This window comes from Gouania willdenowi, chromosome 15 (assembly GCF_900634775.1).
Source record: "Gouania willdenowi chromosome 15, fGouWil2.1, whole genome shotgun sequence".
Taxonomy (NCBI): Eukaryota; Metazoa; Chordata; class Actinopteri; order Blenniiformes; family Gobiesocidae; genus Gouania; species Gouania willdenowi.
The window spans coordinates 26,392,593-26,464,681 of NC_041058.1; the positions used below are offsets into that span (position 1 = coordinate 26,392,593).

Consider the following 72,089-nt stretch of genomic DNA (forward strand, 5'->3'; position numbering starts at 1 on the left):
CAGGGGTGCTTATCGTGATTGTGTGTGTGTGTCTGTGTGTTTTTGTGTTTGTGTGTGTGCGTGCTTGCGTGTGTATGGTTATTGTTGTTTAATGTAAGTGTTAGTGGCAGGTTTTTAGGGCTTCAGCACAGGGGAAATGACGTCATTGCCTAATTTGATTAATTGTCCATTTTCATGTAATTGTAATGGACACTGTAGGAGAACCTGTTTAGAACTACAAATGAACTTTCTTCTGTTCATTCTTGTTTTTTTATTTTCTTTATTTTGTCATTGAAAGAGGCAATTACTCTCAAAACAATTTCACTAATCAATCGATCTTTATTTGTATAGTGCCAATTCAGAACACGTGTTATCGCAACACACTTCACAGAAAGCAGGTAAAATACCTCACTGTTTGTTAGCTAATTACTTCATGACTTTGATGCTTTAGACCAGAGGAAGGCAACTTTTATCACAGCGGGGTCATAAAAATGTGTTTGTTTGATCAGAGGGCCACATGATAAACATTCATGTCAGCATTTTAAAAAATGACCAATTTGAGCATTAATACAGGAAAGGACAAAACATTTTCATAGCGATTTTGTGTGTTTTTCTGTCATTCTGTGTATGTTTGCTGTTGATTTATCTAACCCATGTGAACTAGAAGTCCACTTCCTGTCATAGTTTTATTGTGATGAGCCTTGCTAACTTTCGGCCCAAATCTAATCTCCCCTTCCTGTCTAAAATTATTATTATTATTATTATTATTATTATTATTATTATTATTATTATTATTATTATTAGCCTTGCAATACCAATAGCCGAGCAAGAGCATTGTCACTTGAGGAGCCAATAACTCATTGTAAAAATTAAATTACCTACGTCTTCATGCTGTCTAGCTGCATTATGTGTTTGTGTGTGTGTTTTTTTTTTTTCATAATACACTAGTAATTGCATTTTTGACAGCCTTTATGCTAGCTGCTCATGATCTCACCTAAATCACTCTGCTCACATAGTATTTTCTTTTTATAGTGGCCTCAACAGTGTAATATTTGGGTTCAGCATTAAGATAATAACAAGTTACTAACAACTTGGCTCCAAAGAGCAACATTTTAGCGTTCAAAAACTGTTCGAATTGTCCTGATAGGATAGAGCAATTATTGGCGGAGTTACAGTAAATTAAAGTAATCACAGTGAGACGTTCAAAGTCCGTAGGAAACCTGCGCATCCTAATTAACTTTACGTGCAAAACCTGACGTGAAAGAAGACATATGGGCATGCTACGTAAATATATTATTTCATCAGTCATATAAAACGTTTAGAGAGCCCATATCAATGCATACACGTAAAAAAATATTCCTGTATCTTGATACATTTTGTACGTGTGTGCATGAACATGACAAGGAGGAGGCGTTATTTAAAATCACCTGCTGACCTTCAGTTACTCTGCGAGCAGCGAGAGACGGAGAGAGACGTGCTGAGAGCTTTGAGCAGAGAAAACGTTTACCAGACCCACAGAAAAGTCTCTTTAGAGACTTCTACAGGACCAGAACCAGACCAGGACTTCAGACCAGTACCAGACAGAGAAAGACTTCAAACCACAGAAGAAGTTAAGACAAGGAGGAGACCATGAGGCCACACATGGCTTCCATAGCTAGTCCTTGCATCTGGCGGGATTAGTTAAGCCTTTGGTTACATTGACACAAACCAAGAGTGTCCATCTGTGCTTGTCCAGTGCGTCTTGTACCTGGGCTCTTTTGTAAATAGTTGTTTCAGGTAAGTTGGCCTTTGCGTCTTGCGGGACGACTGATGTCCCAGACAACGACTGGTACCGGGACTTTTTTAAATGGTAAGGATTTTATTTTTTGTTTCTTTATGACAGGCCACAGTCGGAGTGGTTGTCCTGTCACTGTTATGAAAACATGCATGATACATTAGGTTGAGTTAGGTTAGAGATAACCTTTTTAATCCCAGCAAGTGAGGACAGGAGGAGACTTTATCAACCAAAACAAATACTGAATGCACGTTTACTGTAAAAATAAACTTGACTTTATAATAATGCTTGTAAAATGTTAAACAAGAGCACCAGCATCCACAGCTGCCTGAGGAGGAAGCAAAACAATTAATGTAAGTAAAGCCTCTCATTGGCACAGAAAGACATTGAACTAATGTTTAATGTAAAAATAGAGGTGACTTAATACTAATGCCTCTAAAATGTTGGACTGGAACAACGGCATCCACTGATGGAGGAGGAGGATGAAGATTGATGACAGGAGCACCAGTATCCACAGCATCCTGAGGAGGAAATATCAGCACAGGACAGAAAGGCATCTATCACCAAAACAATGTAAGCAAAAATATTACATGTTTAATAATAAAAAAAAAAAAATATGTAGACGTTAAGCTATACTAATGCCTGTTAAATGTCAGACAGGTGTGCCAGCATCCACTGATGGAGGAGGATGATGAAGATGGAGGACATGAGAACCAGTTTCCACAGCATCCAGAGGAGGAAACATCAGCAGAAGACAGAAAGACTTCTCATTTACACAGAAAGAATCCAAACACATGTTTAATGTAAAAATAAAGATGACTTTTATACTAATGACTGTGAATTGTCTTGTGTTTGATTGCAGAGTTTTGCTTCAGAGGAGAATCAGACAGTTCCAGCTGTTCGTCACCAGCACTGCAGTGTTTACACAGACTGCTTTGGTTTCAACTTTATACAAAAAACAGTTGAACTTTCAACTCACTTTCCATCTGAATCCAAGCTCATCTTCATCACTGGGATGTTTCTTCATCAGTTCTTCGTACAGACTGACACAGCTCACACATGGAGAAGATGATTTTCGGAATATGACATTTAAACTTTTCCTTTTCTCAACAGTATGATGCATACATCCCAAACCAAATTTCATGTATTTTTTAGCTTAACGTGAGCCAATTTCTGTCAATAAATTGCTAATGTCTTATTATTATTATTATTATAACTGTTACTATTATTATTTTACACCAGGTTTTTGTCATGGTTCATGTTGATTTATTGATCATTTACAATCTAATGGTTCCCAGTGCTCTCCCAATAGGTGTGACGTGGACATCTGCACACATGTAATAGTTTATAAATGAATGCACTCGTTCATGTGTGTAGTTATGTGTGTTAAGCATAACTACATACATAAATATTCTACAGTATAATAAAATGTTATTTCTTGTCTATAGAGTGTCTGTGAGTATTTATTAGTGGAGTACCTATACCAGGCTTAACTCTAACTACATTCCATGAACCCTCACCAATTCATTTGATTTAATTTAATTTTGAACATACACACAACAGCAGTGTATTTACTACAATGAAAATGCTAATAGTAATTTAGAAAACAATCAAACAAATCAAAGTGAGAATAAATGATTAAAATCCTGCACATGAAGCTTGTACATGTTCAAAAAGGAGTAGGAGGAAGTAGAAACTTATATGATCCTAACCCCTGTACTAACAAATAACTTTAGGCTTCAAAGAGAGGCAGTAACAAAGCTTTACTTCACTAAATTTGGCCCTCAAAGAATTGTACATTTCAAAATGTTACGCCATGCTCTGAACAATTCCTGTTGAGAATGCTGACTATGTTTTATATATATGTTCATATTCCTTCTACTATAGGATGTTTTTTGTTCTGTCTTATTTATTTGTTGTTTCAAGGGCTCTTACAGAAAAAACTAATAAACAAATGAATACCAAATGCAGAAACAAATCTATTGGGAATAAATATTTTTTTACAGTATTTTTTTAAATATTTCAAATAATCAAGACACTTTAGCCCTTCAGAAGTTTAATTGTTAGTTTTGCTTCTTTTTACTTTAAATCAAAATCAAATCAAAAAGTTATCGATTTATCATGTTTGACTTTGTGTCGGATTTCTTTTATTTCAGGATTTATTTCATACGCAGTAACTCATTTTTTCTCTGCTAAAAAAAGGTAGGTTGGTAGGTTTTTTGTTGTTATACTGTAGTTTCTCATGAAATGCACTAGGTGACAGCAGATCTCATTATATCCTCAAAGATTTGCAGTGATTCTGTAAAAAAAAATAAAAATTGTTTGGGTCTCAATCCACAAACACAGGAACCGAGAGAGGTACTATATATACTTTTCTTAATTGAAAGTGTGCCAACGTGTCAAATAAAAAACATCCACAGTGCTTCTAACACCGACAAGGGCAACTTGTGGCTCAGGGGCCACATGTGGCTTTCAGTCTAATTTTGTACAGACCCAAAGTAACTCTACAAAATAACATAAACCACAGCAACACAAAAAGACAACAAAAATTCCCAAAATGACGACAAACATCAGCCAATCAACCCACTCCAAAGACATTCAAAATCACACAAAAAAAAAAACAGAAATACACAAAATGACTACAAAAATAAGTTGGAATTAAACAAGACCTGTATTTGCAAGCCAAATGCGTATTTGGCAATTAACAATTGGCAAAAATGTATCTGGATTTGTTGACAAGTTATATAATGCAGGAAAAACAAAAGACTGACCTTGGCCTTAAATATGACCTTGAAACAAAGGTCAAAGCACGCAAAACGACTACAAAAATAACAGAAAACTACACAAAATGACAACAACAAAAAACATAAAATGACTCATGACAAACTCAACTAGAATATTTGCATTTCCTGAGGAAAATGCAAGTGAGGATGCTGGTGCTTGCCCGCATCGCACAGCAATTTGAAGAAAAAAAAATGAAATGCATTGAAAAAGTCCAGTTCACACAGTAGCATGTTTAAAAATCCCAGTATGAGCTGAGAGTGAACCAACAGCTGAACATGTCAAAGTTTGAATGGTTGAAATCCATTAAAAAAATGACTGAGCAATTAAAGATCTAAGTTGTTTGTGTAAAATGAGAACCTGCAAACCCCACACCAGAGGAGTATTGGTGATAAAGAGTATATTTTTTGAAACATTTCAAAGTTTGAATGGTGAAAATCCATTGAAAAGGTTAAATAGGTTGAAAGAAGTTATAATGGGTTGGAGGTAGTAGCTGAACATGTGAAAGGTTGAATGGTTTGGATCAGTTACATATGGCCGACGATAAAGTGGTTAAAAGTTCCAGCAAGGGGAAAAAATGTAAGTGGATGGGAGCAAAAAGTTCCACGAGAAAAAACTCAAAAAGTTGAAAAGTTACAAATTATAAAAGCGACAGCATACATGGTGAGAATTTTCTGAACGGTTTGATATCTTGATTGTCAAAATCGGACAACGATGTAGGAGGAGTTAACGCAGGACGGAAGAAGAAAAAAATATAATAATAAAGGACATGGAATACAACCAGTAAATAAAGCCCAGTAAAACTCTGGAAAACAATAACCAGTCATAAATATTTGCTCCCTGGTAAAGATAGTTGATCTAACAACCGTTACAATGATAAACTTGGTGATATTACAGCCTGTGCGGCAGAATGGGGATTAGTTTACTCTGTTTCCGTCTCTTAGTATCACCCGTCCAAGGAAGTCTCTTCCGTTTTCTGATCCAGTTCCATGTGTGTTTAATAAGTCTATGTGTCCGTGTGAATGGCCACGGTTACATGATGTTTTTTTAATTCCGAATTAAATCATTCGGAATTAAAGTGTTCTGCTTTGTGTTTACATGGAAATGGTCATTCCTGAACGAGGTTTACACGGTATATTGTCGGCGATAACACAGAACACCACACATGAGAACTGTTTTCACCTTTATTTTGATTTAGTTTTGAAGCAGCAGCTTGACAATAACACACGGTTTCAGTTTGGACCACGGAGCATAACAGAGATAGAAACTAATCACCGGTAAAAAGCCCAGTAAACCTCTGGAAAACAATCACCAGTAATAAATATTATCTCCCTGGTAAAGATAGTAGCTCTAACAACAGGTAAAATGATAAACTGGTGATATTACAGCCTGTGAATGCAGTACAGGGATGCATTTACTCCACCTCCAGGTCCTAGTGCCAGCCGACCAGTGAAGCCTGTTCTGTTTACCAAGGTCCGTGTGTGTTTAATAAGTCTGTGTGTGTTTGTTTGAAAGTTTGCATGTTAATGCCTCTGTCCATCCACTCTTTTCATTATATCCATGTCTTTAAAGGCTCATTAAATAGTCTAGGCTGGAGTCCGGGCCAACGGATTATGTCGCACATGCGCAAAACATTTCAAATAAACTTAAAGCCGCTTTAACCAAGTGTTTACAATAAAGGAATTATCTAATTCGGAATTAGAAATGGAATAAACCAGCCACCTAATTTGGAATTAACTTTAATTCAGAATTAAATTACATTTAGGAATTATGTGTTTACAAGATCAGGTTAAAGAGGAATTAACTTTTATTCCGCTTTAAAGAGGAATTAAAGCTCCCATGTAAACATGGCCAATGTTAAGCTTATGCAACAGTACTGGCTCAGGCCTTATTCTGCCCTCAGACCTGCCTTATTATAATTATTATTTTTCTATAACACATAATGACTCTCAAGGGGCTTGAAACATTCTACTGAGTGCTGTTGGATGGAGATCAGACGACTGTGGAGGAGTTTGAGATGATTTAAATTCATTGACATCGGGCATCATCCTTGTAGAAGTAGTCAGAAGAGGAATCCACTGAGTTTAACGACACTAATCAGCTGACTGTGGTCATAGCTATTACTCTCAGAATCATTTGGGGCCTAAAGAGAAACATACCTCTACCATTAGCCTGTGGAGCCATTTTTTGTTGTTTAAAACTAATTATGAAATGTTGCAGGAGATGCCCTGACTCATCAGAAAAAAAACAATTGTTTTGCTAATCTTCTGTGGTCCAGTTTTTGGTGATCCAGTGAAAACTCTAGTCACAGGTTTCTGACAGGTCTGTGACCCCCATGTGTCAGGCTTTCACAGTCAGAAATGGCAGAACTTGTTGGATGTACAGTATGTGAATAGCTATTCCAGTCATGGTTCTCTGACCGCTCGATTAATCTTAAAAGGTGATTGCAGGTAAAAAGAAACAATCAAACAGTTTGAGCCTGACTGTCGCCAACCGCCTTTGAAAGACACTTCAATGACCTTTGGCCACCATTATAATTTCAGCTGACCGTTTTCACCTTTACCACATGCCTCGTCACATGATGCATGATTGGCTGATCAGCTATTGCTTTAAGAACCAGCTCATTATACCACAAAAAGCTAAGGGCACATTCATACAGGCCAGTCTTTCTTAGAGTGTTTTACCTGCTCTAGGACACAACTGTAGTCTAGATTGCATCAGGTAAGAAAATTCTACTTTAATAGTTTCGAAGCTGATGGAGAGGCTGCAGCGTAAGTACAGGAAGAATAACACCATAAAACATTAAAAACAGTTCATTGAAGATGTGAAGCAATGAAGAGGGGCAAACGTGTGATTTTTTTGTCAAAACTAAACAGAAAAACACTGTTGTATCATGTTTAGCGAGCAGTAGATGCTGCACAGTTCTCCCCGATCTCTACCAATTGCAGAGAGAACAAATTGCGACAAGACTTTGTCGCAATTTGTGATGCGTGGGATGCCCTGAAAATTTGTTGAAATGACCCTTCAATAAATTATAGACTTTTCACAGAGTTGACATATGCTAATGTTTGGACACAATAAAATACAACACAAAAAAAAAAAACTGTATTTTGTCCTTTTTCTCTGAGCTAAGAGGTGTGACTGAGGGTCTCACTGAACGGTTGCCTTAACCCTCTTCAGCATGTCCTGAATCCTCCGTGTTTGACGTTCGCTGGACTGCTGAAAGCTGGGGTTGTTGTCAGATGATAAACGACGAAGGTCGGACGTTGCGTGTCGGATGATACGGCAGCGAAGGTAGGCCTGCAGTTCCCAGATTGGGCTGTAAGAGTAGGTGACCTCTTGGAAAGCGTGGACCTGACTCACAACCTTGGCTATGCTCCTAGAGATGAGGACAGGGGTCATAATAACAAACAATAACACAGAACAAAGACACAGTGGCTTCAGTGTCATCATATTTTCAGCTTCAGAGTTGTGAAACAATCTAAATCCATGGTCACCAGCTGCTTTACTCAGATCCCTCAGCATCGGATCAAATCCCACCACATCTCAGCATCTGGCCTGAGACCCCTGTTCAAATCCAGCACCATTCCACAGGCGCCATCTGCTGCTACAACGGCACCCCTGCTGACACCTCATATCTAACAGCTGTGCTGTTACCAGCCAATCGTCACTTGTTGTGACCCCAGCATCTGGTCAGCCATATTGGATGAAAGGTAAGGACACAGGAAAATTGCTCCTCTTAGGGAATTGTCCAACTTAGTCACAGGCGAATGCACTGAGTGAAGAGCGTGAGCTCATTTTGAGGTAATTGCTTACATTTTGTGTCATTACAGAGTTTGGCACAGGGATGATTTTACTGGCTCTGCTCATGATTACACAACACAACTCCACAATGGGGACTAAAATGCAGAGATACAATTGTTAAGGAAAAGGATTGAGAACAAACTATTTTTCTTTAGAGCCATGCTCGCTGTTCAACACTTATTTTTATTGTTATAGATGTGTTTTTAAAAGACAGACTACAGAACAAAAAGGCTCATATTTCAACACTATGTCATACTGCCAGCAAATATTTAAATATTTTACAAACCTAGAAGTCGGGGTTTGTATACTAATCCCGGAAACCACCATCGTGATGTATTTTTATTATTTTTATAATATATATGTTCACTACCTCACAGAAACTAAGTAGTTAAAAAGCCTGGACAATGTGTTTAAAGAGGGCTTTTTTTAATGTTTAATGAAATGACTGGACGTCATAAACATCAATGAGAGAATTTACTCAGCTATAACTGAAGATTACCTGAGTTTGGCCCACTTGTACGCCCCGGTCGTGAGTGTAAAAGCTCCGATCTCCAGCTGCTGCACATGCATAGCCAGGATGTGTGCTGCAGGCAAAGTGGGTCTATTCCTAACGTGCTCACCCCTCATCAGACACACGTCATCGTTCTTCAGAAAAACCTGTGGAGGGACTCCGTTATCCAGAAATGCAGAGCGGAACATAAACTTCAGATATTATAATTATCAATGCCACCGTGTTTCATGTAATGCAGGGATTTATCTGATATTTAAAGATGAGTTTCATACTTCAAAGTCTTTAGATTATTATTTTCCTCAGTTATCCCATCTTTCACTGATGTGTCATATAGCTAACTTAGGTTCAGGAGGTTAAGAAGGAGACCCAGGTGTAAGCTCAGAGCATGTGAGCCCAGCGCTTGAAGCTATTTTTGTATTGATTTGTTTGCCCTGCAGCCGAGCCCCACGTGTTCATCCGTGCCTCCAGCCAAATACTGCATTCACACAAACCCACCTGCACAGCTCGAAGCTCCTCCAGGATGTCGCACACCTTAGAAGGCACGTGTTTCCAGGCCTGTCGGCAAAACAAAACTGTTGTTTTGTTATATCAAACAAAAGTAGACAAGTGACACTGAGATGTGTTTTTAGAATCAGTTTAATCTACCGGTAATTCAATTTAAGCAGATTTTTTCACATTGAAATGAAATAAACAACAAACAATCCCTGTTAAACATTTAATGTGAGGGAATCTGACAGAAAGCCTTACCGGTAATTGCCTAACAATCACGTTTTCCAGCCCTCCGAGGACCTGCATGGCTGTAGCAAAGTCCCTCCACTCATAACAGTGCTTTCCTATCCACAGATACTTGGTCAGCAAGGCAACTTGTGACTGCAGGGGAACAACAGGGGAAGAGCATGTATGTTGGAAAGATGCATGAACATTAAAAGGAAAGTTGGACATTTAAAGTGAGAATGGGGTCAAAAACATACGATATATTAAAGTTTTATCAAGAGTTGTAGTATAACATGAGAAATGTGCATCTTTTTCTTGCTACTGTCAACCAAGAGCTTATTTTGTGCCGGATCCTGTCGGAGCAAGATCCGGCACCTCCAAGATTTTGTCCGGCACTTATTTGATTGGATCCAGCACCTCATTTTTTAAAAATTTTTTTTTAGCACCTCATTTGCTTTTAGGTGTTTTGATTAAATTTTGAAGTATTCTTTTTGGACAGCTGTGTCTTTTATTGAGTTAAAATCACTAGAAATGTCATTGTACACACTAAACTGAATGTACAAACTGAGAAAGTCAAGCCACGCCCGCCCAAGCTACGTCTAAAGTGTGATTTTGTTTCTCTGTCACCTTGGAAGACGGTAGAAAATGGCAGGAAAAAAAAGGCAGTTGGATTTAAAGAGCTTTTTTAAGTCAATAAGTGAAGCTGAAGCTGAGCCTGAGGCAAAGAAGGCTACATTTGTTTCTGTGGAAATCGCGAAGCTGCAGCAGCAGTTAGTGTAGCGAGTAGCAGCACCTGTAGCGATGATGCTAATGCTGGAGAACCTACCTCCAACAGAGAGGACACAGGAGGAAAACTATCCAGTGGACATGATGAGGACTCAGAGAGAAGAGAAGGAGACAATGTTGAAAGTTCTGATATGGACATTGAGATGGGAGGTTTGGACAGAGGCTCAGTTCAAAGCTACTCTTGGCTTATGAGAGACAAGGCAGGCGACGGCTGTAAAAAAGTTGAGGATACAAAGTTCTCCATGGCTGTTTTGGACAAATAAAAGGTAAGCACATGTTTTATTTTCATGTTCTGCTGGGCTGCTGATTCATTAGAGTAGTTATGGCCTTATGGGTGTACCTTTGTGATGAGTTGTTGAAACATGGTAGATTTTCACAGCCGTCACTCAGTGTGAGAGAGATGTGCTCAGTAACGGGCGATTGTCTGTGCTTCCTTAACACTGATTCATTATTCTTTTAATAAACATTCAGGGTCATTGGTTGTTTGTGCTCACGTGATATTATTGGCCCATTTAGTTAGTGAAAGGCGCTTTTACAAAATGTATTCCATGACATTTTTGTCTCTCTCTTACTGCCGGAACAACACGCAACCAGTGTTCTGAGACCTGATGATTTCTAAATGAAGCACTGTGTCTACCCACATATCAAAGCCAGGCCTGTTGAATGAACTGGATGTCAACCAGTTGAGCTCTGTCAAAACACTGACAGGTTAATAGAAATATATATATTTTTAAATATTTGTGTCTTTGACAATGTTTTTCTCTTTAGATTCTGATGTGCTGACTCCCTCTACCCTGTAGTTGATTCTGTCTAGTAGATGCAACAGAGGCATGTTGGTGCCCCCACAGGTAAGCAGAGGAAGTTTGTGTGTAGACCATAAATTGTTCATATACTGTGTGCAATTTTTTTTCACAGGATGCCATGATATGTGTGGTTCGAGTTTGGATTGGCATCAAATGTCAGTCTAGCAGTAGCAGTTTCAGTAGCACTTTATATATAATAATAATAATAATAATAATAATAATAATAATAATAATAATAATAATAATAATAATAATAATAATAATAAATTGAATTATTATATTTTTTTTGTCCTTTGTATAAAATGTACCACATTGTCTTGTGAAATCAGTGTATTGTCCCACCACTATAATGTAATTATTTCATTATAAATTTTGCATGTTTTTCTTGGACACACAGAAACATGACCTATTATCATATATTTTCAATAGAAACTGAAATGAGGAATTAAAGAGTTTTCAAACTCTAGGGAGTCTAGTGCCCCCCTTACCCATTCAACCCCTGGTTTTCATCATTGTCACCTATAGGCTCTCACCTTGACAGAGTCACAGATGACAATTTCCTTGGAGATCCAGTTAGAGACTCTGTCAGCGTATGAGAGGAGCTGTTGAAGGCGCCCCTCTTTGCCCTTGTTCACTTGCTCACTGCTCCTATAGTATTGGGACACACTGTGACACTTTCCTTTAAGAGGGAAGGGAGGATAAGATTAAGTATACTAAAAGGTTAAACATATCAGGAAGATGAACCAGAATAATTAAACAATATTACATTTCAATACACGTCACGGGCTGCTTTAAAATAGTTCATCATAACCATTCATTGTGAATTTCTTCATCCTTCTGCCTTTGCATCACTTGAAGGATGATCAAATTGTGCTGACTGGATAGAACAAGAATCTATCAGACAAAATAAGGAATAAAAGAAACTAATAATAAAACCCCAAAAACAGACATATAGGAATAATGTTTCAGTTTTATCAGGTCACAACTAATGTGGGTCAGTTTGTGGACTCTAACCCTATTTTCTAACTGGAGAAGCAGTAACTTAGTTGTGCACCCTTTAGTAATATCTTATGGTAATTCATGGGCCTCAACTTATGGCTCGCAGACCACCAGAGGTTCCAGAAACCCGACTTTTTGAGAAATAATGAATTTCCAATAACCATTCAACAAAAGTTTGCTAATAGAGAGGGGAGATACTGCCGAAGGGGAACGCTTCATCTGAATGTACAGTAGCTCATACTACCCTGAAGAGTCAATGTATCACAGGAGAAGGTGTAAACCTGAAAAGTGCTACTCGTCCGCAGATATTCAAAATACATTATGAGAGAAGTGTTTTGGAGAAATATGCAAACAACATTGGACCATAGCTCTTTTTTAACTAGGTAACCACGTAATATTTGGAATTAATACAAATGCTGTATCAATATGTGTAGTTTGTGATAATTATCTGTGATGTCAAAATGTACCAAAATGCTTTTCTTTTTTCTTCTTTTCTCTTGTTGATGTCTTATGTTTTTAATAATAAATTAATATTGGGGAGGCGCCTATAAGCTTTCTTGCTCAAGTAAACTAAACTAAACTCTAATGTTATATAACCTAATAATAAAGATAATATAAGTCACACAACTTAGCTTGAAAATGGTTGCATTCTATCTGGCACTGCTAACATGCTTTGGAGAATGCATATCATGAAAACCTAATTACTTCTATATAATCAAACAGTTCGATATTCAAAAAGTGTTCTCAATGTGACGGGCAAACCTTGTTTGAACTGCAGCCTTTGTAAATATAACACTTTGCTACACATTTTTTTTTAATTTTGCATCATAAAGAAAAGATTTAAGTTCTATTAGGGGAGCACTATACTCACCTAATGTCAGTCAATAAGGTGTCCTTCCCTCCTTGTGTCCTGGAGTTAAGAAAATGTACGGGATGGCATCCTTGAAACATTTCCTGCGTGACACAAGCAGTGTTGGGTAAGTTACTCTAAGCTTGTAATATATTTATATCACGAGTTACTGGGAAAAAAAACTTAATATATTTGTATTACTATATTCCAGTTTTTTTTAAATGTAACTGAGTTACACTACTTTGAGTTACTTTTGGTCCAGAACACTAATTACATCACAATGATAGCGTTCAAACAATATTGGTCAAAGTTTCAAATACTTCTGCTGTTTCAGGAGCAGAAAGCTCTTTTTCGTTCCCCATAAGTTATATTTAACTATAATGATCTTTTTTTTTTTCTCAAATACTTGAAAACAGTGAGAAAACAAAGCAAATATGCACTTTCATTAAATATGCATGTAACTTGAGTTACTTTAATGGTAACTAGTAATATATTACCACTTTTCACTTTTGTAATGAGTTACACTACTGAGTTACTTCAAAAAGGAATATATTACTTTAATATTTTACAAAAATAAATAGTTTCTCCCAACACTGGACACAAGTGGTAAAAATAAAAAAAATAAAAATAAAAACCCAACTATAAAACAAGTGGTCTCACTCAGAGTATTTGTGGAGTGTTGTCTCCCTCTAGTGGTTTAAAGGTGAACATTACAAACCTGCTGCAGGAGGGTGAGCTGCTGTGCCACCTGCTGTGAGCTGTATTCACTCTGACTGAAGGGGATCTGCTCCTCACTTTGCAGGCAAACATTTGACAGGTCATCTACCAGAGACCCATAGCAAGGCTTAGGCAGGGCTGCAGCAATGGAGTATTCCTTGTCTTTAGGGAGGGAACTAGAGGGCTCCACCACCCCAGAGATTTTCCACTAAACAACAGAGAAAGATGATTGGAGTCTAATAATACTACACTTTTCTCACGCTACTGTTAGTTCTAGTCTAGTTAGAGCACAGAGAAATAAATATTTCATTCAAACTTAATGTAAGTCAAAATGTGAGGACCTTTTTGCCCAGATCTTCAGTAGATGTGCACAAACACAAATTCTCGTCGTCTTCGTCAAAGTCGAGAAGGCTCCCTTTGGCAGGACTCTGAGAGCTGTGGAGCGCAGCCAGAAGGACCTCACCTTGGCTGTGCATGGGTATCACCTAATGATCCAGACATGAATCATCAGAATATAATGTAACAATTGCCTTATGCATAGAAAAATAACATTCAACCATTCTATTTTTAGTTTCAATAAGCCTATAGCCATTTACATAGAGGAACTACCTGCAGCAAGGAGATGATGCTGCTCCCACAGGAAAGAAAGTTTGTGTGGACCATGAACAGTCCATGGTGTAGTAGACTAGGGGTGTGCCAAAATATTGATACGATGATATATTTCAAAGTTTCGTCTTGCGATACATTATCGATTCACTGGCGCCAAATATCTTTTTTTTTCCTCTTTTTTTAATTGCAACATACAATACATGATGAAAACCATATGTATACATTATATACAGTATACATGAAACAGAGATAATTCAGTACATACACAGAACAATGAGACAACAGGTGAGGAATGAATATTTACAAATTTACTGTGTGTGTGTGTGTGTGTGTGTGTGTGTGTGTGTGTGTGTGTGTGTGTGTGTGTGTGTGTGTGTGTGTGTGTGTGTGTGTGTGTGTGTGTGTGTGTGGTGTGTGTGTGCGCATGTGTGTGAAATTGATATATCATATTGCGAGGTACCTGGCGATACCCAGCCCTATAGTAGACTGTGTGGATTTATTTTAATGGATATCATGATGATGAGGACCATATATTAGCTGTGTGCTTATATATTCAGAGTAGCATGAATTGCCAGCCTAACAGTGGCACTTAAAGTTTTTGCACATTAAAAAGAAAACGTCGTATTTCATATGTTTATTTTATCTTTATTAACAGTTTGAAACTTGTAAAACAGCTCATAGAGAGTTCAAAGTCAACTAATCCAAATGAATAATTATAATTTTGTCGTTTTACCTTTCCAAAACCTTTTATCTCATTGAAAACCAATGCTGTGTATCGTATCATGAACTCAGTGTATCCTCCCACGCCTACTGACTACCCGCTCTTGTGTTTGTCTTGCTCTGAGTGTTGGGAAAAGGTCAAACTCGCTGTAACGATAGTAATGATTTGATGAAATGTTTTATAAATCAATTATTACCCACATTATACTGCTTTATGTTGTTACTTTGAGGACATGAACAAACATTTCCTTCAGAAATTCATTAATTAATGGATTACCTCAGTACGAAGGAAAGTTTCCAACAACTCCACCAAGTTGGACTTCGGCGTAAAGTCCACTGATCTGCAGTGTGTTATCCACAAGTGGAGCAGATCCAGACTGCGATGGAAGATCTTTTCACTGTCTGCTGACATGTCAGGACCTTCTCTGTCACCAAAAATCAATGCAATAAAGCCTAAAACTATGTGACACTGTGCTCTGCGTTAAGCAGACTCTTAGTAGTTCTTTCTTCATAATGACAAATCTCGTACCTTGAGGCGTTAATGAATTTCTCCGTAATGAACTGAAGTAACTCTTCAGCAGTGCAGAGGAAACGATAAGTGTACAGAAACTGCTGGATGTAGCCCTCTAAAACAGCTCGTCTGTGTGAGAGAGAAAAGAATCATGCAATCAAGCAACAAATCTAAAGGTGGAAAAACTATTCTAACAAAACACAAAAATGTTTTGTACTTTTTTTAAGAAAATATCCCTAAACGCCCCTCTAAGATCCTTATTGGTTGATACACAGCCATGTGAAGTAGTTTTCCGATACAGAATGTATTTGCTCTTATATAAACTTAACAGAGTCCTTTTCCACAGCCTTTAAAACAAAAACAATTCAGCCTGAGGCTGCAGAAGCAGAACTAGTTATAAATTGTCTTTTTGTGGCATTGTTGTTATTGTTGCCTGCACCAACCATTGCAAACAAGACACAGAAAATAAAACTATGGGGAGTCATAGCTGTAGTGTTGGGTCCTTTTTTAAAGGAGGTCTGCAATCCTGTTCAGAAACACTTAATGTTTAATACAACCCAAGAGACAACAAGTCTCCAACTCATGATCCCAAGCCTGCAAAAATAAACTACATCTTCCATGCCTGTTACTTAAAACTATGAATAAATGAACGCAAAAATATCTAACTCACTCAGACTTTTGGAGAAGACCACATACAGTACATACTTGAACATAAAAATGTTTACTTCCAGTGTGTACTCATATTATAATAATGTCTAATACTTTCCTTTTATTAAAACTCTTAAAGCAGCATAGAGCAGGCTTAAAGAAATATAAAAAACCCCAATAATTTTAAGACTTTTAATGCTAATGGGAGTTCAAAACCAAAAATAATGAGTCCACACACATTTCTCCCTATTGCTTTGAACAGACTTTGTGATGTATTTTTGTTCTGCAATTCTGGGCCCAAATTTCATACAAAGTTCTGCAGACGTGACTTCAAATGACACTGATGCATGTTCTCGATAGCTTAGAGACTTTGCCAGAAATACATAAGTAGAAGAAAAAGAAGGCTTAGAGACTGAAAGAAGACAAGCACGGTGAAACAAACTACTGTTTAGTTTCGCGGAGGCATGCGCAGAGGTCTTGGTATATATATTTTTGTCCCAGTCAAACCCGTACCTGACAGAGCAAACCCAACAGACAATCAGATATTTATATCTGAGCTCGATCTGAAACCAACAGTTACAACCTATTTTTTCCTCATACAAATGACATGATTACTTTTGTTTTCTTGTTAAGCCCGTTTTTATTAAGAAAGTGTCTTTTCGTACAGTTGCCGTACGGACAACCCCCGGTGCTATTGGTATGTTTACCGAAGTACACGTACGTCTTAGGTTATAACCCTATATCGCAACAATTTTTAGGGTTAGGGTTACGGTTAGGGTTAGGTTTTGTCACATGACCTAAACTAGCCAATGACTGACCTATCACGTGACCTAAACTGGCCAATGAGGGGCGCTGCGTACGGATAGAATGTCGGTATATTGATATTCAACAGATCAGGCACGGGGCAAAAAGCGAACGTCCAACGCAAACATCCGAGCAGTGAGTGCAAGAGACTCAGTGGATCTATTTACATAATTCACACATAAAAAAGAAGGATATTCCATGTTCTTGTGCAGAAAAAGGGTTGATTCAATGGTGGATGGCTTCAAAGCAGTCCTCCTCTGCCTGCAGCGCTAAAGCAGAGCTCACTGCTACTGCTGCTACATTTTCTATCCTTTAACATAGACTATCAGCATTAAATAATGTAATGCAAAATTAAAGATAAGGAAAACACAGTACATTGCATTTGCATCAGATGGGGGATTCATTCTGAGAGTATCAATATATTATGTATTTAGAAAAAGGAACAAAAAGAATCAGACCCCTTTACCAGCTGCATTTCTGTAAAAAAAAAATCTGACCAATCCCTGCCATTGGCTCCAAATGGAAAGAACCAATCCGATGCCTTCATATCTTGTTCTGCCACTCTGATAATCCCTATCCCTGCATGCACACTCATGGCGGGAAACTGTTCCCAGGAATATTGAGCACAAATGAGGCATCTGAAGGGCCTTAAAAGTGATGCGGAGGTTACTGTCTTTGTGTTGGACAGCTAAATATTTGTTTTGCTTTGGGGGGATTCGTTGTTTTCATGACAAATGCATCCAAAGACAAGCCTGGAATCCATCCTAATATCATTCTATGTTGAATACAGGCGATTAGTCTGGAAGCACGCAGAATAACCAATCAAATGATGGGCGGACCTGACGACAATAGCACAACAAGCTTAGAAATGTTTCTCTAAATAGAACTGTCAGTGGAAAATGGCGTGCAGTACGGTATAGACTTACGGTTTTAAAGCCTCTTATTGTCATGGTTTCAACAATATATCCAGCGCAGCTCTGAGCATCTTCTCCGTGGCGGGTGCCATGTTTGTTTGGACACAGCTTGGCGCTAGAGATATGACGTTTTTTCTGTATGGCTCTGATTGGCTCAGGCCGAGGAAGTGAGCAGAAACGGCCTCGGTAAGGTAATTACCTACTTTCTTACAAAAAGTAAGGAAGTGGGTGTGGCTTATCACCAAACTATCCAAAGACACACTCCCACAGCAACAAGCATCTAGGGGTGTATCTTTGGACTGAGCCCTGAAGGCAGTATACAGGATGAGGGGGTAGAGCTTAGAGCAGGTCTTGCTAGCTCAAATCATGCCAGCTATCCAACATTGCTGACTGTACATCAAAAGCAGTAGTAAGTAACTGTTAACAAGCATAATTATCTCACCCGAATCTCGTTTCCTCAATTTGTGTGAAACGACTTGCAATAACATTCAGAAATTCAGTGTTTTCAAGACGTCAGAGCTAATAGCTAATGCTGTGAGTCCTTCACAAATAAGGTTTATAGACACATCAAAGCACAAGGCTCAACCTATTATGGCTTCCATATAGTTTTATTTAATAAAAGCACACTCAATTTAACTAAATGATATACTGTTTAAAATATAAACCCTTTAAGTGTCACCTGGCATAGAGGTAGGCCATGAGGTCCAGAGGTGATCCACTCTGTAGGGTGCTTTTCCCTTTGCTAATACTAAAGCTTAAAAGAGTTGTTTCCTCAGAGGGCTGATGATCCAAAGAGCCAAATCTGCAAACAGCCAGCGAGGGCAGCAACGACACCTCAACACCCCACTGGTCCATGCTCAGGATCTAAAAATGAACAGAAAAGGAAGTTGAGCTTGACTGAAAAATGAAACCTTGGTGATGGGAACTTTAAATACCTGCAGATATTTCTTCATGCAGACCAGGAAGAGAACCTTTGATTTGAGCTCTTCAAGTTGCAACTTCAGTTTGGAAAGCATCAGTGTTTTGTCGCTCCCTTTAGGTGACAGTGAAAAGGCGTTTCATTCTGCACAGGGAACCTTGAACACTCTTTTCTGAGTTGCCATAACCTACCATTCTTTATCTTCTCCTGCTGAATCAGCTTTTTGTAGAAGTTTCTTGTTTTCTTTAAATTCCTTGTTTCAATTGTCAGCTGCTGCTGAAGTTCCTGTTCATAAGAAAATACAAAATCAGGCCTGAAAACTGCGGCACATGCTTTTCAGTGAGTAGTTTTTTTTCCTCCTCTTGTTATCAAACCAGCATCACACAAACAAAGTACAAGGAGAGAAAAGTTACAGCTGAACATCAAAGGCCATCAAACAGTCAAAAAACAAAGGAGTCTCTCTAATATTTGTTCACTAAGGATAATAGCTTCCAATGTTGATGGCTAAATGATGTTTTAATATTCGGAGCTAGTTACATCAATCAATCATTCATTCAATCAATCAATCAATCAATCAATCAATGTTTATTTATAAAAATCACTTTTCATACAATTAGATGCAGCTCAAAGTTCTTTTACATCGTTTAAAATACACCCACCCCATACAAACCCCATAAATGCCATCCCCTGCCACTTTTTACGGGAAAAAGCAGGTGTAGAAAACAAGACGATATTCAGAGCTAGTTTGGAGGGAATGACATGGTAATTATTGACCACATTTTCTTGTTCTATACATCCTCAAGCCAAATCACACTTCATTAACTCACTCAGTGCCATTGATGAGATAACTCATCATTTGAAATCCAAATGCTCAGTGCCATTGACGAGATTACTCGTCATTTGCGTTTTTTCACGGGGATTACTAGAAAACACCCTGGCAAAGGTCCCTCATCAATATCTAAGCTGCGGGGTGATGTAGTGACCAACTGTGCCCTGAAGATGGCAGCAGTGCACCTTTAGATGAGAGGGTGTTTTCTAGTAATCCCCGTGAAAAAACGCAAATGATGAGTTATCTCGTCAATGGCAATGAGCGTTTGGATTTGAAATGACGAGTTATCTCGTCAATGGCATGAGTTAATGGACAGCTCTTGCCTGCAAAACAAAATAGGCCTTAAAATGTGTTGGAATGCACAACACACCTAAAATCACAAGATAGAATAATTATACTTATTGTCAGCAATAAAATAAAAAGTGAGCATTGCGTTTGTTCAGGCAGGCACGGAAGTAATGCTCGCCAGCTCGACCAGCTGACAGTAGTAATTCCCTAGTCGGTTAATCATCCAGCTGATCATGTTCCATGCATCCCATTGGTTAAAGTGAGTCACAGCGCTGCATTTAAACCACCGCAAACACTCCTACTTCTGCACGCTTCGTCCGCAAACGCCTTGCAAGCTCAAGCATGACAGCTGTCAAAACATCTAGCTCCCTTCTACTCACCCTGTCGATTGTCATGTCAACTTCAGCCCATGATGTTGATCATGGCAGACCGACTGCATCATTGAGTCAGTGCAATTATCCGAAATGGAGGAAGCTCCGAGGAGAACCTGCCTCCACTCGGCTCCGGATCGATGCCAAAGATGCAACTTGACGTCATTACTCCAGCACCCTATGATGACACCATCCCACAGAGATCTCTGGGAAATGCAGTTCCCGTCTTCCTTGGTATATGTCTTCCCCAGTGGGCGTGCACTGTAGCTGTTCCCACTCAACATTTTTGAAGCCAAAATAAAGTGCTTAGGGGCACTTTCATCTTTCAAATTTGATGTCATTTGAAGCCAGAGTCTGCACAGTAGGGTTCGGCAGGAGGACTTAAGTATCCTTCCCACTGGAAATTCTACCAATGTCTTCTTCAGATGATCAGATCATAGAGGTACTACTACTAGTACTAGTAACTCAAAAAAGACAAAACAAATGAACAAAAAAGTTTGATGGTGTCTCGGCTTTCCTTCAAGACCTAACTGCTATTCACAAAGAGAGCTACGCAAGATTCGAGGCTGTCAATCATGTCACAAGATCTTGCAAGATTAAAGATGACCAGATTTCTCGTCGCTTTAAAAATCTTTTCATTCATTTTCAGACCCACTTGTTCCTATTCAGGGTCGCGGGGGCCAATCTCCGGCTCTCATTGGGCGCTGGGCAGGGGTACAACCACTCACTTGCCTATATAAACCCACGTAGCATAGGGAGAACATGCAAACTCCACACAGAAAGGACCCAGGTGTTCATCCCAGGGCTTGAACCCAGAACCTTCTTGCTGTGAGGCGGACGTGCTAACACTAAGCTACCGTGCCTTGTAGGGGCAGTGAGGCACCTTTGCTACGTCTAGCCTGCCAGAACCTAAAGCAGGAGAAGGAAAAAAAGAGGAGGAGGAGTAAATTTTAGTTCTAGTTTCAATTTGTGGAAGAAGACGTTTATTAACAGTTATAAGAACATGGCTGTGTAGTTGCAGCATGTTGTTAATGACATACTTGGTCAGGTTCCTTTTGCACTATTTGCACCCTGTATTGACAGAGTAGAACTTTGATTTGGTTTTGCACCTAACGTTGTTTGCACTTGAAAAAAAAGAAATATATGATTTTTTTTAATTTGAACTTTTATACATTTTATTTTTAGTTTTAATTTGTGGAAGAAGAAGTATATTAAAAGCTCATGCTTACATCATGCATGTAAAGAGTTCTAATAAAACATTTTAAAATGCATTTATTTAACTCGGTTAAATAAAAGTCTGTTGGTCCAATCATATCATCATCTTAAAATCTCTTCTCATCTCGTTCTCGTGAACCCAATATCGTGTCTCGTCTCATGAGCTGAGAGTATCGTCACACCCCTAATTCTGTCTACAGTCTACAAAACCATTTTGTCTGACATTTTACAGAAAAGTGCATCCAAACTAATCGGGAGAAGCTTCATCATGCAACAAGACAATGACCCAAAACACACTCCCAACACAACAGAGGACTTTATCAGAGGAAAAAAGTGTAAGGCCTTAGACTGGCCAAGTCAATCACTGGACCTTAACCCAATAGAGTATTTTATCTCCTGAAGAGAAGACTGAAGGGAGAAACCCCCAGAAACCAACAAGAAGTGTAAGAGGCTGCAGTAAAGGCCTGGAAAAGCATTTCAAATGAAGAATGCAACAGTGTGATGAAGTCAGTGGGTTGCAGGCTTGATGCAGTTATTGCAAGTAAGGGTTATGCCACCAAATATTAAATGTTATTAACTTTAAGTGAACTTAATAATGTCTGTTCCAATATTTTTGCTGACTTGAACCCACCCACTGGTGGGTTCAAACAAAAGATGCTCTGTCCTGAGATGTTTAACACATCTAGATGTAAATACCATTAAATAAAAGCTGGAATTCTGAACTTTTGTGTCATATTCATGTTTTGATCTGAAACCCAAATGTGTTCAGTACACAGCAAAAATAAAGGAATTGATCTTGCTGTCCCAATACTTTTGGAGGGGACTGTTTGTTAATTCAATGAATTAATGAATATGTGAATTCACTCGTCCGTGCATATGGATCGAGACACAAGCTTCATCAGCTGACTCTGTGAATGCGAATCACCCACTCTGTGAATGTGTAAAAGTGTCACATTATTTATGATATTAATCCATTGAATGGATTATCCCATCCAATGGATTAATATGATGCCTGGGTCCTTTCATTCCTGCCTTTTCTTTAACAACAGTGTGATTTTTGGTCTGAATTATGGATTTTAATCATTCATAATTCTAAACTTAAAGCTGATATCTGGAGTTTCTGAGAAACATCTCAATGTCCTGCCCTAAACAGCCTCACTTCTCTCCCAATCTACCAGAAGCCACGGCTCTACTTTTCTGAACACGCATTGTGGAACATTAGTTTGCATCAGGTTGCATTGATATAGGTCTATGGGTCAGGTAAGAGCCAAAATCATATTTACCTGTTTGCTGTTTTTTTTCCGTGCACAGTTCCGCATTCACTTTGAGTGACAGTTTCAAAAGCAAGAAGTCTTGGCTGGGCACATTGTTTCCATTTGTATAAGGGTCTATAGGACGAAGGAGGGACTTTTATACATTAAAGTATATGAATGACCACCGGCAGTAGACGATAGTAAAAGACTAGTTAGGTATTTTTTCACATTTCAAAAGAATCATACATAAACATAGATTTCTCAAAAACTCTGGTTATCAGCTTTAAGCAACACCTAACTGGTCTCCTGCTGTGCACAGCACTACTGTTGCTCTTCGCTGTCATCGTGGATTTAAATTCATGATATTTATTTAAGATCATAAGCTGTTCCTCCAGTGAAAACACTCGCTCTGGCAGTTTTCTCCATTGTAGTGATTGGTCAGTCGCTGCGATCTCCACCCCTTTCATGTGAATGCGAGGCTGAAAACACTTGGCTTAAATTAGCGTGTTGTGATCGACACTCATAAAACAGCTTCTCTCTGACAGGGAATGTTTGGTTAGGTGAAGCCTGCTAACGGAGATTAATCCAGGATATAATTATCTGGATTTGTAGCATAGGACCATGAGACTTTCCCTACTCTCAGATCAGGAACATGCATTGACCTTTGACAAGCATCTCGAGTAGCCAATAGTAATGCTTAAAAAAGCTCATGGGATCGCTCTGTTGGTAGAAAGATCTCTGATTGGCTGAAGTCCAGCGTCACACTCCTGTATTTCTAAAGCTCATTTACAGAGCCAGAAGAAGGAGGAGAGATTCACCTGTCCACTCAAAATACTTTGGATTACATTATGCAATACAATATAATATTGTAATGACGAGCCTCCAGCCGTAATCCAAGTTTTGTAGCCTTTAATGAAGGACATTAAAACCCGACTGCTGTGGGCCGTAGTCGACGCCAGAATAAAACTGAACACAGCCACAAAGTACCGTCTTTCTCTGTCGATTACTCACGTCTCTGAACCAAATTTTCCCCGCCTACACACCGCCTCCCCCCAGCCTCCCAGCCAATCACCACTTAGAACACCCGTAAACAAAGATACACATTGGTAGGGAAAGCTGCACGTAACGATGATGCCTTCAAAGCCATGGGACATCTCAATATTAGCGAATCATTGAATACACAAGTAGAACAACATAAACAATGGACCCAGTCCATCACAATATGATGATTATGGATTTTTGACCAAATAAAACAAAAAAAAAAAAAAACTTTACAAACTGCAGCTTTAATACAAGAGGTCAGAGAAGACTTGGACACTAAGTTGTCAGGCCTCACTTTATGCTGCTACATTCAGATGGTATAGAGATACACTCTGCATATAGTTTATGTAGAGATCACTGTAACTAAAACAACAATGTGGATTAGATGGATATTTTTTATTTAATTACAAATGTACATTTTTTTTACTTGTCTGCACATGCTGTCAAAGGTCAACACCACAGGAAGTGCAATCATTATGAGACAGCAATGCATATTTTGTTATTGCAATAAAATACATTGATTTATTTTATTGCTTAATTGTGACCATCACCAGCCCTCCCTAAGGAAGGGTAAGAAATCTTTTATTATAGGGAGGATATAAAAAGGGAGAGCAGTGTTACACCTAAGTGGAGGGGGAAGGGGAAGGGGAGGGGAAAGGGAGGAAATAGAAAAGGTGGGGAAGAATAGATTGTTTTGCAGTGAGGGTGAGATGTGAGGTTGTAGAATATATTGTGCTTATTATGTTGTGTAATCCACCCAGTATGGTGACAAGTGTGAAGCTTAGCTATAATGGTGGTGGCTGTGGACAGGGGGAATGAGTGAATGGTAGTACCTAAAGCAGGTATTTGGGATTAACGTGTCTAAGGTTAAGCCCAGTACATTTGTACAATGTACATTTTAAATTTTTTTTTGATGATTGACACTGTAATATAAAAAAAGTTTGAACATACAATTTTGATTCATTATTTACAAAAAGACACATACAGGTCACCATCTGAAAGTGATAAGAACATTACCAATAAATTACATTCTACTGAATGCTAAATTAAGACAAAGGTCACTGTTTTACCTACCTGTGCTTTCTCATCCAGACATGGAGATTCTGAGTGCTGTGCCAGATTCCCTGCATAATGGACCACCTCTTCACTGAAACAATCCTCTCCATAGAAGGCTAAGTCCCAGGTTACACTGAAACTGAGAGGGTGGCCCTCTGCTTTATATCCTGTGGAAAGAAGCTTCTCTGATGCTAGAGAGTCACGATCCTCCATGTCCTTGAAGTAGTCTGGGTTCGTCTGCTCCTCGTAGGCTTCGGCAGAAACTCGGCAGAAACTCAGCTCCCGATGGCCTTTTATCACTGCCCCACGCTGAAAGATTTAATCCCTGTGTTCAAATTGTTCAAAGGGCTCACCCCTCAGTACAAAGCAAAGAAGCACAATAATAAAACTACTGACGGCTTGAGTCACATGAAAAGCAAAAGGACACACTGAGTTTGTATAGAAAACACAGCTGATGCCTCGAGAAGTTCTTGATAACTCTGAACAATGAACACACTGTTTAACAGAACTGTTTATCATTGTGCTATCTTTGGTATTCAGTGAAAGCAAGTTTAATCAAGCTTGTGTCTGATTTCAGTAAATCTAAAAAAGTTGATTCAGCGTTTGGTGCAAAGCTTGTGTTCCAGAGGCTTTGCACTAAACGTGTTCCTTATTTAGACCTTTTTTGATGTTTGTCTTATGCAGCAGTTTTATTATTCCACTGGCAGCTTTAGAACTCAGTATAAACCTATTCTGTTTTTTTTTTGGGTACTTTCTTCAGTGTCTTCGATGAAGGCTGTCATTAGAGCTGCAGGTTCAGGACATAGAAGAAAAACAGCTGGTTTGACTATTGTTGTAATTAGCTTCAGACAAAACAAATGAAACGCAGGGAAGTAAATACATTTAGAAAAAGGACAAAAAAAACAGAAAAAAAGGCTTAATTTTGTACAAACATGTAAACTTTTTACTCACAATTAGCGTTTCTATAAATTGGCCAACACTGCTGTCCACTCCTTTTCACTTCTGGTTGTAAATGCACGTCCTAATGAAGTCCATTCAGGGACACTGGAGCAGCACAGAAAAGAACTCACTCATCCATGGATGAGCCTTTTGAAGAAACCTGCAGCCTGCAGAGAAGCATACGTCACTGCTGCTTCATAAACATGTGGTACCACCCTACAGCCACAGATTAAGGAGAGTGATGCTCCAAGCAAAACAGTAGTCAGTCACACATACAACCATCGCCTCAGGGCTACTCATAATATCACTCACAATACACAGGACATTTACATGTGTCTTCTGTATTGCCTTACACTCAACACAGATAAACGTACTGTTGCCATGGAGAGTGGATAACGATTGCTCATTTGAATTAGTGTGATGGGCATGCACATGCATATCTAAGTAGGTTAAGGAGGAAAGGTTACATTTGTAGAGGATGGGATCATTCAGTGTCTATTATTCAGGAAGAATAAATTAACCAACTAAACACAATATGTTGTTATGGAGCAGATGGCTGCTTTACGCTTACTGTAGAATCTAGAGGTGATTATCATCACTGTTAAATGCTTAAATCTGTTCACACGAAGCAAGAAGATGATCCACCTCTGAGTCTGGTTCATTAAAAGGAGGTTTTCTCTTTTCACCTTTGTTTGCTCGTGTGGAAATGGTCGATCTTTACAGTATATATATTTTTTACCATGTTAAATTTAACTGAAGACACATTTTATTCAAAGAGATCTCTAAAATGAGCTGTGCATTGCCATATGATGCACAGCTCTGATCAGGGGGTGACTGGGACAAAAATTCAGTCGTGGCATTTTCTGTCCAGACCAGCCCACTACATTATCAGTAACAGTGATGCTCAACCTGTGGCTCTTTATGTCTTAATTAGAAATATTATTCCCCCAGAAAAGCTTTAAAGGGGAAACTTTTGAACCCTTTTTTACCTATATTCTTTGGCCATTTTGCAACTTCTTTTGTCCCATTTTTACAAAGTTCTGACATTTTTTTTTTAGATTTTAGCTACCCTTTGCCATTAAATAGCCCCTTTTTCCTATTTTTGGTCCATTTTTGCAAGTTCTTTTTGACACTTTCATCAAATTTTTGTCTTTTCTTACTTTTTTTTGGCCACATTTTTTCCAAATAAGCTATAAATAAATAAAATAAATACCACGTGTTTTCTTTTGTCCCTTCATTTTCCTCTTTTTGTTAAACATTTTTGCCCTTTTTGATCATCGTTTGCCACATTTTGTCCATTTAAGCTACCCTTTGCCATTACATACCACCTGATTCCCAATTTTAGGCCACTCAACTGCTTTTGGCCCATTTCAGTCACTTTACACTTTTTTCTTGCAATGTTTTTGCCATTTTTGGCCTGGTATGCCAGATGTTCAGTCCACCCCTGGCTCTCATACATGTGAGGATATATTTTTAGAGTGTAGCTAATAGTTTCTTTCTGTTATGATCCTTCAACATTCAGGACACCTTCAACTAGCAATAATCCCACCTCATAGGCTACAATACAGCCACTGCACAAAGCTTTTCAGGACACGTTAAACATTTTACATTTTTATGATCAGAAAGTATTTTTAAAACATGTTTTACACAGCTTCAGGAGTGACTGCACATCTGCATTTCTTAATTTCCCAAGAAGATTCTCCATGTGATCTCTGTTATTTCTGTTAACTAATAAAATAGTATTAATGCAATAGACAATAGAAATAAGTTTGAAGAACAAAAATTGTTCATTGGTTGGTTCATTTTCTTAGCATCACCAGTAATCCCCTTTTAAAATCACCAAATATCACATCATTGGATTCACAGAGTTTATGTAACTCATCAAGTGAAACCGTGGTAACAAAAGAATGTCATCAACTTTGTGACACAGGATGTGGTGTCTTCGTCAGTTTCTATGACGCACACTTGGTGTTTAAAGTGTGGCTTTGAGCAGTTTGCTGATGGATCATCAGTGTAAGAAGAGCTTCTTCATTCCAAAGGAAGAGGAAAAGATCCAAATTACACTTTCATCCGCACAGAATAATCCTACTTACAATCATGAAGAGATAATCCCACAAAAATAACTCACAGTACGTAAACAAATATTTTCCATCAATAATAATAATACAACACAAGTAACTTTAACCATAAAAATACCAATATTAATAAAAATAAATCATTCAACATTCAACCCAAAGTTGATTAGGAATGTACCAGTATTGTGATGTGTTTCACAGCACATTAGGGTATGGCACTGATCCTTTTTCAGTGCTTTAATAAGTGGCTCAAAAAAAGTGCTGGTACTCTCTTTTGCATGATTCAATCTTTAAGAAAAAAGGTCACTTTCCGCAGGCTTGTGTAGCGCAACCCTAAACGACTTTGGCTCTTGATACAAAGATTGCTAGTTCGAATCCCCATTTTTTCCCCATTAGGTTGCAACAATGTTTGAACTTTACCTCCCTAGCAGTTAGTAGATCACATTTACAACAAACGATTTTTTATATTTTGTATATGAGTTACAGGGCAGCTGGATGGAGTCAGACAGAGCCTGTGCTGTTAAGTTTAATGAGCACAACCTCCACCTGATAGAGGCCCTTCCTCTCCCTGTGCAGCATGATCCCTAAGACCCAAAAGGAAAGGGACGAACTTGGCTCAAATCCTTACTTTTTTTTTTTTTTTATGTATATAGAATTTAAATAATCCAAATGAGAACACAGTTACATTTCCTTTGCTTTTTATAATACATTTCTGTTTAGTTTTTGATTGTCGTAAGGAAGTGACCCTCACTCTAACCCTACGTCGTTCCTTCACTAGCAATTTTTACGACAGAGCTGCTGGGACGTGATATTTGAATGAAAACCGACAATACGACATTTATTGAATATTTTAATAGTATACATTTAAATATGTGACTGTTTTGTGGTGTTTTAATTGTTAATTTAAAAAAAAGTCAAAATAAAAAAATGGATTAAAACAATACACAACATTGACAATCAAAAACCAACAGAAAATAAGATAAACAGCAAAATAAATTGGAATCTACTCAAAGCATAAACTTCTAATAATAATTTTTAAAAAGTAGGGTTTCAACCTTGGAACTGGACTAATTTGGATGCTTGGTATGCGCACTGTGAAGGCTGATGTGCTGTGATAAGCGGTGGAGCAGCTATTTGAAGGATTAAAATACACACGCTGGTGAGTGTACTGGAATGTTGAAAGTGCGTTGTTGGCACTTCTCTAAGTGCCAGGATGCTCAATTGACATTTTTAGAAGTCCCAGAACTCCGCACCTGTGCGTTCCAGCCCTCTTAAACCATTGACTTTTACTTGTAATTTATCAAAATCAAATCATATGGACTGATGGACTGGCACCCTGTCCAGGGTGTAACCCCGTCTTGCTCCTGATGACGGCTGGAGATAAGCACCAGCAGAACCTTGCAACTCTGAAAATGAGCATGCGGGTCAGGAAATGGATTGATGGATAACGTTTGGTAATTTATTGTGATGTAGGTCTAAAGAAGCAGTGACGTACATATTAGTGCGAGTCTCTCTCACCCAATTAGTGTAAGTGTGCCATCCAAGTCTGAAAGTCCCCTTAAAAACAAATGGCATTTCCATACTTAAAAAACAAACTCCAGGCTGTGATTGAACCTCCTGAGAGCTGTTAAAAAAGTGCAGCAGTCAGTAGGAACAATAACGATTCAACTATCAATTTGAATTCATTGTTCATTTTTTATTATTTTTTATGTCTTACACAAACAAACGCGGTGAGTGGTAGGGCGGCGCCCTTGCGCCCTCTATTGGCCAGCCGCCACTGTGTTAAATAAGTGTATAATTAAGTAAAACACTGTTCAAAAATAAGGATTAGATACACACACATTACAGTAGTAAGAAATAAAGTAAAGTAGGATAGATACTACTACTACTACTATTAATAATAATAATAATAGTAATAATAATGTGCTTCTGTGACTGACCAGCACATCATGGAATGGGTGGGACTCATTGACCAAGACGGCCTTCACCTTGGACAGGCTCGTCCTCTCTGTCACCACCATCAGAGTCCAGTTTAATCCCTACAACGTCACTGGCCTTGTGGGTGAGTCTGTTGGCGTCTGCAACCCTCAGTCTGCTCCCCCAGCAAACAACAGCATAGAGGGTTGCACTCATCACCACTCGTAGAACATCCTCAGCATTTTTCTGCAGATGTGGAGTTACAGAGACTCAGCGGCTCTGTCTCCACCCTTTTCTCTGCACACACCCAACACAGCATAACGTGGATGGCTGTTCATCATAGGAATGGGATCCACACAAGGTTCCTGCTGCTTAACAGAAGGTTTTCCTTGCCGCCATGATGAATTCATGTTGGGTGTGGGATACATATGTATGTGTATATACGTATATATGCATATGTGTGTATCCATAAAATGAAGAGTCCGTCCTTAAGACTGCTCTACTGTAAAGTGCCTTGAGATACCATTGGTTATGATTTGGCGCTATACAAATAAAGATTGATTGATTGATTGATTGATGTTGAAGGACCTCAGCTGTCTCAGAAAATAGAGGCGGCTTTGGCCCATCCTGTAGAGGGAGTCAGTGTTCTTCCCCCAGTCCAGTTTATTATCAATAACCAGTCCCAGGTATTTATACTCCTCCACAATGTCCACACTGACCCCCGAGAGCAGAGCTGCCCATATTATTTTCATTGGAGGGCCAAAAATGAATCGCAGTGGAGGGCTGCAGGCCAAAACTAAACATTCATGTTGCAGTGTGTTGCCCCTCCCGTGCCCGAGAGGAGTGCGAATGGAAACCCTGAGAAAAGAGTACAAGGGACGGAGATGAGCTTTCCGTTTGCATTGCTCTGCTGCAGGGTTTATTCTGCCCTTCTTAATTAAACACATTTACAATTTGTTTAATAAAATTTTACAAAGTTCAATAAACAATATTCAAAAATTACTGTTAACAATACATCACACATTTACAAATATCTATTTCAGCCTAACTCAAATAATATTCTAAAATGTCTCTATTTTTGCATGTATCAAAATAAACAATTACATTTTCTCTTTTCTGTAATTTACCATTCAGTTTATTTTTATATTACCTGTATAACTCAAAATGACAGCCCATATAATTAAACTTGAACAGCATAAAACTATATAACTGTTTACTTTAACTTTCACCACTTGTACCTTTGGTGTTTATATGTTCACTGTCTGTACTCCGTTCATTTATAAGGACACATTTACTATTAAACTACTGCCTTATTGTTACTCTAGCAAGTAGCCTGAAAATCTCCGCTAGCATTAGCATGTTAGCATTCACTTTCAAACACACTTTACAACATAAATTAACTTCTAACAACATTCACATTTACACACATACATTGCTAAGGTTGTAAACTACCACCAGCATTGTTTTGTGTGCTTCTGTAACCTTTAACAAACCTGAGAAAAGAGTACAAGGGACGGAGATGAGCTTTCCGTTTGCATTGCTCTGCTGCAGGGTTTATTCTGCCCTTCTGCCCCTTGGCGTCCTAACTCCTGTTCGATGCGCCCCTTGTGGCACATCAAAGTATCGCACCATAATGTTATCTGACCATTTATTGCTTACAAAAAATGAGTAGGGTCTGTTTTTAACTACTAAAATTAACATATGAAATGCATTCCCCCTTTAGCTGTTTTTAACCACTTTTTACTATTTTTTAAAAATCATGTTTTAACTATGAGTCTTACAAGTGCATGAAATTAAATATGCCAATAACATAACTGTGCAAAATAAACACTTAATGTCGTTTTGAAATTGAAGAACAATTTTCTAAATCGTGTTTTATGGCATAAAATTATGAAACATTTAAATGTCTTCAAAGACATTTAGTGCAATATACAGTAAATGGGACACAACATACCCCGCCTATTCTTTCAAAACAGAAAATGTTCCCTGTCTTGAACAATCCTTTAAAACTCAAGAAAAATAATGTAACTGAACATCAGCTTTAGATTGTTTTCTTATAAATCACTGTATTGTATTACATTAATTGGACTCATGTTCCCAAGTAATTTAAACGCTGTGTTACTTTTCTGCTACTGGTTTATGCATTCTATCACAGTTGTGACCTCAACAACCTCTCACCCTCTGGTCACACGCTGACAGCAGCTCAGATCTAATGTAAAGCAATGGCAATTTGTGGTGATGGGAGCAGTTGCAACAAAAAATATATTCAGATGGCTGGAAGAGGAAAAAATTAAAATAAAAAAAAACAATTAAAAAAAAAACTCACTTGGGGCTCTAAATTGGATGGCCGGTCTCTTGGTTCTCCTCAGGTCCACAATCAGCTCCTTAGTCTTTGTCACATTGAGCTGAAGATGGTTCAGCTCACTCCATGTGACAAAGCTGTCCACAGCAGCCCTGTATTCCACCTCAACCCCCTACCCAACCCAGTCTCACTCCCAACTCGTCACATATTGACCTTTTGGAATGATCCTGTGGTGTGACGCTATGGGTCCGTAAGCTTTTTTTCACCGCAACCTTTCAAAATAAGACTTCTAACCCTAAACCTAACCTAACTTAACCCTAACCATTGTAGAGTCATCCGAGAACTTCTGGAGATGACAGGTCTCTGTGCAGTAGCTGAAGTCTATGATGTAGGTGGTGAAGAGGAAGGGAGAGAGTACAGTCCATTGAGGGGCCCTGGTGTTGCTGACAGCTTTGTCAGACACACAGTGTTGCAGGCGTACATACTGTGGTCTGCCAGTCAAGTAGTCCACAATCCAGAACACAAGGGAGGAGTCAACCTGCATCTCTGTTTGCTTCTCACCCAGTAGAGCTGGATGGATGGTGTTAAAAGCACTGGAAAAGTCAGAAAACAAAATATAATACTAATGTATAAAATAATTTTTCACACATATTTCTTCGATACTCACTTCATACTGCAATTTATCCTAGGGTTCTGCTGGTGCCTGTCCAAGCTGACAATAAGCATCAGGCAGACAATTGTCAGCCAGTGACACCAGAGCAGATCATTTAGAGACGGCAATTACCAGTAACCTAACAGACGTTATTTGGAATGTGGTTGGGTAAAGGGATGTTTATTAATTTAAAATGCATGCACCAAAAATAAAAGTGCCAAGCTGCCAATGGCCCTTGAACACCAAGCCGTGCTGTTAGAAGTGCTAACTAATGCACAGGTTATTGGGTTTTTTAGAAACAGAGACCCTCGGGTTAATGTGACTGCTGACCTGCAGCACAAGACAATCTGAAATATGAAAACACATGGGCTGCTTCATTACAAAAAATATTCATTCACATAGATAATCATTTTAAGCCACAAATGTACCATATCCATAAGCTCTATGAAAGGAATAAAGTTGAACTTTACTACTAAAGGGTACTTTGGACACTCATCTACTTGCAAACATGTCTGGGTCTTGTATTTTGTTCTCCAAGAAACAGCTGAACTGTGGAGTAATATGTCTTTAAACTGGATCATAAATCTGTGCTCTGAGAGCCACGCTCACATTAAGAATGTCTAATGTTCACCATATTTTCCATTTCTATTACATACTGTTAAAATACGAATCACAAACACTAAAAAAATAAATGTTCAAAGCTGAGAAATGTCTGTGTCTGATTGTTGATGAGATAGTTTTGCAGAAAACTTTGTCTTGTTCAGAGTTGTGTGACAAAAAACTAACTGTCCTTGTCCGGGGAGTTGGGACTGACAACCAGAGATCAACTCATTTAAGGCCTTTATATAGGCCTTAAAGGAGGACCTCCCTATCTTCTAATAAAAGTGCAGTTTCTCAATAATCCGCTAGGCAACATGTCTTTGACTGGGTAAAAAGTTGTTACATATAACATTAAGTAACTGCTTGTCTTGTGAGGTGACTCCCAAGTCACTCGTGCATGCAGCGAGCATTTGTGTGAAGGCAGAGAGCACGTGCCAAGACACTTTCCCATACTATCCAGTGTCAACATAATATACGAGTGTGTATGTGTGTAAGTTTTAGGCCCTTAGAACTGATCTAACTTGTAAATAAGCATACATTCAGAGGGGAAAGTAACATATTACAAGTACTCATGTTACTGTAATTGAGTTGTTTTTATGGGTACTTGTGCATTTTTGAGTATATTTCTGAATCAGTCATTTTACTTAAAGCTGATATCTGGAGTTTCTGAGAAATCTATGTTTATGTATCGTTCTTTTAAAATGCGAAAAAATACCGAACTAGTCTTTTACTGGTCTACTGCTGGTGGTCGTTCATATACATTATTGTATATAAGTCCCTCTTTCATCCCATAGACCCCTATATAAAGGAAAACGATTGCCGACTGCACCCAGCCAATATGATTTTGGCTCTTACCTGACCCATAGACCTATATCAACGCAACCTGATGCGCATGCAGAAAAGTAGAGGCGTGGCTTCTTGTAGATTGCAGAGGCTGGGGGAGGAAGCGGACCCGTTTAGGGCGGGGAATCGAGACGTCCTCTCAGAAACTCCGGATATCAGCTTTAAATATCTATCTATGAAAGCAAAAAAGGTCTATGTGTGTGTGTGTGTGGAGCGAATATCTCCCTGACGCGGTGCCTGTTCCACCTGAGACTTTGTCAACGGGTTCCAAATACCCAGAGTTTGTGTATCTGTTATTTTTGAGTAATTTGTTCATTTCCAAAGGTTTATTTTAATTTTATTACACTTCTGGAAAGCACGGCAAGTGAAGAGCGGCCGCTAGCGCACCATCTATAGCTATTTCAATACACAGCTCACTTCCGGTGCATGCAAAAGCTCCTGTGGACTGCTCTTTTGAGGAAATATACTTTTTTACTGTTCCATATTTTCATGTTAGTTTGACCGTACGTCATTTAGACCGGACAGACCTCACGGGGAAGTTATTGACGGGCAATGGCTGCTGTGTTGAAAGCAGCACATTTATCAGCAGAGCGTGTGAGATGACCTATGGAGGAGATTAGAGTCCCAGGTAGAGAGTCTCACACACACGTCGATCAGGTGCGCTTTGCTATCGATCACCGTCTACGTAACATGTGTGCACATGTGTACACATGTACAGGTATGTAAGTGTGTGTGTATAATGGACCACCATTTAGTCCGGTTACAGTCTGTGTCACGACATCCGTCCATAGCGTGGTAGTGACTGTAGTGTTAAGCTCTGAGTCAGATCTAAGTGTTTACATGTTGCTACATAGTGAAGGTCACCTGATTAGTGCAGCTTCACTCACGACACACCTGCCACTACACCTAACGACTGAAAATAGATGTTTAGTGAAAGTTAGGCAGGTACACGTGGATGGACTGGTGCGCATAAATTTAGAATGGATTAACCCCCCCAAACACACACAACCACACACCAAACGACAATAAAAATATGAAAATGACTCAAAATACACAAAACTAAATATTTATATAAAAAATACACAAAAGACAACAGAAATGCAAAAAACTACACTAAAAAAAGATACAAAATGACTCCAGGATCACACTACAAATGCAACAAAAAACAATAATTATACAAAAAATGCACAAAATGACAACAAAAAATACAAAATTAGACATATTGAACCAAAAACCATACATTACAGAAAAATACACAAAACGAAAAAAAACATAAAAACTAGTGAAAAAAAAAACCCAACACATTCATAATGCGCATGTCCCATAGAATTAAACCAGAGAAATTGCACACGCTATTTTGTATGTATGTTATTATCATGCCCATAATTGACAACTCTACTTGAGCTCTCACTCTATGAATACATACTTCCGACAGGCACTGTACTAGTGTTTTAAAAGAAGGAAAGGAGTTTGTTACTTTTCTACACCCAACCAATACTGAGTACATGATTATTTTTTGTTTTAAAATGATCAGCCGACATTGTAAAACTATAAAAAATTAAATGTCCCGATAACAATCAAATGCATCACATCATAGCGACCAACCAGATTAAACGTAATGCACGGGGCCAAAAGAGTTAATAAATTTAGCTATGTTTAGAGCCTGATAATTTTTTTAAGATGTTTAATTGAATTCATTGGTGTTATTTTATTTAAAAAATAATAATGGTACATTTTGACAAACCTTTTGTTTTATACAGATGCCTTTGTGGAAAGTAAATTAAGTTCCAATCATGCAAGATTTGGTGTCTTCCTTTTTAAGTTCATACAAGAGATGTTTACTATATGCAAGGGAACCTTGGGCGTGAAAGTAATTAGTAACTTTTATTTTGAGTACTATTTATTTGAGCTACTTTTTACTTGTGCTACAGTATTTTACGTATGATTTACTTGTACTTGAGTACAATCAAGTAACAGTACTTCTACTTGAATAGGTTATATCAGTACTCTTTACACCTCTGCATACATTTAAACGTTATTTAATTTTGAAAAGATCAGATCAAATCTGACAGCACACAGACCCTTGTTGTTAATTTGTTCATTCAGCTTCTAAAGCCTTGGTTGGTCATTTGTATCCACACAATATAATATGAACAAGCATGGGGACGGATCTGGATAAGCATAATGCTTTTTTCCGTCGCCCTTTCCGACATGTAAAAGGACAAAAAATAAAAAAATAATGATGTGATTTTGCTCTGAATGTCAAATGAATTTCTGTGAATGCAACCATGTCGGAAATGAACTGAATAAATAAATAAATAAATAAATAAATAAATAAATAAATAAATGCACGCTTGTGGTTGAAGGTGGCCTTTGTCAGTGACAGCTTATGCTAAATAGTTTAAAGGGTTGAATATGTATTGTGGGCATTTTAACACAAGGTCTTGACAGCAACCAAGAAAGATCTGAGGACATAAGCCAAGAAAGAATGAATTTCCCTAACATATTTTAGACCCTTCGTGGGGGCCCATTACTCTCTCCAATTGGAAGGATAATACAATGAAGTATAGAAGAAGAGCTGTGATCAGACAAATACTGATACAACTCTGCTTCACATCCCTAAAGGTTCAAACCACCACTAAACAAATTATTACTTCTTGCATAGTTGACAATGTTCAAAACATTTTTAACATACAAAGATCCATCTTATTTGCCTCCTTTCAAACACATATTTGGTTGTGTACTGAAGACCAGTTTGGGTGCCAACTGAGTTCAGGGTGGCAGGGGATGAGATGAGATAGCTTTTATGCTGGCTGTGCCCAGTGGCTGCTCAGCAGAGATTGATAGGCATATTTGGCACGGCAGAGAGTAAACGCTATTACAATTGTTGACTGCTAATTAGTCTGATATGTGGAGAGAATTGAGTAAAATAGTTTTACATCAGCAGCCATGGAATTAATATGATCATACATACTCTGGTGTTGATTATAACTGAAAAACAAAATGGTTTATTTGATTCTTGACATTATGACGGTGTTTCTTCTTATAATGTGAGCTAATTGAGAATTAATAAAATCAAGAGTTCTTCTCACCTATGACATTTAACATTTAGATATAAGATCAAGCATTTAGATATGATATATAACATTTAGATTTAGATTTAAACATTTAGATTTAACATATAATATTTACATATAGATTGAAACATTTAGATTTAATAGTTCGATTTAGAATTAACATTTAGATATAAGATTTAGCATTTAGACATGATATATAACATTTCGATTTAGAATAAATATTTAGACTTAGATTTAACATTTATATATAACATATAACATTTAGATTCAGATTTAAATATTTAGATTTAATGCTGTTTTTACCTCTATATATGTGGTTAAATGTTGTGTTAAATGTAGGAAAATGTGCTAAATATGAGAAAAGTGACATAAATAATGAAAATGTGTTAGCTAAAACTTTTATACTAAATTTTTACACTTGGCACCCAATACAGATAATGTAGAAAATTGGACATGAATAAAAAAAACTGCTTCTTTTGTTTTTTTAATTAATTAATTAATTTCAGTTTTTTTTGTGGAAAAAAATTTTGTTTCTCAATATTAGAGTAATATATCAGCATTTATTGTAAATGTGCACATACTGTGTATGCATGCTCCAGGTTAACTTCGATGTCCACTATTATCTGCCATACAGTTCAGTCAGAAGTAGTTAACTGCAGTGACGTGCAGTCAGGGTAGGCAAGGTAGGCAGTGCCTACCCAAGGGTGAATTGATATTTTGATAATATAATTATAAATTATTAATTTTTCCATTTCCGATAGCCTACAGTACCTATAAGTTTGAAAGTGTCAGCATTTTGTGCTTTTCATAGCCCAAATTACTAAGCATCGCTAGGCAGGAGGAGGCCACGCCCCCTCCCAAAAGCACATTGCTGCTCTGCCTCTGTTCCCATAGCATGTTTTTATGTGTTTGAGCATGCGCAGTCAGGTCCCCAAGATGAAAACCATTTACGTCCAAAGGCAGCGTAGAGAGCTGCCTTTGGACGTAGCCGCGCTATGTTAAATGCTATACGTTCGTTCACAGTGCATTAGTGAATTGATCCCATGTGACCGCTGCTACTACGTTCTCTAGCTAGTGGGCGGGATAACACTACAGTCAGGATGACAGCGCTAGAGACAATAGAGAAACTTTTTTTTTAGGAAAAACCACGAATGAGAGACCAACACCTGAGCTACGTACCAGACCTTCAGCAAAGGTAAGGTCAGAAAACTGTTCATAATTTCTACAGTGAATGGTACAAAAGGAAGGATTGGCTTTGTGGATGTTCCTCACTGAGGCTGTTCTGAGTTATTGTTGTTGTTGTCATTTTCTCTGTGTTTCTGTTTCCAACATAAACAACAGATGTGCTGCCGTATCATGGGATATAACTTGTTGGAAGAGTATGGAGGCTATATAAAATAATTGTTTATGTTTCTTTAATGGCGTTTATGATGTTGATTTTGTTAGATGGCTAAATGCTTGTTCATGTGGATCTTGTTGGGTTTTTTCTTTCTTATTATGAATTTTATATTTTGATAAGTGCATTGAGATGACTTTGTTGTAAATTGCTTTTATACAAATAAAGTTGAATTGAAGTGAATTAACACTTGCCAGCAGAAACATATGGAATTGCCATTGGTGTTGACATTGTTGGTCTCGATTAGCAATACCCTGCCTACCCTACCCTAGTGCTCACGGCACGTCACTGATCAAATTCCACAAGAAAATGCATTTTAACCGTATCAAACAACCAGGATAGATGTGACCCATAATTGCACTCCTGTCTGTATCTCCTTCTGCCTGAGACAGTCAAAGTGCGTTTGTAGACCTGCAGAGAAATGAGGTCAGGCATACAGACAGGCGTCAACAGTGTGTAAAAAAGGTGAATATGGGTAGATGTGCCGCAGAGGTATCAGAAGAGAAGTACCAAAAGTAGTCGGTTTCAGGGCAAGGCTTTGAAAGTGTAGCTGTGGGTTTGGTCTCAGCGGGGAGGATCCTGAGAGAATATCTGCTCTGGCAAAGCAAGCAAGATTTGGAGGTGTTGAGGTGCATAGAATCTATCACAGAGGAGGGTTCAAATATGCAGAAGCAATTCATGGAACTGAGAGAACATGACAGCATGTCTCAGAGATTTTCATTGAATGTGCAAGAATTTGATATTGATATTGTTCATATTATTTGAAATAAGTGGAGGAGAACTGATATCTGGATCAGCACATTCTGAATTCTAAAAGTTCAAGTCACTTTGGAATAAACTTGATCGCACTTTAAAAGAATGGCTTATTAAATATTGAATATATAATTTTAAAAAGGCAGCCATCCGACAGTTTTTTTAACTGCCTTTGAAGGTCTTTAACTTGGAGCTTATGCTAAACCAACATTCTACTGAAATCTGAAGAGTTAAGGCCAAACACAAAGTGTTAATCAAACTGAAAGGTTTATTTGACATCGTCTCTACCCAGTAACCCTGTTTCATTATCTTTCTTCATGGATCAGCAGCTGAGCTTGGTTCGCTTTCTGCTGGCATGCTGTTCTAGTTTTGCCTTTCAAGCTTTTTGTGTAGTTAATGTAGCCATTTGTGCATATTTAGGTCCTCATTTACAACAGCCTCATTTTAAATCCTGTCAAATGGAAATGTTAGCCAAGGCCAATGTTTTCTAGTTGTTAATCTTAGCTTAATTAGCCAATAGAAAATGCTAACAAAAAGGTTTTCACAGAAATACAGGACAAAGTTTTTTTTTATTTTTAAATTTTATTTTTTTAATACATTTCCCATGTCTGAATACTGTATGTCATCAAAGGTCAACACGATATGTTTGTTTTGTGACAACTATCCATGTTTTGTTTTTGAATAAAATTATGTATTTATTATTTTTGCTTAATTGTGATCGTCACCAAGGGAACGGTGAGCCAGGTCATTAGAGGGGAAATTTGTAAAAATGGAGGACAATTTTACACAAGAGGGAGAGGGAAGATACAAGGGAAAAGGGGGTTTTGGAGGGTAACCAAACAGATGGATCAGAGCAAAGCCCAATGGGATGCACTGGCTGTTGGGATAATGTGATGATGCTATTGTGTAGAGGAATAAAAACTGCTGTGCCAAGGTAGTTACATAAGTTAAAAGTGGAAGTATTAGAGCAAGAACATCCCACAGCTCAGAAGGAGCATGCTTATGGGTGTGACCAGGGCCAGCTTTAGGTCATTCGGTGCCCTCGGCAAAAGTGGACTATACACTATAAAAAATACAACCTATTTTAAAAATTATAATAATATACTATAATACAATATAACACCTACAGGTATAGTGCAAATGTCCTGATGGAACAACAACAACAATGGTGCAAAGCAATAAAGTTTCAGTGCAAGGGAATTTCTACTTTCTGGTTTGGTTTTACTAGTCAGTTACAAAAATTTTAAAACCAGACAACAAGATGTGCAAACAACACAATATAATTATATAGAAAAGAACAACAATCACTACTTATGCAAACATGCAATGCAAGGTTGTGGCTGCAAATACCTTTTCATTGCATCTGGATAATTGTAAAAGGTAAACTTTAATTTATTTAGATAATAGATTACATTGTAGGCAACAGCATTGCTAACATTAAATTTATATTTTAAGTTATAACTTTTTCACCTCACATGCATTCTCTTGGTTTTGTATGTATTCTTTTGTTTTTATGCTGCTCCCATCTTGTCTCTCAGCAGGTATAGTTACATATTTTTAATATTAATATTTAATTTAAAAAGTGATTGAAAAGGGTGTGTTTCATATTTATTATACTTTTTAAATTATTATTATTATTTTTTATTTATTTATTTATTTATTTATTTTTTTGGTGAGTGGGTTCAAGTTGGCACCCCTCCAGAAGATGGTGCCCTTAGCGGCCGCTTGGGTTGCATTGGGTGTTACAGTCATTTCTAAGCTATTTCACAGCTTAAGCTATCCTGAGACCTTTAAGCCTAAACTCAAAACCTACTTATTTGCTAAAGCATATACATTATATTAGCATTATCCTAACCCTAGGAACAAAGCCCTAATCCTAAAAATAGGAATTAAAAACTAAGATTATATAGTAGAACACCAACATTCTATTCAAGCACAACCCACCATCTACACGTAGCTCTAATGCAAGTGTCAAACTTAGTTTGAGTAGGGACACATCTAAAAGTCTCAGGAATCCGGCTCTCGAGGACTGGAGTTCGACACCCCTGCTCTAATGGGTCCAATGCCCATTGTACAGTTGTTTGTGCTGGGTTGCAGCCCCCCCCCCCTTCTGAACCCTGTTGCATAACCCTTCACACTGCTTACACACCATTTATACTGATGTCCACCTCATATTCATTCTTATTCCACTGTATTCCTGCATGTTTTTCTGCAGCCTGTGCCTTCTCCTCACCCTTCTCTCTCTTTTCTGTTTCAGGTGTCTTGAAGCTGGAGCTGGCAGTTCCTGATCTGTGGTTCACAGCACAACTATTCTGGGATACTCTCCATCCTGTTCTGTTCTCCTCCTTCTGTCCACTAACCCCAACCAGTCAAAGTAGATGGCTGCCACCTCTGAACCTGGTTCTGCTGGAGATTTATTTCTGTTAAAAGGGAGTTGTTTCTTCCCACTGTCACTAAATGCTTGTTCATGTGGATCTTGTTGGGTTTTTTCTTTCTTATTATGAATTTTATATTTTGATAGTGCTTGAAGATGACTTTGTTGTAATTTACGCTATATAAATACATTTGAATTGAATTGAATTAAATTGGATTGAATTGAATTGAATTGAATTGAATCGAATTGAAGCCCCCGACATGCCTTTCTGTTCGCAGCAGATGTGCATGTATAAGCCACTATTGGAGGCCATCACCCTGACCTACAAGAACAACCAGGCAGGCACTGAGGGCCCCACTGTGTCCAAAGAGCCTCCTTTATGAGTTCAATAAGTGATGGGTAGATTTGTGTTCAAATATATGGAGATTCTGTCGCTTAAAAAATTCACTTGATTTGTCACCTCTCTTTTACCTTGTCTCACTCAATGCTCTATAACAGATGATGTCATGTCCTGTTGGTCTCAGCATTAATTTATAATGGCTGTTTACTCAGAGTAAAAGCTGCAGCGTTGGTTCTTTTCGGCACAATTTGATGAAATACCCCCCTGCACTACATAGTGGCTGTCTTCATGATGGTTTGTCAACAGAAAACAAATGATAAAGCTGCTAAAAAAGGGAAAAAAGCTTGTGTCGGTCTGTGGGCGTCTTTTTGACTTGCCGTGGTTCAGCCGTGCAGCCCGGGGATATTAGCATTGTGTTTGCAATCAGCACCGGACTCAGCGATGTTAAGCACTTTCCTCCATGGAGCAAAGTCTGTTTTCTGATTTTTCAGGGTGCATTGTGTTGTCCTTCAACAGGACTGCACTGCAAAATCTCTACACCACGCCCGATTTTTAGGGACACGGCTACAACAGCGTTGGGAGCAAAATGCTACACTGAGAAATCAGGGGCTGTGATCAAAATGCAAGGAAGGCTGCACTTTAGGTCATCAAGATAGGGGTAGTAGATGTACTCAGAGCACTTGTAGGAGTGCTTGACTTTCCAGATGTTCAGTATGATAAAATGTTTTCTAACTCAAAATTGTGACAAGTTATTCCAGTTTGGGTTTTTTTCTCAAATGCTTTTCTGACTACATTTCTTGCTCTGTGACTGGTTCATACACATTGGAAGTGATAGTGATAATATTGTCTAATTAAGTAAGAATTGTACATCTTCAAAAGTTATTCAACATTTTAAAAGTCAGAGACTTTCATGCACACTTGCAGATGAATTTAGGATCATTGGTGTTGTGACGGTTTTGAATGGAATGAGACGGAGTCCAGTTGTAGGGTTACAGGTCAGATGCAGACACAGGGTTTATTTGGTCAAAGGGTTTTTGAGACAGACCGGCCTGGGATTCAGAGGTTTCTATATGTGGGTGTCCCGATGAATCTGTATTTGTTCTGTGCTCTCAGGGTTTTGTATGCTGCTGATAGTGCTCAGCATAACAATGACAGTCTCTGAGAAGAGACCTTCGCAAATGTTATCTCTGTATGATGGTATCTGGCCAGTGTGACCAGGACCAGGAGATATTCTGCAATATCAATTGAGAATGACAAACATACCAATGATAGAACATGTTAAGGATATTACATAATGCAATAACATAATGCAATAATGTACAAACTGAAGCCACTTTGTCTCTGGTGGACATTTTTCATTTTGACAACATTTGATTTATTCATGGCTTTAACTGCTGCAGTCCAAATCAAATTAAAAGTCTGCTCCCTATTGTGTGCATGTAAATTAAGTCAGTTGTGTGTCACTAAAGTACAGCTGTTGGTTATGGGGTGCCAAGTGTAAAAATTTAGTATAAAAGTTGTAGCTAACATATTTTCATTATTTATCTCACTTTTCTCACATTTAACCACATATATAGAGGTTAAAAAACCCCATTAAATCTAGATATTTAAATCTAAATGGTATATGTTAAATCTAAATGTTAAATCTAAATCTAAATGTTTAAATTTAAATGTAAATATTATATGTTAAATCTAAATGTTTAAATCTAAATTTTTAAATCTAAATCTAAATGTTATATATCATATCTAAATACTTAATCTTATATTTAAATGTTTAATGTTAAATCTAAATCTAAATGTTAAATCTAAATCTAAATGTTGAATCTAAATCTAAATGTTGAACTTAAATGTTTCGCACATATGCTAATTGACCCCGCCCCTTGTAACCTCAACCAATACACCAGCAGAGACACACACAGCTACCATAACCACATTAAAACTAGGAGATCTCAGCATGTCGCATCAAATTAACAAACAATGACAAACTTCAGCATTAAAATACATTTTAAAAACTGTGTTGCACTGTTGCGTTGGGAGTGCACTGTGAAGTGCAGCTCGTACACCTGCCATGACTGCGCGCTCAATCTCCGCTGCCGGGAGAGAACCAGCCATACATATCACCCACTCAGGCATCGGTGAAGAGGTAGTTGGGAGCGGCTGTGCGTGTCTCTGCTTGTGTATTTGTGTATGCAGGGAAAGTTTGGTTCTGCAGGTTGAATTAGTCAAATTATATCAAGGTGACATTCAAAAACATGAAGATTATGGGATGATTAGTTAGGTGAAAAAGACTCAAACTTCAAATTAACCTTCACAGTGACATGACAAATCAGTATTGCTGAAATATTATATTACTTTAAATTACCATGAATAGTTATAGATGATGCAAAACAGATTTTCATCACTAGATGGCACTCCTGTCCTGTAGGGAGTGCAAACTACTTGGTCGCTGCAACAGCTCAGGGACTGGGATGTCTCAGTCTATGTTGACGCTTAATTCCTCTCCAAGTGATGTTACATCACACTATATCATCACTGCTCACCCAGCAGGCTGCGGCTCTTTCTGTGCTCCTTTCGGTTGATGTATAATTGATCTCTCTATCCACATTTAGGCAATGTTTCTAAATGTTCTAAATTCAAGTGAGCACTTAGTGGTGTGATTTACCAAGAGTTCAACTGAGTAAGCAGAACACTGACTAATGTGCTGGGACATACAGCTGGTCCTGTGAATGCTCAGTGGGAGTGTGATCAAATCAGAGGTCATGTGTCCTTTTCCTGTGTCTCCCTTATCGCTCTCTGAATATTAAAATTAAAAAAACAGTTTTTCACTAATTAGTTTTTCTTAAACAGTAAAACAACATCAGGATATCAGGTCTATGAGTAAATATGTTTCTTTAAAGTGAGATTAACAACTTTTGCTTGGTTAACATTTAGAAACTGACAATACATCCTGGATGGGTTTGTTCAGTGATATAATACATTTAATAGGTGGATTGGTAGATGTAGAATGTTTGTGTGTATGATGTTTCTACTGGGTGAGCTCTTGGTTGTTCAGTTTCCCACACCAGGGCCGGAGTGGGACTCATTTTCAGCCCTGGAGCTTCATACCTCAGACCGGCCCACTTTGGATCAAAACACATTATTATAAAAATCAGATTCTGACAATTCAGTGCAGGTAAGGGTTGCTTCAAAGGTTAGAATTATTTCAAGATGAGCGCACATCTCCACCATTAGTCTTTACAACACATCCTTTTCAAGAACACATCCCTAAAAAATGAAAAACTCTCAGGGCCCACATTGTGAAAAAATGCTTATTTTTTTTAACACAAACAGACAACAAATTTGACTATTTTTCAAATCCCATAGAAAATATTGTACAATTTGCAATCACATATTTTAGACCAGTAATACAGCTCTATAATAATACATTGCAAAAAAAAATATTTTCTATTTGTCATAATTCATTAAATATATTTTATATATAGATGAACATGAGATCTTTAGGACATGACCACTACACTAACTGTAGTGTTATCCTGCCCACTAACTAATGCACTCTGAAGGTAGTATAGCATTTAGCATAGCGCAGCTACGTCCAAGGGCAGCGTAGAGAGCTATCTCTTTACGTAAATGGTTGTCATCTTGGGGAACTGACTGCTGACTGCTCATGCGCAAACACATAAAAACACTCTATGGAAAGAGAGGCAGAGCAGCAATGTGCTTTTGAGAGGGGGTGTGGCCTCCTCCTACCTTACAGCGGAGTGAGACTGTGCAGCGTCTCTGCCGTACCAGGAAATAGTGATGTTTAGTCATTTGGGCTATGAAAAGTACAAAATACTGACACTTTTAAACTTATAGGTACTGTAGGCTATCGGAAATGGAATTTCTTTTTTTTTATAATTATATTATAGCTAAAATAAATATTCAAGCCCACTTTCTTAACAACAAGACCGCCACATGTGTCATAAGTTGATATCACATATGGTGTTCACTTTCTGAAATGAGTGACATAAAATATTAAAGAAATACTAAGTTGTATCTGTATTTTAAACAAATCCCCAGGCCTGGGTTAGGTGTACTCCATTGAAAAAGAAATCTCTATTTTACATGTAATATCAAAGATAATATATAGAATAGTGTCAGTGTGGTTACAATTATTGTTAAACAGTGGTGTTGAACAGTCTGATGGCAATGGGCACAAATGAACGCCTGAATCATCTTGCATCATGGTGGTATGATGGGTTTCCATGGACCACAGCTCCTCAGAGAGTGTGAAAGGAGTTTTCCAAGCCTCACCAGCCTTGATGTCGCCGCTCCCCCCCACCCCCCACTGAAGGATAGGAGTTTCCTCAGGTAGAAGTCTGCTCTGTCCCTACCTGAAGACGACCTCACTGTAGCTAGACCAGTCCAGTTGGTTGTTCATGTGGACCCCAAGGTACTTTATGAGTCCAGCCTCTTCACTTCCTGCCCCTGGATGAGGACTGGGGGCCTTCTGTTCCTCCTGTAGTCCACCACCACCTTCTTGGTCTTGCTGGTGTTGAGCTTCAGTTGGTTGTTGTTACACCATGTAGTGAAGCTCTCAATCAGTCCTCTGTATTCCTCCTCATCATTGTTGCTAATGCAACCAATGATGGAAGAGTCATCGGAGAACTTCTGGAGGTGGCAGGAACCAGAGTTAAACCTGAAGTCCGAGGTGAAGAGATCGAAGAGGAATGGTGTCACAACAGTCTCATGAGGTACACCAATGCTGCTCATGACCACCTCAGAGAAGCGGTCACACACTCTGACGTACTGTGGCCACCCTGTGAGGTAGTCCAGGATACAGTCCTTGGTGCCTGTGTGCAGCTGCTCTCCATATTTATTCATATTTATCAATATGAACTTAACACATAAGATTATTATTATACATACAAACCATCCACATAGAGTGAAAGTCTATAATTAGTAAAATGCAAGACTGATTCAAATCTGATCAAATTAAAGCATTTACGGCCAAAATACACAAAATCAGTATGTATTTCAGTGCACTACATCGCACTTGGAATAAAATAGTTTATCATCCTTCCTAAATGATCTATATCTTTGACTTGATAGGAGCATTTAAACTTCTGATTGAGAGGCTGTGTCTCATAATCACATAGGAGTCTGCCTTTATGGACGACCAGCTGCTCAGATGCACAATAGAGAAGTCTGAGGGAAACCAATCGCTTTACCTGACGTCTTTACAACACTGTTTAAATGGTTCCTGTCTCTGCTGCTGAGGTTATTGTCCCAGTCCATCACAGAAAAGGTCAGTACAGACTTACTAAAACTCTTGTAACTAATGGCATGAATTTCCCGTCAATAGCAGCAGCTTTGAGTTTATGAAATACTGTCTCTGTTGTCCCTAATTATCAAGTATGTCATCATTAACATGGAATTGTAACCCCTTGTCAGTTATTGTTCAGAGTTCAGAAGTTTTTCCACTAGTCCACAAGGTCAATGTTAGTTCTATGTTGGGTGGTTGTGTGATGTAATTACTCAGTTTTAGTAGTTTCACTTCAAAGATGATTGATATTTCAAGCTTAAAATGCCAGATAATGCTGCTCGTTTGTTTTTGCCATGTTTTGTAAGCAGCTTTGGCAATAGTCTTGGCAATTAGTCAAGAGCCCCATTTCCACCTCAGTATTCTATAAGACTATGCCAGGAGACTGCAACCTTTAGCATCATAAGAGCTACTTAAGCCAAACTATCAGGAGGCCAAAAGCTACAAATCAATCACTATTGATGAATTAATAATAAAACACAGGGACAGTGATAATCATAGTGGCAGCACGCCACAATACAGAATCAACCTCAATACGAGCTCCAACGGCGGATTGAATGCCTAGCAACATGCTGATTGGAAGGTCAGATTGCACCTTCAAAAGGTGTTTATCGTTAGAGGTGCAGAGTGCAGACCCGCCAACCAGACCAGGGTGGAGGCAAATGGCCCCCTATTTACCACCTGTCCCATCCACCACTGAGGCGCTGAAAATAAAACACAGAATTCTTAAACCGTACAAACCCAATCGGCACCATTTTTTAATTCCCTTTTTATCAAAGAAAGTATGTTTCTTGAAGTTTCTTCACTTTACCTACACTTAAAGCAACTGACCAGTGTGCTAAAGGGTCCCAAATGTTAGATGAGGTTCAATAGTAGCACTGCCTCCCTTCTGCATGTCTTCCTACTCAGACATGATGGCTGGTGACTGCAGGCTCAGTGAGTGGCTTTGGATGGCTGAAGTGAGGCTGTGCAGTGATCTTCAGCTTTGATATGTGATATGCTGCCCATGTCATTGTTTTTAACATAAATCTAATGCTTAATACTCTCACAGGAACAATAGAAGATTATGTTGGGTATCACATTTCTTTTAAACGTACTGAGACTTCTGAACCCTATTTCAAGTACCATAGCTGGATTGGAATAGGTAATCCCGGGTTTGATTCACAAAATAAGTTACCATGGCAACAATATCTCGATTACGGTGATCTAGTGTAATAGAATACCAAGTTCTGTATATGCTGTATTGCTGTAGCTTGAGCATTGCGAGTAACCATTAATCGAGCTACTTGGAATAGAACTCTGAAGTCTCGCTTTGATTGATGTTCCCCATCCCTACTGTTTGTGAGGTGCTACAATGGATGCTGCTGAATTAAAAATGATTGAAATATTACACATGACTGTTTATTACATAGACTAAGAATGCACATGCAATTTATTTGTTGATGTATCTAGATCAGACTGTGCAACATGCAGCCTTCATTCATGACCAAAAAACACAAACAAAAAGGCACAAAAAACAACAGAAAGTATATACAAAATGACTTGAAATATGTACAAAACACCAACAAAAACATACAAATTTAATAAAATGCACAAATCGAGTCCAAAAGCACACAAAAACAAACATACACAAAAAAAGATTTATTTTATTCACATGTCCGCCTCATTTTGGGTGCAGTCTGTGGCTCTGATGCTGCGTTGATACAACTCAGGTTACATCACAATATTTGTATTTGAGGCTTAGCTTCGCCAACAATGAATGAATTAATGAATTTATTGGTTAGAGAGCGCCCAGCACATGCAGGCTTCATCAGCTGACAATATATATTGTATATATTTTGTGATGAGCACTACGAGATGACTAATTAATGCCATATAAATAGCTGTTCAGCCGAACTTACCATGGTGATTTACCCTGGTAAGAAGTTAACCAGCATTGTAGTACAGCCAGGAATGGGTACCGAATTTGGTACTTTTTAGGTACCGACTGAACTCTTCCTTTGGTACTACCTGGTACAAATTGACTCTTAGGATAAACAGGATTAAAACCAACTAACCTCTGGCACTAGCAATTGCATAAAAAAAACAGTTCTTTTGGCAGAAAAAGAGTAACTGAGAGACTTTCCCCTGCTTTCAGAACCGGTAGACCAGTGGTCACCAACATGGTGCCCGTGGACACTATTTAGCCCGCACGGACCATATCAGGTGGCCTCAGGCCTGTTCTGGAGTTCTTGTCACTAATGAGTTCCATCTAAAATCTGATTTACTTGCCAGGCTTCAGACCCACACAGATACAGTAACTAGAGATGATAGATGTAGTCAGTGCATTAGTAGAGTTACATACTGCTGCACTTCATAAGTTTTTGTATTAAATTAACCGTCGTTTTGAAAAAAAATTCACTGAAACATTGTGACAAGTTTTTATGTGTCACAGATATAGTATATGGGTTGTGAACGGTTAAAAAGTGCAAAGTGGATCTTCAAAAAAATATTACATAATGGTTAAATTGTACATAGTACAAACATGTTACATGTTTTAAGATTTTAGTTATTAGTGGCTTGTAAAATAGGATCATGTAACGTAATGAAAATGAAACTATTGCATAAATAAAGAGAAAATTGGTACTGTTGAGTACTGATAACGATTCACAGGTACTACTGGGTATTGGTTCAGATGTGAAAGGTACTCATCCCTAAGTACAGCACACACAGAATACATTCAACTTCTTAGTACAGGTTCTTTTAACACAAAAAACAACAATAAGAATCCACCAAATGACAGACAAATACACAAAATGAAAGTAAAAACACCGAAGGGACCCAGAGGGTACTCAGGAGGTAGAATTTCCCAACGGCATCTGAATAATGGTTGAACCCTCATACCCAAATACTGCTGTAGAATAATCTTCTCTCTCCTCTGCCAATATATATCTCTCTAAATCTCTTCCTTCCTCTCTGGGTCCAATAACCACCATATCTTTCCTTGCCACGGTGTTCTCTCCCCATTGAAGGAGGGAGAGAGAGTTGGAGGAGATGTGAAGAGGTGGGTTAGAGAAGGAGAGGAGAGTAGCAAAGAGTTGGCTGAGGCTGACTGTCATACTCCAGCCTTGATGTTGCATGCTGCTATGGCAGCCTCTATGGCCCCCTTATAATCCACTAGATTGTTGCACTAAAACTGTCACATGTTTTCTTTGCTTCCTCGCAGTTGTACCATGTTGCGTCACCACCAAGAGGAAGCTATAAATAATACATCTGTGCTGTGGGGGGAGGAGGGCAGAGGGGTGTCAAACATAAAAAGCCATGATGATTGGCAGCTATTGGTTTCTTTTGAATGCTTGTATTTTGCAGTGAGCTACGGTAAACAATCACACGTACCTGAGCACTGGCTAATCGCTATCCTCACAAAGGATAAAAAGTATAGATGATTTAAAAAGATCAGCAGGGGTGGTTGGTTGTAATGAGAAAACCAGTTAAAAGGAATACTCATCTGTGCCACTCAGCAAACTGTCAAAGCGTTTTTGTTAGACTTGGATTGTCACTTCATTGATGAAAATATCAGGCATTGGTAGTAAGCTACTGTGAGTTTAGTTTGGTCAAATGTTTATAGTTTTTTCTACATATAGGTGCTTATTGAGGGTAGGCCTTCTTCTTTCGAAAAATGAGAGATTGGTTGGAAAGCAACCTTTCAAAATGTACAATTTGGGCTGTTTTAGTTTTTTTTCATCACCACTGCAGTGTCCTATGCTCTGCCCAAGGATCTGCCAACAGGCAAACAGCAGCCGGGTTCTTTTCAGTTGTGCAGGATACTTGTCTGGATGGATAGGTGGAGAAAGACATTATAGAACTTAAATATGACTACTGAAATAATATGACTGCGTTCTTGAGAATGATTCAATATATTTCCAAATCACACTTTTAATACTGAAATCCCTAATTGCTACACCAAGATATGAAAAACAAACGATGCACGAGATGTGTTTCTGTGTATGTACATCCCTGACTTTCAACTGGTAACTGTAAATTGTCATTGGATTTTCTCAATAAGTGCTGTACAACTGTATATACTCAATAATACTGTTACAATTACAAAAATACTGTTGATTAAATACTGGAATTTAACTTGTTGATGTCCAAGTGTGAAACAGGCACTTCGCTGGCAATATAGAATAGAAAAAGAAATGTATCTCATGTGTAAAACCTCACATTTAGCTGGAGTAATGAACTATGCTGCTATTTGTTGCATGGATGAAGAGAAACAAAGACTAAAATGCTGCAACAATGTTTAATGAGGAGAGCCACATTCATTGTGATGTAATGCAAGATAAAACCTAAAGGTAATATATTTAACTTAAAGGTGAAGTGAAACACCTTGACAAATGGATATTCACAACTGTTGAGCCTGCAATCTGCCATTTTCTGTGTGACGTTGCTGGTGGGATGCAACATCGTTCTGCGTCTGTAAACAATTCAATTCAACTTTACTATATAGCGCTAATTACAACAAAGGCATATCAAATCGCAATCAAAATATAAAATTTGTATTAAAGAGCAAAAAACCCACCAAATTCACATGAACAAGCATAATGACAATAGGAATAAAAAACTGCCATCTAACAGTTTTTCTTTTAACAGGTAGAAATGTCCAGCAGAACCAGGTTCAGAGGTGGCAGCCATCTGCCTCAACTGGCTGGGGTTAGTAGACAGGAGGAAAAACAGAACAGGATACATAGATGGAACATCAGAGTGTCCCAGACTAGTTGAGCCGTGAACCACAGATCAGGAACTGTCAACTCCAGCTTCAAGACACCTGAAACAGAAAAGAGAGAGAAGGGCAAGGAGAAGGCACAGACTGCAGAAAAACATAATACAATATTAGCAGGTCTGCCTGCATGGAAACACCTGGTGCTGAACTATGTGTGAGTGGAATGAGAATGAATATGGGGTGGACATCAGTGTAAATGTGTAAGCAGTGTGAGCAATGTGATGGGTATACAAGGAGGTTACGAAATAGGGGGTTGGCTACAACCCGGCACATCTGTGTCTGACTGGACTATCACCCATTACAGCCCATTAGAGCTACGTCTAGATGGTGGATTGTGTTTGAATATAATGTTGGTGTTCTATTATATAATCTTAGTTTTTAGTTCCTAATTTTAGGTGTAGGGCTTTGTTCCTAGTGGTTAGGTTAACGTTATTATACGGTATACGCTTTAGCAAATAAGTACGTTTTGAATTTTGCCTTAAAGGTGGAGAGAGTAGGAGCCTCCTGTACTAAGACTGGGAGCTGGTTCCAAAGGCGAGGAGCCTGGTAGCTGAGCGATCTGCCTCCTGTTCTACTTCTAGACACATTTGGAGCTTCCGAAACAACATGGTGAACAACATGCAAGCTAATCCAAACAAGAGGGGTGAACAGTTTGAATGCTAACAGTCATATAAACAAACAGGTTTCATGTCTGTTCGGATGGTGGAGAAGCTAAAAAGAGCTGCGGGTTCCGAATACACAATAGTTGAGGATAGTGCTGAGAGGTTAATTTGGTGATTCTGCTGTGAAATTAGTGTTAAAGTAGAGTGTCTGAAGATAATTTGAAATGTGTTTGTGTGAGAAAAGAAGGGTTCACCAGAAGAAAACTAGCATTTACCATATATATTCATGGTTAGAAATCTAAGTGATGATGTCTATTAGGTGATTTGACCCCTCTCCTGCTTGTGCCTTCACTTCCTTATTGGTCCACCCCTAAGCTTTAAAATACCCATTTACTCACACTATCACGTCTCTCTCTCCCTGCATGTGCTACTTTCAGAAATTATGAGTTTTAAGGGAGGCATTTAAACCAAGGGGAGCATTAAGTCTCATCCCAGGTCTCATCAGCCTCATTCAGACCCGAGGCTTCACTTGAAAATGCAAAATAACAACCTAAAACCAAAACCATAGGTGGAATAACACTGTGTGAAATGAAAGGTGTATACTGCATGTCTTTGTGTAAGGGAAATATATTTATCTGTGCAAAAAGATTGGGAAACTAACTATTCCAATATGGTGCATCATAGGTGATTCTGTATGATTTAGTGATGGTTTATTAATAGCAGCTATTTCTAATGTATTTTAAAGTTAGACTAACCCCAAGATTTTATGGCAACATTCTAAAATATATTTAAATTATTCTAACAATGAGAATGTTAACCCATTTAATTATTTATTTTTACACACATTTATAGGTTTGCCTAATATTGTGCTACACACCTTCTTTTGAAATGGCAGTTATTAATGAAAATAGAAAATATTATATGGAATAGAAAACTAACTATTTAGCAAAGATTTTGCTGTGTAACTACAGACTATTGGAAAATGAAAGGATAAAGACAAACAAACCATAGAAAACTGTGGATAGATAAGATAGAAAATGAAAAATAACTACTCCAAAAATCAAGCGAGTGCAATGCTAATGCCTCAAAATAGGTTTTAACCAATTTTTAGGATCCTTTATCTTCTATATAAAAGATAGGAAATAGTGCATTAACATTTTGTTCATAAGCAGCACACGTTTCTGGCAATAGGCAGACTATGCAATTGTATATGGCCTGATGAGCCACTAGAGGGCCCCAAAGCTGAGTTCTCTGAGGAGATTGAAACTGACCTGTTTTTAGCCCTAATATGCATAGGATATTACAGCTACGTTCCTACCATCACCTATAGTCATGAGCTTTGGGTCATGACCGAAAGAACAAGACTGCAGGTACAAGCGGCTGAAATGAGCTCAGTCATCCAGGAGGGGCTCAGAGTAGTGCCACTGCTCCTCTGTATTGAGAAGAGCCAGATAAGGTGGCTCGCCAGGCTTGGGCACCTAATGCCCCCCAGATGTCTCCCGAGTGAGGCGTTCCGGGCTCGTTCCTCCAAAAGGAGACCTCGAGAAAGACCCAGGACACGCACAAGGGAATATGTCTCTTGGCTGGCCTGGGATGGATGGATGGATATAAGATCAAGATAAACTACTTGATGGTTGATAGGTTCCATCGTTCAACAATTCCTGTTCCATTCAAAATCTCTCCTACATAAACTTGGCCTCCAAACATAATCTTAGGGCACCTACAAAATAAGAAGTGTTCTGATATGCAGAGTAGGTTTGACACGTCTCCCTCGAGTTGCTCACCTTCAAATGCCTCCTTTTTGTAAATATTTTGAGCTCATAAAATCTCAACATGGTGGTTTTCTTTTATTCAAGAAGCTCTCAACCAAACAACCTATCATAATAAACAGTTTGATTGATTTACTCTTTGTATGTCAAAAATCAAAAATCAAATAAAATTGATTTTCATTTAAGAGAGGTCCTGAAAGGACATAAAAAATTGAGATGTATTATATTCTGCATCATTAGAACAAACCTTCAGTCAAATTAGTAGAACATATAGCTTTGAGCCTCTCAACACCCATTTTTTTGTTCTGTAGTATTCTTTTACACTTCCTTTTCCCTCTTTTTCATTTGTTTTTCCACTTAAAAACTATTAATTACACCGGACTGTGAAAAGTTTGGGAACCACTGCTCTAAGGGAAAAGGCACTCCCACGCTCCACAATGCCGACACCGCCCAGAGAGACCCCGCGAAGAGAGCACCCAGCAACCACCGCATGTTTGTGCTCTACACGGTGGCCCAGCCATCAACAGAGGGGTAATAGTTTCTCTTATTCCCAAGTCCCAGCATGTTTACACTACTGGATAACAAACTAATTCCAATGTATTTATACTTTGTTATAGCCTGTAGCAGCAAACAGTTGTGTGCATGGCAATTAGTTTCTTCATTTGACCTAGTTACAATGACAATGTTCATCATTCCATAGCTTTTTTTTCTGTATGAAGCCAATGTGGCAACAGCCATTGTGTTGTAAGTCCAGTCTTGCTAGTCCATGTTGATGATTACATCACAGATATATATATATATTGTTTGTAGGCAGCACACTCGTAATGTATGAAGTTGAACAGGTGATTGAGTCAGGACCACTTTGGATTGAGGACATTTGAATAGTGAACCCGTCATCTGTGTTGGAGAAGAAACATGATTGTCAAATACATTTTTTAAAAAGACAGTGGATTTGTTATCCTAAGTTGATTATTTATATAGTTAAATGTGCAAAGGAAACTGAATGATTGTTTAATTTCAACCATATCAATTCTAACTTTTATTTGTTTTTTATTGCTTATATGCTTTTGTACATGTACTCTTATCATGCACCAAACAACACTATAAGTAATGAATATGTATTTATAACTTGTACAAATGTCACTAAAGTCTCACTCTTGTCATTTTCTGACACTTGGTCACATGGTAATTGAATTTTTTTAAATGCATAATCTCGTGATTTACAACAGAAACACACTTTATTGACTAAAATCTTGGTTATTTAGTTGAATAAAACTAGACTATAACTGATATAGTCCTGACTAAATTTAACTAATATCTTGTTTCAATTACTTTACTGTACCAGTCAACTTAAGCTGTCATTTTTTTATTAAGTACACATCCCCACTCCTAAAAGAGGATGATGTCAGTATCATAATCTTTAATTAACTATTTTTGAATAAAGTACGAATTTGTTGGTTCAAGTTAGCTAGCCTAACAGTTAGCTGTATGCTAGGTCTGCTAAGTAATGACTGCATTAACATGCAAAGCACCTTTTAAAGAACAACAATTAATTTTTTTTCTCTAGTCACATAGCTCATATACTGTATATATATATATATACATTATAAATATGTAATAGTATTTGTCTCTTCCCACTATGTAGTTTCTTGAAAACTGATTGTATTATTATTAGTGTTTTATCTGTCATAGAAGATTTGAGTGTGAGACCTTTCTTACGTTTTTACAAAATTGCAATTACGTACAGCAGCCAAAGTCAGTCTTGCTGTTACTCAAATTACTCTTCAGGGATTTGTCCAAAAATAAGTGCTGATAGGAGAATGATTTGTTCTTCTTACCAACCCTTATATTCATTACCATATTAGCCAAATGTTAATGCACATCCATGCAGAGGTTGGCACAAAAATATGAGACCCAAAGACGTTTCCATCATCTCCATGGTGAAAAAATACATTTATTGGAATCTGTGTCAATGTAGAAAAAGGTGAAAACTGGCTTCAGGCTTTGTCACAGTATCACAGGTGAATATTCAAGCAGCCGGCCAGTGAGCCAGCTTGTTTCGGGGCAGTATGTCTGCTATTGGTGATGACAGAGAGGGTGGCCCGTGATGCCAAACACATCATCTCACAGTACGGGGACAAGCTCAGGCTGCATTTACGACAAAACTTGAGAAAAAAATACATATTCAATAGCAACTCACCTGGACCAATGCTCTTTAAGTGTGTAAGTGGAGGCCTAATTTGGTTGTGATACTGTTACAAATCCGTTTGGAATCATTTCAAAGTGGGAGCCACTGACTACCTGCATCCTTGTGTGAACAACTGAGGGCTTGTGTCTCATAAGATGGACTTAATATAATTCTGTTTTTCCCACCAAAAAAAAAATTGTGGAAATACCTCTAACAGCTCTGTACAAAGTAATGAAGTGCATGCGTAATCTCTGATGTCCATTAGGGCCTTCTTCCATTCTGCCCAGTGTGCCAGTTAGATAAAGGGAGCATCACTTTTATAGTTCTTTTTCCATCTATACAGAAGTCATTTCTGAGTACATCTAATTTACACACTGTAGGAGATAATTTCTCTCCTGGCTGGCTGAATGTATTCATGGGTAGTGCATTTCTATCTCTGATATGGAATAGTCTCACAACACACAGCAAGTCTGCATACTTTATGGATCTCACAGGGGAAAATAAAGGCATTTGAGACAAACAAGAACATTTTCTGAACTCAGATACTGAGCAATAACATCAAGAGGTCAGGTTCTTCCCATTAGACTTTCTTTACAAATAGAATAATCTTAGCTCTTAAACATTTTCAATCTCATGTAAAATATCTCCCCTTAGAACAATTCTATATGCACAAATGAGAAAGTATGAGGTCGATAGAGAGGGTGTGTGCATGCTGAAATGGTTCTGCAAACGCAGCATTTTGCAGGTCCTTCTACACACTGCTTGTCTTTTCCCCTCCAAAGTTAAACTAAATGTCAGAAATATCTAATGCAGTAGTTCTCAAACTTTTTCTGTTGCGCCGCCCTTTAAAAAGTGAAAAATTATACATTTCTACAAAATGGGTCAAAAATGTAACCTTGATTGAAAAAAGTAACAATTGTCACTATTCTTCATCAATCACATATTTTAGAACAGTAATATTTAAGTAATAATAATAAATAATATTTTTTTTTGGGGAAAGGGACATTCTCACATCCTACCCCCACCCCCCCACTGTCATGATTCCCCTCAGAGGATGCACCCCACAGTTTGAGAACCACTGATCTAAAGCATTACACTCCACATCATCATCATCCATTGAACAAAAGCAATGATTAGTCTTTGCTTCTGCGGCCCAATCCTTTAATATGTATGAATTTGTTGGTACCCAAGAGGAGGTTAAAATCAGTAAATGTAACTAAGAGTAAATAAATCCCTCACTCTAATTTAGACTAGATCAGGGTAGAGTGAATCGCTTCTTGGCTAACAAAGCAAAGTACCACAGTACTACGACCAAGATGTGATTTTTGAGAAGGAGGAAGGCAATTAAAAAACATACACATTTGTAACACTGGGCCACATACAGGCCTACGGTTGGTACAGATTTCATAAGTGGAATAATTGGACATTTAAAGGATTGCCTTTGCCTTTGTTTTACTTGCTTTTAGGATTTTTTTCACCAATGCTTAGTGGCTTCAGTGGTTTTATGAAGTAAATTAATACGTGAACTCAAATTTTTATAATAAAGTAGCTTAAAGCTGATATCCGGAGTTTCTGAGAAACGTCTCAATGTCCCGCCTTAAACAGCCTCACTTCCTCCCACTGCCTCTTCCAATCTACCAGAAGCCACGCCTCTACTTTACTGCAAGCAAATCGCGGAACACAACAAGGTCACATCAGGTCACATTGATATAGGTCTATGGGTGAGGTAAGAGCCAAAATCATATTTACCTGTTTGCTTTTGTGACGCGCGGCCTTGTTTCCATGCACAGTTCCACATTCACTTTGATTGACAGTCTCAAAAACAGGACGTCAAAGCCTATTGGTTGGGGTAGTCAGCGATCGTTTCCATTTGTATAGGGGTCTATAGGACGAAGGAGGGACTTATATACATTAATGTATATGAATGACCACTGGCAGTAGACCATAGTAAAAGATTAGTTAGGTATTTTTTCGCATTTCAAAAGAATCATGTATAAAAATGGATTTCTCAGAAACTCCGGATATCAGCTTTATTGTGTTTTCCCCTAACATCCCTGAAAAAGGTTTGATTTCACATTGTCAAACAAACCATGATAAAATAAGCAAAAAACATCTTGTTGAATTGGCATGATCTTACTATGGGGACATGACTGTATGTGGACACAAAATCTGGCAAAAATAACAACATCACATCCAATAACTCATTGACACCATCTATCTGATCACAATGGGCTGACTGTTGTTGTTCCATTCATTAATTCTCTCCCAACGAAAAGGTAACACAACAGTTAGGACATCATATAGACAGCACAATCAATACCGACGTAGTTAAAAGTGCGTGGAAATGAGCTTTTTTTCCTCTTTTTCTGCTTCTTTGAGTTTGTGATATGAATCCAGATATTCCTGTAGAGTGGCACCATGTTGGTATATTTTTCAGAAAAGTTGATATTCACAGTTGCCTTGACAGAAAAAATACCCATGATGTCTAAAATAGCTGGTTTAGTCGTCTAATATGTGGATGCAGAACGGTTCACTGTCACTGTAGATTAGTGGATAGATTCAAAGTAGAAAAACATCTTCTGGCGGGATGCCTTTAAGCACAAACACACAAAATCATACTTACTACCATTCATTTAGATATATGTAGTGATAAAGCAGTATTAATATGGAAGTGCCTTCAATAACATCAGATGGTATGATGAGACATGTTTCACAAACTCCTTGAGATGGAGGGGATTCTTTTACGTCCTTGGATTTCTGTACAGAAAAACAGTGAATATAAAAACTGAAGGGCATTGAAATAAAAATATCCCACATTGATTGTGATGTTTAGAATGTCATTGTAATCTTCTTTTAATTCCAGAAAGGGGGTGGCCTTTTTCTATACAGTAGTTTCATTCTTCCAGGGTCCAGTGCGTATATTCCCTGTACTGTCTGAGGCGTACAGGAGCCCTTCATGTAGGCCTCCTTTTAGAATCCCGTTCTGATTGGGCGGGTTCTGGGGGTAGGATTGTCTGCGTGGGCCATGCATTTCCAGGTGGTGATGTGTCGCGACTGGCTCCTCCTCGGCTACTTTACTACAGCCACACAGAAAGACACCCGTATCTCCAGCGTCTGCCGGGCACAGGGATGGGAATATGTCTGCCTTAGCACAGCAGATGTGCCTGTGACAAGGGTTGTGACATGCCAGGGCCTCATGCGTGGCAGCAACATGGCACGTGTGATGCCCATCATGGGCCAAATGTGGGCAGATGTGGACATGACGCTCATGTGTGCTATGGGGACTGTCAGTGTGTGAGCTATGGACGCTGCCTCCATCCATGCCAGCAGGAATGTGATAGGCATACTCCTTTTCAGTTCCCCCTGGACAAGTGCCTGCTCCGGCCCTGCGACTGTGCCCTTTAGTCCTGCTGCTGCTCTTTAGGCAGGAGTGCAGTTGGATTCCAGGCCGGTAAGCCTCTGGGTCAGCGTGCAGCAACACATGTGTAGCTGAAGGCTCCTCCTCCATCAGTTGCTGGCTGTGCAGCATTGCACAGCACGGCGTCACTGGTGCCAAACAAGTAATGTGGTTTTGTGAGGATGGGAGGGTGCTATGTTTGCAGTGGCCTAAGGTGCTGTGACTGCAGCTCAGTAGTGCTTTACCCTTACACGGTGAGTCATGGTGGCAGTGGCTGTGACCGTGGCTATGCCCAGGTGTGTCTCCATTTACATTTACTTTTGGCCGTGATTGAGCGGTTCCTTGAGCACCAGCACATGCTTCAGCACGGTTTCCAGGACAGCAAGAACACCAGCAATGCCAGACATCATCTCGCTTGGCGCAATGGTGAATGAGGATGAAGAGGCCAAGAGTGACAGAGAAGGCACCGTAAAGGCAGCTGAAGATCATGTCAAGGAAGTGGCCCTGTGACACAGCCAGTGCCCCGAATGTCCAGGTGGCCAGAAAGAGGAACATAGTAAAGGCTGCTGTTCGCAACTGGGCTTTGAAGGAGTGCTCATTGGCCAGCAGAGCAGGGTTGATAGGAACCCCTGGGCATCCAGCAGGGCAGCCACTACCACTGGGCGGTGCTCCGGGCTCGGCCGCCTGATGGCAATGGGTTGGAACGTCTACAGCTGCTAACCTCTGCTGCTCCTCTGTCAGCTGCTTGAGCTCGTACTTCTTTTCTGGGTGTCTTCGTAGCTGGATGAAGGTGCAGAGGAAGTAAATGCAAGTCACCAAGAAGATGAAGGCTACAGGCCCAAAGAAGGCTCCCAGACTAGGCTCCCACGCCATCCAGCAGCTGTAACAAAGATAAATCAAAGTCAACATAAATGGGTGAATTGAAATAGGAACTTTACCAGCACTGCATTTAAAACCTTAAATACACTCAATTGGAAGTAAAACAGGGACCAAGCCGAATCACAAGTTACTGAGGCTACATAAAATGCAAGAGACACCTCAACCAGGCAAGGAGCAAATTATAGGAAGATGCTGTTTAGTCAAGTCAGTTGACAAGTTGACAAAATCTAAAATTAAGTATTAATGTTGCATTTTTACAGAAACTATAGCCTCACTGTACTAAACTTGTAGCCTAGTCTGTAGCCTGTACCATAGCAGTCAGCAGCCAACAGCCAACTTCTTAACTAATTGCCAAGACTATTACAAGGAAAAATCCCATATAAATGCAAATAATTTAAGGGAAGGGCATTTGCTAATTTGCCATAATTACTATAACTATAAAGCAAAAATACTTTGTAAAAGAAAGCACATTCAAAAGGATTAGATGCTTCTCCAATATTTCCCACTTGCAATATTGCTAGCAGAATAACCTCTTAGCTAGTGTGTGATATCCTCACAAACCAAAATATTATGTATCTAGGACCATTTACCACTTTTTCAAAGTAGATCCAACACATTTTCATCAACGATAAATTCAAATATACTGTTGACATTGTTGAACATAGAATTAATTGTTTCAACAACAGTGTTGCTGACTCCTCAGTGGGAAAAGTCCAGCAATTTGCTGTAAGTTGCTCAATGACAGAATTGCCCAGCTGCTCATTAGTAAAGCTGGTAGACAGGACGGAACGAGGGGCGCATGGAAGAGTAATCAAACGCCAAAAAAAGTAGCTGTATTTGTTGCTAGCCTTTATTTTGACAAAAAGTGCTAAGGGAGTCTAAAACGTGGCTAAATATAGCGACTGACTCACTATGTTGGCAACAGTGCAGATATTCTCTATCAAAACCACAATATGAACAGTCTACACTAAACCTTCCATCCGTCACTGTATCATAAGTGCACATCCTTTGACGTTGTTTTTATCCTAGCTAAAAAAACACCATGTACTGTATACCCATTAACATTGTGAACACATAATCAATATTTAGTTTTTTTTCCAACATCTACATCTTGTCGTGCAATCTGTCTGTTACAACTCTGCATGTTTTTTCTTAAATCAATCATAGATTTATATTGCATAATTGTGACCATCACAGCCATTCCTAAAGAAGAGTAAGCTCAACTTTACAAATGGAACAATGTAAAAAGAAAGGCCAGGGAGTAATAAAAAGTGTAAAGGGGTTAGAGATGACACGACAAAAACAATGAGAGAGGTCTTTTTGGTTGAGCTGTTGTTGTAATGTTTTGCTACGATTGTGAAGTGGAGTGAAAACTGATGTACCAGTGTACTGAAACATGAAAGTTTATTTCTCCTAATTTATGCAGTTGTATCATTTTCATTATACGTGTCATTATTATTTTACTAGCTACTAACAAACTACTTTTAACCAATCGTATAACATGTAACATTTGTAAAATGTTAAAATTATCTCATATTATACAAAAATCTTTGTTTTTAAAATATTATCTTAAATACTGTATATACAGTATATCACATTATATAGAACAGTGGTTCTCAAACCTTTTTGGGCACTAGTACCCCCTTTTTCTAACTTTTGAATGCAAGTACTCCCCTTATGCCTGACTCCCACATTTTGCTCAGAATTCCATGAAAAACAACTATAGATCATAATGATGGAATGAATGAGTGATAACACATTTTAAAGAATCTTATTTTGTAAATAAATAGAATCAAACAGTATTTAGTGCTTCCTGAATAGATTTATTTCCATAGTTTTTATCGTTTACGGTCATCTCCCTCCTGATGTGGGACCAAGACTTGAATTTGCTGTTCATGTTCTCATTTTGTGTGGTTTTGATGTCATTATGTGTATTTTGTTGTTGTTTGTCTGCTGTTTTTATTATTCAGTACATTTTCTCTTATTTTTTGGGTTTCCTTTGTTGTCATTTTTGTGTGTTGTGTGTGTGTTTTTGTTGTCGTTTGGTTGTTTCTTATGTCGTTTAGTTTCTCTGTTATTTTTGTGTATTTTGTATTGATCTTGTGTATTTTTCTCTCATTTAGTGTGTCTTTGCTGCCATTTTGTGTGTTGCTGGTAATAGTACTTTTTATCTCTTAGTATGTGTGTTTTTGGTGTCACTTTGTGCATTTCTCTGTTGTTTGTCTGTTCTTTTTATTATTCAGTATATTTTTGACTTTCACTGCTATGCTGATGATACCCAACTGTATGTATCAATGAAGCCAGGTGAGACAAATCAGCTATCTAAACTTGAGGCCTGTCTAAAGGACATTAGGGCCTGGATGGACCAAAATTTTCTTCTTCTTAACTCAGACAAGACTGAGGTCATTGTACTGGGCCCACGACACCTTAGAGAAACCTATGCTAGCCTAACTGCCCTAGATGGCATTACTCTGGCACGACGCACAACTGTTAGAAACCTTGGGGTTCTATTTGATCAGGATTTATCCTTCAACTCTCACATAAAACAAACTTCAAGAACTGCCTTCTTTCATCTCCGTAACATTGCTAAAATCAGATCTATCCTGTCTCAGGGCGACGCCGAAAAGCTAGTCCATGCTTTTGTTACCTCTAGACTGGATTATTGTAATTCTCTTTTAGCAGGCTGCCCGAGCAAGTCGCTTAAGACACTTCAGCTGGTTCAAAATGCTGCAGCACGTGTACTGACTAAAACTAGGAGAAGAGATCACATTACTCCTGTATTAGCCTCTCTGCATTGGCTTCCCATAAAATATAGAATAGAATTCAAGATTCTTCTTCTCACTTATAGAGCCCTAAATGGACAGGCACCAGTCTATCTCAAGGAGCTTGTAGTGCCATACAATCCCCCCAGAACACTACGCTCTCAAAATGCTGGACTACTCGTTGTTCCATTTGCCTCTAAAAGTAGTATAGGAGGAAGAGCTTTCAGTTATCAGGCCCCACTTCTCTGGAACCATCTACCAACCACGGTTCGGGGGGCAGACACCCTCTCTACCTTTAAGGTTAGGCTCAAAACATTCCTCTTTGGTAAAGCTTTTAGTTAGGAACCAGCTCATAGCTCATAGTTAAGATGCAATAGGCATAGACTGCCGGGGGGGGGGGTCTGGCATGCTCGGTTGAAGAGAGGTTGGAGAGGGCGTTAAGAGAGAGGTCATTTAGGTTAGAGAGAGACCGGAGAGGGTCCCATTCCTCTCTCAAACACTCCCTCTATGTCTGCTTCTTCCCTTGTGTGTTTGCTCCTGTACTCCTTCTGGCTTTTGTCTTGCAGGTCCGTGGGATCCTTAGTGTGGAGTTACAGAGTCTCAGCGGCTCTGTCTCCACCCTTTCCTCTGCACACACCCAACACAGCATAACGTGGATGGCTGTTCATCATAGGAATGGGATCCACACAAGGTTCCTGCTGCTTAATAGAAGGTTTTCCTTGCCGCCATGATGAATTCATGTTGGGTGTGGGATACATATGTATGTGTATATACGTATATATGCATATGTGTGTATCCATAAAATGAAGAGTCCGTCCTTAAGACTGCTCTACTGTAAAGTGTCTTAAGATACCATTGGTTATGATTTGGCGCTATACAAATAAAAGATTGATTGATTGATTGATTGATTGATTGATTGATTTTTCTCTTATTTTGTGTGTTTTTGTTATCATTTTGTGAGTTGCTGGTAATATTTAGTATGATTATCATTTTAAACTAAAAAAAATTTGTTAATTTTCCTCTCTCTCTCTCAAGTACCACCTGTAGTGCCATAGCGTACCCCTAGGGGTGCACGTACCCCCATTTGAGAAACACTGGTATAGAACATACCACTGACCATACACCAAATTTATAAGACTATATTTATAAAACATTTGTCACAATGTTTCAGTGAAAATCAACATTTAAAGATAGTTAATTTAATACTAAAACGCTACTAACTACTGTATATCTGTTTTATGTATTTATCTTTGTGAGTTTGAATCCTGGAAAGGAAATCAGACTTTAGATGGAGCTCATTGGTGACTAGAGCTCCTGAGGGCACCTCACATGGTCCATGCGGGCTACCTGGGGCCTGTGGGCACCATGTTGGTGACCCCTGATATAGGACAATACCATCTAGCTGGGTTTACCTTTATATGCATTGTCTGTAAATCAATACATTTAATTAAATTCAATAAATATAGAATTAAACAGAGAAACATAATCTGTATGTAGAATATCACATAAAGTGAAATAAGTAACTTCTTTGTTAAGTTGTGTTTGCTGTCTAGATATGTGTCAAAATTAGATTCATGCAATTATGACAAGAATATACTTCAAAATAAACGTTTCATTCAAATGCATAGATACAATAAATTGAGGCTTGCTGTAGGGACTTACAATGGTGCTTGTTCCCCACTGCCATAGTTGTCTATGTTGACGGCTGCCGTGACACCACAGATGATGAGGGGCACTCCGCCACTCACTAAATAGAATCTGTTAAATAAGAAAGCAGTGGAGGGGAAGAGTTCAGCATTAATATACAGCAAAATAATCCTTTGCAAGTTTTTACCTTGAATATATTCTGCAATGCTTATTTTCATCACAACAATAAAATAAGAATGAGAAATGTGGACACTTTTGGGAATGTCAATTAGAACAAATTAAAATCAAAAAGTGTATGATCAAGTGCAGGGCTGGGAGTCATTGGCTGACCTTAAAAACATCTTTCAACTATAAATGAGGTTTTCAAACTTCAATAATTTGTTTTATTACCAGCTTTATTTTCCACTAAATGAAACAGTGCGTCTCCTGATCCATCTTGTATAACAGAGTGGTACTGATCACACCTAGTTTGTTTTTTTTGTAGGTGAAAACCAAGCTGTAAATTTCATCACAGACATTCAAATCTGGTTCTTGTTGATGCTACCCTCCTTCACACATTAGCACACACCACGTATATCATCTGCTGTTCATCACAGCTCAGCAGATGAATTTACAGGACTGGTTTTCAAAGTCATATTGTGAAAACATGCAAAGAGGAAGGTGTGAGACTAAATAAAAAAAAGTTGTTATGAGAGAGTGGGTCGAGAATGGTTATTTATATTCTTCTTTACATTATAAAAATTTAAAATACCATAACCATAACCATAACCCTACCTAACCCTAACCCTAACCCTAACCTTAACCTTAACCGTAACATTAACCCTAACCTTAACCTTAACCTTAACCTTAACCATAACCCTACCTAACCCTAACCCTAACCCTAACCTTAACCTTAACCGTAACATTAACCCTAACCTTAACCTTAACCATAACCCTACCTAACCCTAACCTAACCCTAACCTAAACCTTAACCCTAACCTTAACCCTAACCCTTAACCCTACCTAACCCCACTAGATTCCTCCACCTAACCCAAAAATGCCAACATAGCCAAATGTGTCATAATTTAGCGAAATGACAGCCTTCATGACACATTATTCATGCTAATGACATAATGACAGTGTAATGTCAGCCTTATGTATAAAACGTTAAGTAAAGTGTTACCAAATATCTCAATGATTTATTTTTATTTTTTTGCATTAACTGGGAGTGATTCCATGCCTTTCAGCACCTTTACTTACAGTTACAATGATAAAATACTGATAAATAAAAAATACCAATGGGGTTTAAAAAATGTGATGCCCAGCTTTGGCCTCTGCACGGTTCTCGTACCCTCACTCAAGCTCTGGCCAATGCAACATGAAGCTGTTTTCCCTGTTCTCCTTGTTTGTTGTCAGTTTCTGTCATTGGTCTAACCTTTCCCCAACTCCATCCTCCCCAGTCTTTATCCTCCCCCTTAGGTTTAGCCTCTCTGTCTCTCTTTCTCTCTCCCAATCTCCTCCAGTCACCCAGCAGCCATCCCAAAAAATTCAATTACAATCAAGTTGTTTGCTCAGTCTGACTGCTGGTGGGGGGTTGGTAAGATGAGGAGGAGAAAGAGGGAAAGGCGGGGTGAGGGAAGGAGTGTGGTGGTGTCATGACTGGCCTGTCACTGTCTTTGTTTGGACGGTTCGCCTTTAGGGACCCTTCTTTAACGGAAAGCCATTTACACACCCGTCAGCCAGATAAGCATAAACGAGACGAACTAGTGGATGTTAAAGCAGCTTGTGTTTTATGACCTTTATTCTCCTTTATCCCTTCCACGGATGTCAGCCTCTGCATCCAAGGGGCTCTATTCTTAAGAACACATGTTGAAAAAGTTGCCAGCATATGCTATCAATAACAGTATAGTTGCTGATGTGTGTTGAGGGGAAAAAAGAGTGCTACATCACATTAATATTCTTTCCAGTGCTCTGCCTTGACACAAGTTCACATAAATAGTCTCAACTACCATATCAGACTTTCTTATTTTCGGCTATTCTGTCAAAGAAGGCCTTCCAGCCTTGACAAAATGGCTGTGTATGTCGGGTTGTGAGTTTCGTTATGACAGTCATCTGATATAAATAGACCCTGAAGTGCCTTTAAGCTTTAAGCTTCACAGTCTCTCTGCTTCTATCATGGTTTCTCTGCTTATAAACTGTCCTCTGTTACGTGTTATTGCACTGTCCTCCTAATCTGGTCCTAGTCTGATGCATACAAAGCACAGTTGGTAGAACTGACGGTTATAGCCAGGTCCAACTTCATACAGAGGCCAACAACAAGCAAAAAAAAACAGACAGTTTATCAGCTTTATTTAAGGCTGCAATGATTAGTCAACATAATCAATAATGTCGACTACAAAAATCTGTCGATGCACCATTTAATCTTGTAAATTAATGATACAATCCATCCTATGACCACTCCCTGCTTTCTTTCTGCTGCAGTACCTTACGTTGAATGCTAGGGCCAGTGTTGCACCACCAACTTTGTGCAAGTAAACAGTGAAGATGAGTGGCAGAAAGAGGAAAATACTGAAGAAGCTTAACGCGACTTAAAGTTTCTAAAGCTTCAGAACTTTTCACCAAAAACAAACCAGTGAAACACTTTGAGTGTAAACTCTGAAGTTCGGCTCTCAGTCATTAAAGCACGATGGTGATACACGGAGGGACATACGATACAGAAACACAGAGGAGCCCCGCTTTGTACATGGACCGAGAGAGAAGTGACATCACTATATTTTATTTTTATTTATTTATTCAGTTCATTTCCGACATGGTTGCAATCACAGAATTTCACTTTGACAGTCAGAGCAAAATCACATCATGTTTTTTTTTTTTTTTTTTTTTTTTTTTTTTGTCTTTTTGCATGCCGGAAAGGGCGACGGAAAAAAGCAGTTTGCTTATCTAGATCCGTCCCTTGGTTTGAACACAGATAAATTTACATCAAAGCTCGTGTCTTTCCTGGTCAAACATTCTTATCTTCTTCATACCACAATTTCATCTTTTTTTTTACTGCTGATATTTACCCAATCTTTCATTTCTAATGACATGCAAATGTGTTTGTTAGCCGACAATTTGTGATTTAAATAGATACTACGTCTGTGTGTACGCCTGAAAGCATGCTTAGCACTGCACTCGTCAGTGAGTTATTGACGTACCCGCTTTGAAATAGTTTTTTTGCCTTCTGCTGATACTAGTGTCTACTCTGAACAGTAAACCTCTTTAATCAATTATCAACTATGTGATTTGGATAACATTAATTAGACATTTCCTAAAGCTGCAGTATCTAGGTTTTTTTGGCATCATTTGGTCAAAAATCCATAATCATCTTTGAGCATATTGTAATCCAAAGTGTGAATCTCTTCTCCTTCTCCTCATCAGCCTGTTTGTGAAGAGTTGCTCAGAAAGTGACTTTTCAGAGGGCTAAAACAGGGGAGTTTGGAAAAATAAACCTCAATTACTATGTTTTTGGGGTTCTTAGAACAAATGGAGATGGGTGAAAAATAGCATGACATGGGACCTTTACGGAAAAGGAACTCTGTGATTGGTTTAAACCTCATTACCTCCACAACCTGCAGGCAGGTTAGCCCCAGCTTTTTAAAGTTACTTATTTACACTCTTTGTTTACTACTACTACTTTGTTCAAGACAACTTACACTTTAAAATTGTTATATTTAATTTAGTTATCATTTTATTGTGATTTCAATTGTAATTTAGGTGTTAAATAAAACAACTACACTATAATAACATGTTTTATGTCATTGTTTTAATTTCTATCTGTAAAACATGCTGTCACAGTACAACAGGAACACGTTCACAGGTGGAAGGATTTAAGCAAGTGCGCTAAAAAAAGCAGTCCAAAATATGTGCTTCAAAACAGAAAAATAATCGACGAATCAAAAAAAATATTGATAGATTAGTCGACTACAAAATGAATTGTTAGTTGTAGCTCTAGCTTTATTAAAAAGAAGGATTTGTATATCACAATACTATAAAGATATTGGTATGAAAAGGATTTTAAGAACTAACTCCTGCCAAAACCTAAAGGAATGTGAAGGTTTCCAAATCGGGTACAGGGTCAACCAAACAGAAAATTAAAGTAGTTAACCTTTTCAACCTTTTTGTTAAGACATGCATGTTTACTGTTTTCTGAATGAGTAACAAATGGAGCAAATATAAATACAAGATGCCTATAAGACATATCTAATGCTCCAAGGATTTTGTGATTGTTTACAAGAAGAAATACTATGAAAACCTGTGAGTAAACCTGCTTGGAGTGTTACACTCAGTGTTCCAAGCAAACAGGTGAGCAAACACAAGAAGAACCTTTTACGGCTGGTGAAGTGGACCGAGTGTCTGTAGCTGCTGTTGACACACTTAGATCTGGATAAGCTTGGAAAATCCTCACAGACAAAGTCAATAGTTTGTTTTCTGTTCATTATTATTAAAAAAAAAAAAAAACAAAGTTCCAACCTCAAAGTCTTACAAAGTGCATATAAACTAAATGTAAAAAAGAATAAATAATTCTTTTGATAACAATGCATTTAATTGTTTTTGATTGGAGTTCTTCTTTTGACATTGTCCCTTTGGGGTTTACCTAAGATGATCTCCTGTATCCCACTTCCTCCCACTGGCCAACTTATTCCTGGTTTTCTTATGGTGCATCACATGTATATGTATATATATATATATATTACAGTTATTTTTGTCATAATTAATGTAAGCTTCAAATAAATTTAGGTGTCATTTGGGAGCTAAAATTCCCATCACGCGAAAGATGAAGGCTGAATCGTCATCTTCTACTGTTTTTGAAGGTTTCAGAAGAAGAAAATCAAAAGGAGGGTGATGACGATGATGATGATAATGACATTCTGTAGAAAAACAGAACTTTCAGTTCTGTAAAGTTGTATATTAATATATACTTTACTGATACAAATGCCTGAAAAGCTGTACATTTCTATTTAGTTTTCAGTGCTTCAACGGTCATTTCATTACAAGCTACGTGAGACTTTAAAGAACAGACATTTAGTTATGCTGTTTCCATTCATTTTTAGGTACAATTAAAGTAAAATGTCACATTATCCATGCACCCCTCTGTTATGTTCCTCCTGTGAGGTGGTAATGAAAAAAACCCCATGTGCACCCCTGACCACCAAACAAAAAAAGTCATGTGCACCCCCGCCTAGTAAGTGCCTTCAGACCTTTCCCTTTAACCCACCTGGTAAGCTTCTGTCACTGTCACTCCTGACACTCGACTTATCCAGTCCACCTGTACTCTCTATCACTCCTTTCACAGCGTTGGACAGTTAAACCAAGTACTTTACTCCAGTTTCCTTGCTACCCCTACCCCACCATCCTCCTTTCAATTCACAAGATTGATTACAGTTAAGCAAAGCAATAACGTGCTATTGGATTTATATAGCACCTTTTTTGAGAAGACTCAAAGTGCATACAGAAACCACTATTCATTCACATCAGTCATACCGGTGGTGGTGAGCTACAATGTAGCTACAGCTGCCCTGGGGCAGACTGAAAGACGACAACATTCATGCGCAATTCATACCCATTCATACGAGGCAATGTGGGTAAGCGTGCCTTGCCCAAGGACACAACGACAATGACTCGGATAGAGAGGGATTCAAACCCCTAACCCCCCAGTTATTGGAGGACCCACTCTACCACGGTCACCCCTGGCTTAGTGGTAAAGGAAACCACATCATTACTTAGTTAAAAAAAACATGTGAATCTTATCTTTCTGTGAAAACCAAACTGAATCTTTTTTTTTTGATATTTCTCGGTGAATGTTGTCTGAAAACTCATCGCACCAGATGACACTCAGACGCTCTTATGAAAAGACAGAGAGGTAGGTGACCCAGCAAATTGTTAGAGATCTCTGACAAGGGGTGATGTGATGGGCTGCTGGATTTGCCATCAGATGTTTTTAGAGATGGAGGGAAGGCAGAAAGGTAGATGAGAAGGAATGGCTGGTCATTGAGAGAAGAAGATGGGGGTAGAAATTGATTTGTCTCCAGCTGCTAAGTCTCTTGGTATGAGCCTGTCTGACAGGGACAATTGCAGTCAATCACTTGGGATCAACTCAGCTGCTGCTCCACAGTCAGAACCCCTGCCTACGTCCAGACAAATGATCTCATTCACAAACAGGGCATGATGGGAGAGCTTCAACAAGGTCCCACATTAGACATGCAGGATTTGCTTTGCAAGTTAAGGACTCCTCATATCTAAAGATAAGTATGCTTCCTGATAAGGATGCCCTCAGAGACATTTAGCAACCTTTCAAGATCACACAACAAGTTGATTCACCAGCATTTAATGACATATGATACAGCTTTTGGACAGATCCTAACAAATACACATCTTATTACAAATAAATGCCCATGTTAAATAGACTTCACTGGTTTTCCAAACTGGGAGGGGCGAGGTCATGAAAAATGTAACATGAAAAAATAACTAAAAACTTTATTATTGTTGTAAAATATGCAATTGCACAATTTATGTTATGTTTTCTATGAATTTTGAATAAGAATAGTCACTGGTCTAAAGAAAGCATCAAGTGTAAACATTTTCTATTTGGGTATTAAATA

General features: G+C 38.4%; 2 protein-coding genes across 4 annotated transcripts in view; both read right to left on the reverse strand.

Moving 5' to 3' along the window:
* Nucleotides 1–7,627: 7,627 nt before the first annotated feature.
* On the reverse strand, nucleotides 7,628–47,027 carry kndc1 (kinase non-catalytic C-lobe domain containing 1). The gene is made up of 15 exons (XM_028469006.1): nucleotides 46,623–47,027; nucleotides 24,915–25,205; nucleotides 19,035–19,128; nucleotides 18,860–18,957; nucleotides 18,604–18,788; nucleotides 15,577–15,687; nucleotides 15,325–15,472; nucleotides 14,060–14,203; nucleotides 13,720–13,926; nucleotides 13,023–13,105; nucleotides 11,686–11,800; nucleotides 9,597–9,719; nucleotides 9,345–9,404; nucleotides 8,838–8,995; nucleotides 7,628–7,913 (listed from the first exon to the last, which is right to left on the reverse strand). Exons 1-15 carry the CDS (start codon nucleotides 47,025–47,027, stop codon nucleotides 7,685–7,687), a joined length of 2,451 nt encoding a protein of 816 aa, XP_028324807.1. The 3' UTR covers nucleotides 7,628–7,684.
* Nucleotides 47,028–56,546: 9,519 nt separating this feature from the next.
* The window catches only part of adgra1b (adhesion G protein-coupled receptor A1b), a 264,689-nt gene continuing 249,146 nt past the window's right edge, over nucleotides 56,547–72,089 (reverse strand). For all 3 annotated transcript variants that reach the window (XM_028469085.1, XM_028469087.1, XM_028469086.1), the window contains 2 exons: nucleotides 65,488–65,583; nucleotides 56,547–61,064 (listed from right to left, as the gene is read on the reverse strand). In XM_028469085.1, the coding sequence (XP_028324886.1) occupies nucleotides 59,669–61,064; nucleotides 65,488–65,583 (1,492 nt within the window). In that variant the 3' untranslated portion in view covers nucleotides 56,547–59,668. The remainder of the gene's footprint in view (nucleotides 61,065–65,487; nucleotides 65,584–72,089) is intronic.

What these genes read in the sequence shown, in the direction of transcription:
- kndc1 (XM_028469006.1), bottom strand. Translation starts at nt 47,027, where the DNA reads ATGAATAAATATGGAGAGCAGCTGCACACAGGCACCAAGGACTGTATC. An exon ending in ATGGCCTACCTCTATGCCAG is followed by an intron (nt 15,688 to 18,603) that starts GTGACACTTAAA and finishes TCTCTCACACAG; the next exon opens with ACGAGCTGTTTTAGAGGGCT. An exon ending in AGCTCACCCTCCTGCAGCAG is followed by an intron (nt 13,106 to 13,719) that starts GTTTGTAATGTT and finishes TGTGTCACGCAG; the next exon opens with GAAATGTTTCAAGGATGCCA.